The following is a 60,948-nucleotide window of genomic DNA, read 5'->3' as shown; positions in this document are numbered from 1 at the left end:
GCTTAGGTGAAACCACTGAAAGCATGTGAATTAGGTCTAAACTCGTGAGTGAAGTCTGAAATTTGAAATGTCTTTTAAAGATTGAAAACGGCTTTTATTCAAGCATATGCACTACTATTAAAAGCAGCTGAAATGCTAGCTGCTAGCTAAAAGTAGTAGAGGTCACCAAAGGTTATTTGACACTGCTAAACCTTGCAGAAAGAGTTGGAGCCGTTATAGCTGAAAAGGGTTCACCAACATCACATTAACCCCTTGGATTAAGAACTGGATTTCACTCAAGTGTTCTCGTACAGCGAAAGTGTGAGCACTGATGACGTTGGTCTAAAATGCACAGCAGATAAAGTCCTGAGTAGTTTAAAAAAAACTATGATGGAAAAAAAAAGATGAATGGATAAAAATACACCCCTATTTTGTAATCTTTTCTACGATCATTTTATTCAATATTTAATATTTTAAAACCTTTCCCTCCTACATAACACATGACATTACATCTTTAGTATCAAATATTAACACACAGCTGAAGCAGGTAACACAGAAACATACACATTAAGATTTACATCAAAATATGTCAAGAAACAGTAACTCGACAGACACTGCACAGTTCATTGCACTGGACCATGCATGTATAAGTGCAACATTTCCCACAACACATACAGTATTTTTTATATTACATATATAAAAACAAAAAACCTAAAAGCGTAATACGCATTTCTTGAATACTAAACATCCTTTTGGCTTCACTCATCCAGCTTCACTATAAACCACAGAAGGCCACTTTGTTTTCATTCCAGGAAATCAAATGCCCAAAAGCAATTTGAATTTCAAACTTAGATTTATAGTAAACAAATATAGGAAAGGATGATGTTCCTCTTCTACAGACAAAAAAAAAAAGCCCACGTAAGCTCAGATTCCAATAAGCATGGAAATCACAGGCTGGTTAATCAAATTGTTGACAAATGATCAGCTGGAAGGTCAAATGAAAGTCGCAGAACAGTGTGAACCATATACTGAATTTTCACTGCACATCCTTAAACAAAAAACATGTATTTGTTATTGGTTTTCAACTCATGCTCCAAATAAAACTAAACAACTTAAGGTACTTCTTTAAACCCTTCTTTGGTAAAACACATTTTGAAAATGATTAAAAGAAAAAAAACATATTTTACACTATGAATGCAAACTAACAAAAAACCTTGAAAACAACTTGGGCAGCTTTTGCAGGGCATCTATTGCTTCTACGCATTCTTGCTGTTGGATACTGATTTCAAACTAGCTACAGGCATCACTAGTTTTAGAAGGAATCGCAGGCCCTGAGATGCAATACGTCATGAAACAGACACAAGAGCGGGTACTGAAATATCAAGACAATATCACAAAGTGGCAAAGGTAAGCTCGGCTCATGTGCTGCTGATGGCTACAGCAACTCTATCTCCCACTGCTGGCTGGGCCTCTCGTCATTCTCGGGCATAATGACCACGTGGTCCTTGTCGTAAGTTTTGCCACCTGATGAAAAAAGTAGTTTTACAATATAAATATGACGCTCACCTCAAAAAATGAGTATTTTAATTATTCATGCTGTGGTGGAATGTAACTAAATAAACTCATTTTCATTTCTTTTTTTTTTTTACATCAATACATCAAAAATACCCCTGCCAGTGAACACTATTAGATTAAAAAGGGAATATGCAGGGAAAATGAATGCCAGTAAAAACAATAGCCACTAAAAACTTAGCGCACAACAAATGTTTAAATGTTAAATTGCCACATTTTCTTCTCATACCTTTAACATCCAGGACCATGCCAGGGAAAGTATTGCTAGTGATGAGGCCTTTCATTTGGGCTGTCCAGGTTTGAACGGGCTGTCGGGTTTCTGTCCACAGAACCACCTTTGCTGCTGGCTCTATGTTGCCAACCACCTGAAGGCTCATGGTTGGGGACAACTACAGAATACACAAAGTATTATGTTGGAAAGAATTATCAAGATTTGAATTGTATGGCTGTGTTTAGGTTTACATTGACGGGATGTCACCAGCATTGTTACCTTGTTTTTAATCAGTCCATCCTGGTAGAACCAAATGTCACTCAATGGCTCCACCTCAGGCGTCACCACCACTCGTCCCGATTTCAACTCCTCCACGCCACCCTGGACGGACAGGAAGTGACCTCGCTCTGTGTTCTTGATACGGAAAAAGTGGCGCTTCTGTAGAAGGCAAAAACAGCACAGTGTATTAGTGTTATAGAATCTGCAGGCAGGCCAGGAAACTCAAAGTAATTTATAAATAAAACTGTCTGCACTTGTAATGATGGACATTAGTTTCACCTTTTTTATAGAGGGACCAACAGAATCATCATTATCATCATACTGTTAACATCTCTGAGATTTATAACAATGTCAGCCTGATTTACTAATAACCCTAATGGTGACTTGGAACACCAAAATCAACACCTTTAATGTGAAGTTATTCTTCTTTAAGGCTCCTAATGAGGGTTTTTCTATGCAGCTTTGTGTTTTTGCTTAAACCTTCGCTAACTGTGTCAAGGCAAGGCTCTGAACCGGTGCTAACAGGAGCTTAAGTTTATAAACACGATTTAATGTTATTAAAAGCAGGAAGAAAATCATCGTATAATTTTCTTTTAATAATTAATAAAGATTCAAACTTTCAGAGGTTCTCTTATTGTGTACCTCATGTTAAAAAGTAAAGAATACTTGTCAACAAACCTGTCTGACTGGGTACATTGAGCCAATAGTATGAAGGGAGCTGAACTTTGGCCAGTTGGTGATTTCAATTGGCTCCAGTAGGAACTGGCGCCCCCTGTAGTTGCTGTGTTCACATATCACCCAACTACAAAGCAGGAAGATGGACACAAAGCATTACAACAGTATCCAGGTTCTCAGCAAGATATTTTTTAGTTCACTATTATGTGATGAAGCCATTTAATTGCATGTAAGTTACCAGCCGCTGTTGACTCTGAGTGACAGGATGTGGTTGTTGAAGCCTTCTTCGACCATACTCAGGATCTCTGTGTCTGTGGTGATCTCTCTGCCCTCCAGACACTCGAGCCCGAACAAAGAGATGGAAGGAACTGAGAACAACTGGAGACAGAAAGACGGAGGATTCAGAAAGGCCATTGCATAATCCAGAGCAGATTTTTCCCTAAACTACATGAATGCATTTCTTACCAAGGGCACAATCTTAAAAGAACGAATGGAACAGTCAGGGGGGCAGCCCATGCTGGTTAGATTGGGGTAGTCTCCTTCAGATAAGACATACAAGTTCCCAGAGAACTGTTCGTTCTCATAGAGGACCCAGCTGAAATACACCGCGACAAATTACGCCTTTATTGCTTTGCTTATTGACTTTCGAAAACATATACATATATATACGTATAGCAAATCATCTCAACTCCAGCTTTCACTCCCTTTTAATCACTTTACTTCCTGCTTACTCACCTTCTTCCCGTCACTCTGCATGACTTGGTAACTAATTTTTCTGGCACTTCCTCCTGTTTGCGGTTAAAGATGTAACACTCTCCCTGGAGGTCTGGCTCACAGTACAATTTTATCTGACAAGGAGGAATAGAAAAGGCAAGGTGAGATGCCAGCTGAGAACATTTATATCTGTACTGTGCCAGCAGCAAAATTAACAAGGGAAATGTCAAGGTGCTTAAGGTTGACCAGGTTATTAGCTTAATGATATGCTCCATCCTTGAAAAAGGTTTTAAGCAAACAAATAGAAGCACTGGATTCGAGTAATACAGTTCAATGTAACCTTTGCACGTTGTTTTGGGGCTTCTATCAGGCAGGGGACAGAGAAAGGTGAAGAAAAACCAAACTCTACTGCAGTTTATAAGTTATACACTAAGCCTGTCGACCTTTGAACAGTGGAGCAAAATAACTAAAAACAAAAAACAAAACACAACCCCCCCCCCCATAACCCTAGCTTAGAGCAATTCTGACCTGCTCTTCTTTACAACACCGCTTCAATTCAATTCCCTATGAAAGCTTTTTTCCACATGACTGTACTTACCTCATCCCTGGACCTTGAACTGTCATTTGGAGCCTAATAACAAGACCAAACAAACCAAAAAAAACAAACAGAAGAATTAAATATATGCACATTTCTTAGTTTACCAGTTGGAAGATATGGCTCCCAGTGATTCTCACCAGTAAGATGGGCTGAACGGAGCAGATACGAGTGTCTTGAGACCCCCAGTCAGCACAGTTATTGTAGAAGCCTTTCTCTAGAATGTACTGGTGACCAGAAAAGTCCACATGCGAGTAAGCTATCCATCTGTAAGGAAGACGAACAAACACCTGATTATTGTAAAACCTCTCCACTCATCTGTGCGACGTAACAAGAGGGGGAAGAAAATACAAAAAAAAAAAAATACTGGTGCCTTCTATAAACTTACGCCCCACTGATTACTTCGATTGAACGCGTGGAGGTTTTGTAGCCAAACAGCTCAACGTCAGGGATGGCCTCGGTCACCTCGAAGGTCTTCTCCTCTTGGTCTCCCTCTTGGTCTTCCTCTAGCTGCTCAAACATCACCATGGCAGGGTCTGTCAAGTCCTGCAAGAGACAAAAAACTGATTAATAGTCTGCATTCTAATATTTATCACGTTACTGATAATATAAATCATATTGGAGTCATTTCATTTCTCTGGAGCCTGTTGTTATGAGTTTGTTGACAGTGTGTCTTTCAAACAAAGTTATTGTTTGTACTGTAAGTTAGTGTTATGATTCGGACATGTGTCCTCTAAAGGAACCACACATTCTCTGGTGATTTAGCCATTAGAGGTTGAGGTCCCCCTTACTAAGAGGGCCCATAATTCAGGTCAGAGATGAGACCAGAATCATCTTCTCTGCAAAACACATCAGGGCCAGAATGGTAGAAGCACTCTCCGGCTGAGTTTTGAAGGCATAAAGGACATTTTTATTAACTTTCTTTATACTTAATATGCACTCAGCACAAGCCATGTGTAGATGTGTGGTTAGTCTGCTGCCAAAGTAAGACAATGTTGGAGTATTATGGAGAAGAGTGCCTTTACTGCGGGGTGAAACTACCCGATTCTGAGACACGTGTAAACAATTTCAAGTGAAACGGCCCTCCTGCAATTTAACGTGCAGCTTTCACTTACTGGGAGCCACAGTTGTTTTGTTTAAAGACTTCAAAACATGAGAAGAATGAACAAATATTAGTTCTTATGAAGTCATCGAAACTTACTGCTCGAATCACCCTAACAGAGCGCAGTTCTGCATCACAGCCTCCCCACACCCTCCAGTCATGATACTCTCCTTCCTCCAGCAGGTACTGGTGGCCTCGGAAACCCTCCTTCTCGTAACCCACCCAGCTACAGAAACCGAGAAAGGCACGTGGTTTAAAACAAAACGTAATGATGTGATCTGCAGCTGTTAAAACTTGCAAAATGCCAAGAATGAATACCACTCACATTCCTCCCAGTACTTTAAGAGAGCCAACACTATACATAAAGGTTGTTTGCTGCCTCTCTATTCTTGTCATAAAGTCTCTCATGTTGGTGGTTATGGTCCTTGATTTCCCAGTAAAGTAGGGCTTTTCATAGATCACCATCTGGAGACAGAAAGTCAGCTTTCAAATTTCAGTAACCAAATTTAACAGCAGTCTGTGAACAGAAAAATTCATCCGTCTTCACCTTTGGATCATTCAGATCTTCCACCTTTGGTTCACCCTGTGATTTAAAAAGAAAAAAAAAAAATCCAAATTAAGTGCAAGTGATAAAGAAGGCAGACTGTAAGTGCTTCTAGAAGTGACACTTACTATTTTGAGTGGATGTAATGACCCCACGTAGGGCTGTTCCACCCCCCACGCTGCTGGGTTGGCGTACCCCCCAACCTCCAGGACTCGTGGTACACCCTGGAAGAAAGGCTGTGCGAACACAAGCCACCTGAGGAGCAGAAAAATAGATGCGAGTAAAAAACATTAAAGCAATCTGATTTGTCAAATTGGATGAAATGCAACACTAATGACAAATGATCAATACCATATCAATTTTGGCTTTAGGAAGCAATTTGAATAAATGAACATTACTCACAGCCCTGCGTTAATAATGATGGAATTGGCCTTAATGGGGAAACCAAAAATCCTGGCATCATCGGAAGTATCTCGGAAGATGACTTTCTTTCCCTCCGCTTCCTCTTCAGGGAAAAGGGCAATTTCTGGAACACTGTAGTCCTGAGGGAGGATAGAAGGAGGCTGTAACGCTGCTGCCACATGGGAAACACATGACTTACAGATAAACATCACAATGAGTAGACTTTCACACCTCCAGCATGGACAAGAAAGTTGTCCACCTTCTGTTAAAGGAGCTTTTGCACCGATTGGGTCTGGATTGTCAGAGATTTTAATTTGATTTGTTTTCTGAGGAAAAACAAATATGTCAGCCTGTAGGTATTTTCAAAGAGTATGGGAGAGAAAAAGGATGGGACCACAATGCCATCTGAAGATAAAGGATGTTATACCCTTTCCTAACAGAGCAACACTGTTATTGTTCTGAATACAGAATGAGTTGATGTCAGACAGACACATGCCCATCTACCAACCAATCACTGTCACGTACTGGGAGATGACCCACACAGGTGACATTATATAGGTATGGCATGTTAAAACAAAAATAAATATATGCAACAGATAAGTGTGTCAGGCTTTTTGATGTGAATAGTCCATACATCTCTGATTAATAAAATAGTAGAAATTATTTATTATCATGTTTTGATGTTTGAATCCTTTAAAACAAAGTACATTTGCAGTACATTTGTACTAGTATCTGACTTGTCATACTTGTAGGCCCAGTCAAGTGTTGACACTTTTTTGACACTAGATGGTGCCATTGAGCTAAGGAGCAAACAGCCACTCGCAAGATCGAAAACAAAACATTTGAGAAGTAATCAGCCGTTCATGCTGATATAATGATTCTGCAACAAAATGTTCCACTGCACTCAGTTAGCTTTCAAATCCTAATTCAGGCTGTGTGGCAACAGAAGGAAAGAAATTCTTCTTACCCTCACTGCTCTTCGTATGGATCCGATGATGAACCTCCTGGCTGGCTTGGTCTCCTTTTGCTCATCATTTGTGTCTCCGTTCTGCTCTTCTCCCTCATCCTGTCTGTTCTCTTGCTGCTCTTCTGGAGGGCTGAACGGGTAAGTAATCTCTATGTCACCCTCATCCAGAGCAATCTTCTCCCCTTTGAAGTCGGGTTTCTCATAAAGCACCCACCTAAAGCATTAAAAAGAAGAAGAAGAAGAAGACAAAGGGAAGTGTAAGGTTACAGCCTGCTGCGTATGACTGTTGTTTCTCCTGGGCATGCGTTTATGCACTTTTCATAGACTCATAGATATTTTATTTTGCATTTTATTGTTGCAGCATCACTCTGTGTCAAAACAATGAGGATTTCTCATTATTATTGTAGAGATAGTATTTATTATTACTCTCACTGATACCAGTGTTGAAGTGATGATTTTACCCAACCACACTGCTTTGTTACTAACAAAAAGGCTTTTAGGGGCAGGGACATTAAAAACCTGACACTAGTCATTCACTACTTTACAATTTTGCTGTTAATGAACCCAAGGCACAAAACTATATGGTAATCAGAAACTAAATGAAATACTACTACTCTGCTACTTTTTAAGATTGGCTTTTCTTTAACAGCCCTCTCTTTAAATAGAAGAACACACACTTTCTCTTTCTTACAGATCAAATGCTGCATGAACAAGCAATCAAACGCACTGCTAACAATGAAGCATGTCAGGCAGTGTTGCTTCCATGGTCTGGTAAATGTTTTGCAACTCCAGCAGTGCTACAGTTACAAAAAGGATCAAGGATTATGTGAAATGTGACCAATAAATATAGCCTAATAAGAGAATATTCCACTCTAAATATGAGTAAAATAGAAACATGCAAGCAGTGTACAAGTACCTTTAAAATGGACCCATATGCAGTATGCTAGCAAATGCAATAAAATCCCAACACTTGAGCTGCTTGACAAAGATAATCTCTTTATAAAAAGAGATTTTTTTTTAAGTCAGAGGCTAAAGGCCTACAAATGCCACTTACTTTGCATTCTTAAATTAGAGTATTAGCTGTGGTTTGGGTAGTGGCGCAGGAAGTGGTGTGTGAACTGACAGTATAATCATCTCATTGTAAGAAGCCGAGGAAGCATTAGTCTAGTGTTAGTACAGGCCAGCGCAGCACCAGCAGGGTTACTGCAGGTTCACAGAGCTGGCTGTGTTTGATAAAACATTCCATGTCTGAGGCAGGTGTGTGTTTAAGCTTGTGTTTGGGGCGTGTTAACGATTGAAGGAATTTGCATGCCCACAGCACATCAATAGCAGTCTTGTTTTTATAACGCTACCTGATTACATCCAGAGAGAGGGGTTTTATTTTGGAAAACGCCGACTTGCTACACACTTGGCATTTAAAAAACAAAACCAAAAAAATAAAAATAAAAAAAACCCCAATGTGCAGAGGTGACAACCCAGCTACCCTTTGCGGCACAAAAGACCTAAGTTTAGGTGTCAAACTTGTGATGGTGGTATGAGGAAGATTTCCTTTGTGGCACAACTGGGCAAAATATTAAAGCTGGATCTCTCTGTGTATACTACTGCAAGCTAATTGATTGCTTCCTGTTGTTGCAGGAATCTTTGTTCTACCTCGATATCTATTCTAAGTTGTGGTTATATAGCAGAGGTAAGAAGTTATTTTAAGTACAATTTCCTTAAAGTGAGAAAGAAAAAAAAAAAAAAAAAAAAAAAAAAAAGGGAATGATGAGCTGTAGATATACGTAGTATACTTGACACTTGAAGTTTTGCAGCTGTAAAGCTGTAAATTCTGGTGATTAAACAGTTCCTGGTTAGAAAAGAAAAACAAAAATCTAGTAAATTGTGAAAAACGTCTTTACTTATTTCTATGTGAAAAGCTTTGTGTCACTTAATGCTATTTTTTCCCTTTAGATACTCACTGCAGAGTTATGCATTGACATGTAGTAAGGAAGCGCTACTGTCTGCATTTGGTAAATAAAAGTGTTTAAAAGTCCAAAATCCTGTACAAGATAATAAAAAGTTAAATACATACATGCGTAAAATACAATACAAAATAAAAACAAGACAACAAGATGTAGTATGTGTTACCAACAGCAAGAGGATCCATATGCATTTGTTTTAGGGGAGAGGGGGGGGAAATAAATAAATAAATGCTTCCAGCACTTACCCTCCTCTGACAACCCTGATGGAGATGGTTTCCTGCAGCTTCCAGGGTGTAGCATCAATGACATCACCGCGTACCTCAATCCTTTGGCCGCACATATCCGGTCGGTCAAAAATATACATCTGGCCGGAAAGAAGACAAATTTGAGCATAAATAACGACTTTACACTTGTAAAATCAGATGTTTTAGGCTGCAAGTCATATAATCAGACATTAATAATAATTATGAATTACGCTGAGTACAAAATCAGTGTTGACATTACAGTAGAAGTCATTTAATACTACGCAAGCACCTGGGATGAAATTGCAGAAAAGACAGAATTACTGCAGTCTAGACTTTATCCTGTGCTGCAGAAGAGTCCTTTATATTGTCAAAGGAAAATAAAGCCAACATTATTGAATGGCATCATCTCCAGTTTCATATTCAACCTTAACCTTTAGGCATTTAATACTAAAAGAGTAGAAAGCTGACTATATGGTATTGAGATTGCACACTTCTTTCATAGTTGCATTTCCTTATTATCAATAGCATCTAGAACATTAAAACGTGGAATAAAATTTTGCACATCAAAAGAGAAAATGGAGGTGCAGACGTGCATTTATTGGTGTATATATGGAATTTATTGAATAACAAAAACCTGGCCAAGTCTAAAGCACAGACATGTTTGGGACTCAGCTTTAAGGCCCTACAGCATGGGAGAGAACCTAAACCTAAATGGAAGCTCCTCCCCAATTATTAAGGATCATTTGTGGGTAACCTCAGTGAGAAAATCGAAGAGCTCTCCAGCAACAAGCAGAAGCAGGTCTGAAATTAACACAAGGTCACAATGGTACAGGCAAAAGTGTAGTAGGTATGCACTTTAATTACCAATCAAAGCCAGAAATTCCACAGAAGAGGTTTGGGAGGGTTTTTATTAGCATCTGATAAAAATCCTATTGTTTAACCAGACAGTTCGCGTCGTCTGCTGCAGAATGGTTATGAAATTATGTGTAGGCTCCTACATTACCAAGAAAAACAGTCTTATAACAACAACTTATTCCCCCTCAGGTAAACTAGCAAGGTGTTGTGTACTTAATGGTTAACAGACTGAGATTCACAGGAAAGCTCTGCTTACTTCCTCTGCTTTTAACAGCCATTTTTAAATTACACTTCAGTATGCTAGCTGACATTACTTTTTAACCACTTTCTAGTTCAAGTTAGTGGCAAAAGTGGCTGTCAGCTTATACACGTTTCTAAAAGGCATGTGGGTGAAAACAACTCTCACTGAAGGAGTGCGGTTTGTGCGGCCAACTCACCTTTCCAGGACGAGGATTAAGCTTTCCATGTTCCTTCTCTTTGGTAAGCTATGGGCAAATAGCAAAATTGTAAGGATTAAACAGACATCACAGGACATTATTTTCTTTTACATTTTTTTTTTTTTCCTGACTCTTTGGGGGACAAGAAAACAGGCCTGGTAAGCCACGAGCATGTAAAATTTAGACACGCTATTACGCCCAGGTTCTAAACATGCCACACAATCCAAACAGTGTTACTGTACTGTCACTGTCACCTTGTTCAACAGGTTGTGAGGGTGTCTGAAAGATGATGTGAGAAGACTAGAGATCTTTCACGACAAAGCAAGGACAGCTTTAACAAAGAGGAATACATTCCTCTACTGAACCTTTTTGACACTTCTGACTTGGAGCTACAGCATGAGCTCACCTGACAAAGAAAGACACTGGAAACAAAAATAAATGTGCTGTGCACCCGACAAGTAATTAAATAAACTCTTTAAAAAAAAAAAAAAGTATCTGAATTGTTTTGGGGATGTTTAAAAGCACAGGCTGCAATGTGGTTGAAGCCACAGCAAATTAGTTTTGGGTGACACTGGTGTGTGGTGTTTCTCTGAGGTATCACTTCACTGCTCGTCTGCGAGCTCTGCAGGAAACGGGTTACAAACTAGATCATGTTACTGACCAATGAGTGGCAACAGCTAAGGTTTCAAGAGTCCCTGACCTAATTTAATCTGGAAGCATGTTTGCAATAATAATAATTATAATTACTTTCTTTAAACATGAATTAAAAAAAAAAAAAGAAAAAAAAAAAGATGAAATGTATTCATACTTAAAAAAACAAAACAAAAACAAAAAAAACAAACAAAGACAAAATAGTATTTTTAATGAAAGTGAGCCAAAAGACTGTTTTCATTTAAAAAACACAGAAGGTAGTAATCCCACTCAAAGGTGACTGGGTTTTTTCTGTTCTTCAAGATTCTCAACCCTTGAGAATTTTCCTTAAATTAATAGCTTTGCATTTTCATAATAAATTATACCCAGTAGTTCATACTGACATCGTACATTAAAAGGTGACCATTGTCTGCATATCATAATTAATTTGAGTTTTAAGTTAGCAGTAATTGAGAATCACTGATTAAAAACTTTCGCTTTCTAAAACCTACTTAAAAAAAAAGAAGACACGTGCAGCTGTGGCATTTAACTAATGAACCAATTAAAATCCTGATTAAGAAAAAAAATGATGGAAATGTAAATTACGATTAGGCCTAAGGTCGGGCAACTGTTATTGTGCCTCAGGCTAGCATCAAGGCTAAGGTAGCATGTTCAGTGCAGCACCTGCTTAAATAACAGATGTTTTTTTTTCCCTGCATGCCCTCTGCACACGTTTCTCTTCTTAACATCACTATACACCTCGAGCCAAAAATCATTCAAAGTCAGAAAGCTACATCACCGATGGAGACTGCAGAGTTTACTGCCTTCTTGATGCCCTACAGAAACAAACTCACACAGACACGTTTTACCTTCTGTTCCTTTCCCTCCCTGCAGCCTGGGTACAAGATCTGCTCTCCTATAAAATGAGCTACTACAAATGGAATGTGCAGTTTCAGCAAATCACATATTTAAAAACAAAACAAAAAAGTTTGACCGTGTGATGAAATAACTGACGACTGCAGCAAACAAGAAACTAGGGAAGAGAAGGGATAACAGCTGTCATCTTTTCTTCTCACACAGGTGTCTCCTTCTGTGTTCCTGTCATAATTCATTTAATCAAATATCAAGTTTAAAAAAAAAAAAAAGAAGGAGGGAAAAAAAAAAATGTGAGGATGAATACAAAAGCCAAGGTGTGGCCATGTCTCTGCAGGAACAGACAGATAACTGGGATGGGTGGGGAACCCAGCTGAGACCATTTAAAAACAAAATAATAATAATGATAATACTACAGCTATTTAAGCAGTTGAAATGACTGTATAAATATACATCAAAAAAGGGTTTGCAGGATAAAATCTCTTTAATTCTTTGAGAAGGTGATAACTAGAAATAACTAGAATACATCAGTGGGTTGAAAACTCTTTTGAAGTAATGCTCGTGTCTTACACAAATAATCTTTTCCCCACAGTTTTGCTCACAGAAGAACTCAGGAAGCGCGAACCACATCTGAAGTCAATATTAGTGTCAAACATTGTGTTACACGAGCTTTGATCACTTCAGAGTTCAAACGCACAACTAAACATTGTGCAGGCATTTGTGTTAAATGCTACAAATGCCACAGGCCTACACTGACACTCCACTCTTCATATTCTTCCATCACTTATAGAATTGTTGTGTTTCCTAACTGCAGCTGCTTAAAGCCATCTTGTGCTTTGTGTTTAGGTGGGCTGGGAAACAGGATGTGGCAGAATGAGCAAGCGTGTGCGTGCCAACATTCAGGCCTGAGTTCTGTAGGCATATATACATAAACCAAGTCTACACCTACATGCACTTTATCCTGTGAACTTTGGGATCTTCACTAAAAAAATAGGAACATTTATTCCATTTTGAAGGATCGTTTTAACACTGCATGACACTGGAACCACCAGGAGGCCCATCCTTTAATCACTGCTTTTGTTCTATAAATATTCCATTTTGAAGCTTATTTAAAGGCATGTTTGGCATACAAACGCCAACAAAAGCCACAGATAGCTGGATTTATTGTGTGCACAATAACGTACATGTAGTCATTAAGCTCACCTATTGTGAGCTGACCTGTTTTGTCATTCCTTACAATGGGAGAAGAATGGATCTAAGAGTACAGATGAGAGCTGCCTGCAACTAAACACAATCATAGGATTTTCTTACTCATTCTGTTATCAAAGGGATAGTTAACCTTTCACACCTCACCCAACCCTCCTCTTAATGCAATTGTTTACATACTTTGATCAGCTGCACTCGAAGACTTAAAGAAATATTCAACGAACGTGTCATCGAATATGTCATTTTTTATAAAGAGGTCACACTGTACGTTTTCATGTCTAATGTGATCACTTCTTAGCCTGGATTGTTACATTTTTAAATGTCAAATCAACAAAAGCATTCTCACAAATTTAATATTACTCACATAGGCATCAGGGAAGGCTCTGTATTTTGAAAGTAAGTTCCTGTCAGGCTCAGTTGGTTGGCTCTGGAACTGAGACTTTCCATTAATATTGCTGAACAATGAACTGTGGACCCCCACAGCGGCATCACTACTCAGGCTCCTCTGCAGGATGGGAGTGCCCATTGTCCCGCTACCCACACCCATCGCCATCTGAGAGGTCTGGCTAAATATTGATAAAGGAGTGTCTGTGTTTGCAAATGGCCTGTGGAAGTCAATCGAGCCAGTTGGGCTGAGGAGGCGAGTGGGGCTGTTGCTTGCAGGTGGGGAGCCGATGGCCAGAGATGCAGGCCGACTCATGTGTGTGCTCAGGTCTTCGGCTCCGCTCAGAGACCCTGATAAGGAGGATGAGGAATTCATAAGGAAGGAGAGGCGCTCAAAGCGGGATCCACCTGACTCTGTGCCAGCACTGAGGTCACCCAACTCCTTTAATCCCGCAGTCAAGCGATCTTTTGAAGTTTCCGGTAGGGAGCTGGTGCGGAACACTGACCGATGGGCTTTTCCGTTTTCTTGTGTCTGAACTGTGGATGATGGCTTGTAGTTACCAAAGAGGACACTGTGATCAAGGCGAGAGCTTGTGGTAGGAGATGGAGGTACTTCATTCCCATTAAGTACTGGGGATTTTAAATCCTCAGAAGAAGAGTCGGAGGATTTTCTCATTACAGTACTGTTAAGAGTTGATGCTCTAAAGGGCAAGTTGAGACCTCTTGTTCCAGGCTGTCCATCCTGCAGGTGACAGAACACATGCATAGTTATGCTAAGCTCTGAAGCATTCATCTATGAGAGCTATACCTTCAAAACAATGCAATGAATGGAATTTTATTTTTGGTGCCGACAGATTTGATGAGTCGCATTCAAAAACTTTCAGAAGTAGTATCTACAATTCCTGAACAAATACATAAGGAGTGTCTTCTTAATTGTAGCTTTACAGAACCTTTCAATTTATCTTCTAAGATAAGCAATAACATGATAAAAAAATAATATAAATAAAGGGAAATAATGAAACAGCATGAAGATTTTCTAGCTCATGACATTAAGTTTAAGTCTACAATACCTGATTTTGCCTAATCAGCTCCAGTGGAGAACGACTGTCTCTTGGGGAAGTCCTCTTCAATCCCAGGTCAGCAGGCAGAGTATACAGTCCATTGAGGGACTCGGCTGGAGCGCCTGTTCCTTCCATTTTTGTTTTGAGACTGCTCACGGAGTCAGGCACGTCAGAAGAGATGGGGCTTGGAGCATCCTCCACAATGGGTGGCAGAGCGGAGATGAGGCCTGGATTAGCGGGGCGTACGCTCACGTTCCTCTGCCTCAGAGAAGGCCCCATGCTCTTTAAGGTATCCACCAGAATTTCCATGTCAAACTGGCTGGTGGAGTCTTCGTCAGGGGAGGCAGGAGGAGTAGAAGGGGTAGTAGCTACAGGGTCAGAGACCGCCTCCACAAGTGTGGCTGTGAACACTCCAGTAAATCGGGATGAGTCGTGGTCCTCTTCTTCCAAACTGACAGTGTTGCTGTAGCTGGTTTGTTGTGTTGAGGAAAGGCCAGATACAGGGAGCTGTCGTGACTCCCAGGCTGACTTTACACTCTCTGACTCTCCCTCTCTCCGTCCCAGCATTTCACCTGCAGCTGCTGCAGGCTCCTCCTGCTCCACTAAGCTCCTCCTCCAGTCATCTGCTGGTTCTTTGACTGGGTTGCTTTCACGGCTCAGGTAAAATTCAGTCCTGTCACTCAGCCTGTTGTCAAGGGTAATAGGTTCCTCCAGAGAGGGGAGGGAGGGGGAAGAGAAGGAGTCAGTGAAGTGTGTGTATGCTGTAGCGTCGGGTAGAGCCGAGGAAGAGGAGGAGTAGTTACTGGACGAGGTGTCTGATATACTGTAAGTCAGGGAGTCAGAAAAAGTGTAATTTTCTGTTTTACTTGGTTTATACTGACTTACACCCTCAAATCTATTTTTCCATTTATAGTCTGAGTCAAGATCCGTTCCATTTGACTCAGTCGAGGTGCTCGTTTTGCGAAAGTCCACTTCATCCTGGCTATTATCAGTGGCATCAGCGTCATTAATGAGAGATAGTTTACGAAAACGATGTTTGGCTTCATCCTCTTTGGAGAGAGACGAGGTCTTTATTAACAGTTTGGTACTCAGGCTGCGGTAGCCTGAATTCATTTTGTCAGCTGAATCCTGGCAGTCGTCCGTCTGTTGACTTTCTGAACTTGCTGTGGTGGTCCTTGAAGTTGTCAAGGACCTACACAAATAAAAGAAAGAAAGAAGATGGTAACTGTTTCACAGCATACAAAGAACTCCAGGCAGAGCCTTCAGGGTGTGGTGGACACGCAATGCCAACAATGCAAATTATACAAAGTAACATTGCTTATCTTGACTTGCATGCAACGTCTAGGTTTGCAAAACATGTCACAAATGATGTTTTCCCATTTTATATCGGCTAAAAAAAAAAAAAGTACTATATAAAAGCAAAACGCTGACTTCTTCAAGCTGCATTTTCCATTTACACAATATAACCTGCACAAAGAACCTCTTTAGAGCCAGCTTTTCCCCACTCGAGCCTTTAAACACACACACACACAGCAAAGTGATCCACATTTCAGTATAAACATTAGATAAGAACACTCAAATGTAAGTACTACAAAGCACTAGGTACTGAGATAGGCCGTTGATTCAGAGAACAACTCATGATGCTCAAAAGCCAAAGACGTGTTTATAAGAAAAATGCTGCTGTACAATATTTAAGGAAATTTTGCAATAAAAATTGTATTTTTGTTATTTAGTTTAGTTTTGTTTTAAATAAGTTTTTGAAAGATTTGACTTAACTTGTTTTTTATGACAGGTGGTCTCATAACTTTGTTAAGCACTTAAATTAATTTAAAACTCTTTAAGCTTCCCAAACCTTATCAATGTGAGAAGGTCAAATACTAAGGAGTATTAAGAAAAGATTTTATACTTAATTATACTTTGAAGAAGCAACAGATCTTACCAAATTTTCAAGAAATAAGATTCAGTTGGAGGCGGGGGGGGGGGGGGGGGACCTTAATGACTAAATGCATTTACTATCCAATTATGGGGTTTTCCTCTTAGCTTTGTATGTTTTTTTAATTCAAATTTATTAGTGTATTTTTACCAACGTCTGCATCCCATGGTTATACCCATCCAAGCAGGGCATACTAGTTATGACTAAAAGCATAATTACAACTATTATCAGTGTTGTTCAAGAAAACAAAACTAAATGTCAAACAGCTTTTATAAGTCAAGCAGTAATTCTGAGTTGATCCTCTGTTAGTGACTCATTTGACCTTTGTTGGTTTTAAGACTTGGAACACGAGGAGAAGCTCATTGATAAATGGTGTTTACTGTAATGTCTAAATGTTGTTTTTTGCTTTTTTACAGTTTCAGACAAGATGGCGCATGACTGCAACAGCAGGGATGATTATTTAAAAGGTCACGGGAATACAGTCACAGCAATACAGTGAATTACGCAACCAATTTGTTCCTCTACAATGTGGGGTGGAGATGGTCTTAAAGGTCAAACTGAAAAGTGATTTTAGAATGTTGCAATACTGATGCAGAAGGTTTCAATGCATATAGTGACCACCTTTATAAAAGCAGCAGCTTTGAAGCATTCAGGTGTATGCCAACACAATGCAAAAGAGCAAAAACAATGTTTAAGAGAAACAAGTGCCTCTGCCCATAAATCTGGGAATGATTAGAAGGGAACTTTCAAACAACTTGACATCCATCAGTCTACAGTGAGGAAAATATACAAGATGGCTACCAATCTCCTTGGAATGGACATCCCAGCAAATTCACCTCACGGTCAGACTTGGGTGCAATGCTTGGAGAAATTGCAAAAAACCGAAGAGTCTAAGGAGCTTGGAAAAACAGCGTCTGGACTTCTTTAAGTTGCTTTAAGACGTTTTACCTCTCACCCGACAAGCTTCTTCACTGAAGAACGTCTTCAAGCAACTTAAAGAAGTCCAGACGTTTTTTCTTTCCTCACTCCTTAGACTACGATGACCTGGATGACTGAGAAACTTCACAGGCAAAAACTGAAGAGCTACGTTTCAAACTATTGTTAAAGGGGTCTTGACAGCTTAAAGCTTGGCTTAAATTAGATGCAACAGGAAAGTGATCCCAAGGAGTTGTTACAGTCCAGTTAAAGTCCCGACCTCAACCCAAATCAAATTTTGTAATGGGGCCTTTAGAGAGCTATACATAAGCTGTGGACCTTTTGGGTGCACAATTTGTCAGTCTCAGACCTCAATCCTTTAAGTGGGAAGATTTATGGGAGGAAAAAAAAGAATGCTTTTTAACTATTGTTTTGCATAAACACAAATTCCAGTGAAGAGGACAAAGGCTTCTTATTTGATTTGATATTTGGTCATACACCAAATATCAAAGAACATCACCACCCTCTGTATAATTTCTTGGGAAACCTTAGGTTTTCTTGACAGGAATTTCCGTTGTTTCGATAATAATTAATAGATCAACATTTAAAAAGCAATTGCTTTGGGTTTTTTTGTTTTTTTTTTTAAACTTTACTCCAACAGAAAGCACTCATCTGCAGTAAGTCTATAAATGCCACCCTTGAATGATTGCCAGTTTAAGCTTGTGCAAACAGATGAACTCGAGCTAGCATAATAAAAAACACACCCAACCTACAGCCAGCTTACATGAGAAGCTGTAAAAACTGCATTTGTATCCCATTAGCATGTCAACATCTGCAAACACTGAAACTTTAAGTTAAAGAAAGACAACAAGAATGGTTTAGACATCCACTAATCATAACTGCATAACCCAACTGTAATGATCACTTGTCAAATATTGTCATAAAACATCACATTCAGACAGTCAGAGATTTAAAATTAAAGGAAAAATGCCACGTTTAGTCACTGGCTATACAGTAATACTGTAGAGTATGCTGTGTATGAAATGTATTTATCTTAACCAAACACATTTAATAAAATGCTGCTCAAGATAAAATTGATAAGCAAGATACTTAAGATAAAGTTACGCACGTGTTAGCATTTGTTCTTAATCTATACGGTCTAAATTATCTTAAGTCAATAAATATCAACTCCACTTGTGCAGATTTAAAAACGTTTTTTTCCGATTGGTAAACCAGCATGACTGCAGTGGTTTTGAACTAGTTATAAATTGCTATAGGAAGGCAAACACACACCTGAGATGAAATCTCTGAAGACTCTTTATCTAACACGGTCATTGTTTAAACTGAGGAAAGATCACTTCTGTCAGGTCAAGGTGTGGTTTTCTGAATATGTTCCGGTCATTTACAACAAAGGGAATTCTTCACAAGTTTGACATTCTATGAATGTCTCAACTAAGCAGTCAGACGGTCACACGTGGAAGGAAAACAAAAGGGAAAGCCCAGTGTCATGGTTTAGTTTAAAGACCTAAGTGGCCCGACTGGCTTTGGATATACCCTCACCAGAAACACTCCCATGGGACCTCAGTTTTGCACAGAGGTAGATAATACAGCAGATGTCAAAACTGTATTTTTACATAGAAAAAAAAAAAAAAAAAAAAAGTTCTATAGATAACCTGCATTTCATAAATAGGTGGTCGCTTGGATGCGTCCTAAGAGGCATCCCAAATGGGAATGTGCGTCTCACCCCTGACTTCAATACACAGAAAGAATGCACGACAGGTGGGGCTGGCTAAATGCCTTGTTCATCTTTCACTGAGCATCAGCACACCTCTTCATCAGAAACCTGTTGTTGTTTTAAGTGCCAGAGGCCACAACGTGTTTGTCGGCTTGCTATGCAAAAAGTGAGCAGTACTGTACTTCTAACTAATCCTCATTTGTTCTTTTTCAGTCTGTGAAACTTTCAAATTACCCAGCTAATAAATGCTCCTCACGCTCAACCAGCATTTACTGAGTTTTGCAAGATGCATTCTGATCTTTACCAAAGTCGACAACTGCTTCAAAATCTAAATAAGACACCACTGCTTGGAGAGCTTATTCTATAATTTGTGTTTTCACAAATATTAGGGCTTCTTTTTAAAATAATTATTTCAAAATTAACACAGTAAATGTAAGTTACCAACCTTCCTAGGAGCCTTAACTACAGCCTGTTTTTAATGTTTGAGTAATAGCAATTTTTCATTCGTCTACTACCACTAACAGCTAAAACATCTCTTCGGTGCCATCTTGTGGTTTTTAAATGTACATCAAAAATAAAGTGTCGTGAAACAACTTTCCTTTTTGGTAAAGCATATAGTTAGGGCTGGATCAGGTGACCCTAAATCCTCACTTAGTTATGCTGCAACAGGCGTATGTTGCTGGGGGATTCCACTCACTGAGTGTTCATAGACCTCTCTGCACTTAATCATACTGGTTATTAATCTCTGGCTCTCTTCCACAGCATGTCTTCTATCCTGCTTTCCTTCTCTCACCCCAAGTGGTCGCAGCAGATGGCCACGCCTCCCTGAGCCTGGTTCTGCCAGAGGTTTCTTCCTGTTAAAAGGGAGTTTTTCCTTCCCACTGTTGCCAAAGTGCTTTCTCATAGTGGGTCATATGATTGTTGGGTTTTTCCTCTGTATGCATTGTTGTAGGCTCTACCTTACAATATAAAGTGCCTTGAGGCGACTCTTGTTGTGAGTTCGCACTGTATAAATAAAACTGAATTAAACTGATTTGGAATTGAATTGAACATCGTCTCACAAGTCACTGTAGATGCAAGTTATTACCCTTTCTGAAGTAGTAGTAGTAGTTCTGTAATAGCTACTTTCTGCTGCAATCTTTAAATGTTTAATTTTTTTTTTAAAACCAGATGCCCCAAAATCGATTGGTGTTTCCTCCCAGGATAAAACTGGTGATCTTCTGCTCATTAGCCACTCCACTATGAGCCAAAACCCCTGTCTGGTTTTATGAGAGTATATCTTTCACCCATTATCTACTGCTCAAAGGTAAGACATTTTTAAAACCACAAGATGGCACCAAAAATGAGCAACAAAAGTTAACTGCCTCTCATCTGCTTCACTAATCATAAGTGATCTGAAGACTCGCACGATTCCTGCTGATAGTTTAAAGGTGTTGATAATGTAGAAGTTGGAAAGCGATTTTTTAAAATTTAGAAAGTCTTGTGATACATCTGTAAGTAATACCATTTTCTTAATGTTTTATACACTTAAAATTGTGCTGCTCATCTCTTTTATCGTCGTAAACCAACATCTACAACACATTGTTTAGCTTGCAGTGTGTTACAAGGTCAAGGTGTGGTCACAAGTTCAAAATTCTTTCCATTTTTCCTATTAACACTACTGAAAGTTTTATATGTTCCAGTAAATGAAGACGTCTGATCAAATGACAGCTCCAGACAAAGCAACAACAACAAAAAAAATAAATATATTGTCATGATGCCAAAACAGTTGTGTTACATAAATGTGATAATATGAGGGTAAGTGCTCTACATGTCAGGGCTTAAATTCAAGTTTGGTTAAATATTATATTAATAATATTACATGGAAGTACAAGTGCATGGCTCTGCTCCTGATACTTCGGGAGGAGATGCTTAAAAAAAAAAACTAAACAAAAAGCCACACACATATCAGACCATGCAACTGACCTAGACATTCTTCACATGCACTTAAAGCCATTACTGGAAAGCATGCAGAGCTGCAAGAGTGCAGTGCTGAATAGGGTGCATGCAAACACAAAGCATGCCATGTGGATATTTCCCCCCATTTTTTTTTTTAAACAAACAGCAGCTGCATTATAGCTTGAAGTCAGGTCACCAGATTAAATCTTGCAGTATCACTATTTTGAGTGTACATTTCAATGATAACATGATAGCATGATGTTTGATTTGCCAGTTTGCTGCTATCTCTATACTTTCTGTGACAGACCTGCTGGTCCACGCTTTACAAATCCAAGGATTTGCTGTGTTCCTGAATTATATATAAAACTGCCGGATGGATTAAACAAGCAGCATGACGAAATTAGCTTTGACTTGGGAGAACTGATGTATATTTGTACCCATTTTCTGCTTATAATTGAAAAACTTCAACTACTTCTCCAAACCTGAGCCTTTAGTGTTTATCGGATGGGGTGGTGGTGGTGGAGTTTTTTGGGAGGGGGGAGAACAGAACTTTCAACCTGCTGTCACCTAAATTTGAAGGGGAAAAAAAAAAAAACACACATTCAATATGAAACACTATATATAAAGTATACCATGCACTCGTCTCTGCTGGCAGCTCCCTGAATGTGGTTGGTGGCAATGAAACATTTTTATTGATTTGGTTCAAGGTAGATTACCTTGAACTTGAGCTTGCTGACTAAATCTTGCAATTTTTCATTAAGCTGTTAAATAGAATTTAGTAAAAATCATCTTGTCAAAACCTTTAATCTGTGTCAGACCAGTTTATATCAAGTTATGACAAAATGACACCTCCATATCACCAGTGTGTCCTGGCTGGGGATTGGGCAGCACAGAAACTTTTGGGAAGACTCCTTTGTATGAAAGTTATCCTGTAACAATCTATCACTGACAGCCTACATCATTTCATAGGGCTGAGGCTAAATAACTTAATGTGGAACATTCTAAAGGGTGTGTTCACGATTCACAGGTATGTAGACACCTGTGTTGGTAAACAAGGCAACTCATCCACTGCTTTCCTGTTCATCACAGGACGTGTTTAATCTTTACACATTTAAGAAGCCTTATCGGATGACTATTGTGGTTATGTAATGTGATAAATCTGAAGCTGTGAATTTAGAGTCAATAAAGTCGGTTTTAAATAACACAGTCTGGTGCATGCCTGAAGCTACACGCTGTACATTCCAGCACATTAGCTACAGAGGCAGCAAGAATGAAAATTTGACACTCAGATATGTAAAACAACTCTCACTTAATCTCTCACCAACTTTCCCTTAATAATCTAAACATGAAATGTGTTAATGGCAAAAATAGTTTCAAGTCAGAGTTCAGAGAGTTTTGCTCATTTATTTTAAGTTTAAAAGTTAAAAAACAAAACAACAACACTCTTGGAGTCAAAGGAGCTTTTTCTACATTACAGAGCTTTGCCACTTACCCTTCATTCAGGTCAGGCTGGGCTTCCTTTGGATGCTCACAGAGACCCTCTGCAGTGTCACTATCAAGATGGTGTGTGTCTGCGTTCGATGCTGACAGCTCAACTGCCACCTGTTCTAAGACTTGTACGGTATTGTTTCTGTCAGGGCTCTGAGTAATTGTATCCACCCACTCAGTGCTCCGTGGAACCCTATTGTGTTCAATCTCTGTGGCATCTGATTGCAGGTGAGCGCTGTGTGTCAGATTGCCCATGACAGCCTCTGCTGCACCAGCAGTATCTGTTAATGTGCTGTTTGTGATGACCAGGCTAATTTCTGTGTCTTTGTTGCCTTCAGCGGTCTTGTCTGCATTCACAATCAGTGGAACTTGCTCTTCTGTTATTATATGCACAATCACATCCTCTTCTTTTGTGTAACTGGAAGCAGCATGTATGCATCCAGAATCGGTGAAATCTTTGTTAGGCAGAGTTTCTTCCACCTCTGTTGGAAACAGGTTCTCTCCATTAGAGTGGTCTTCTGTTTCCAAGTCTGCAGTCCAGTTTCCCCCAGACTCTTCCACCTGCCCATGCTGCTCACTGGAAGGTGGAGCAAAACCACATACCATCATTGTGCTCACCTGCTGAACCGGTGTGGCTAGTAAATCCTTTCTACCCTCCTCCTCCTCTTCTCCTTTCATTTGTGGCCATACTGTGGTTGACTGTTCCTTCACCGAACTCTCAGATGTTCCCATTTCATGCACTTGATTGCCCGATTTCTGTTCTTCAAGTTGTTGCTGTACTTCACTTTGGCCATTATAATCCTCTCCCTTTCTTTCATCGTCTATTTTGCCTTCTTTCTGTTCCATTTTCACAATCACGACCCTGAAATCTCCTTCATCTCTCTGGCTGATCTCTTTATCCGAGTGTTGTACGATTTCCTCACGTAGCCCCACAATGGATTCTTCTCTTTCATCGATTGTGAACATCTCTTCGTCCCCACTCTCCTCTGCATTGTCCTCCTCAGCACTGTAGTAAATCTCCTTTGTACTGTCATCATCTGATCCAACACTTAAATATGCTGGACTTAAGAGCCTGTCATTTCGCACCGTCGGTCCAGAAAACCCATCTGTCATTTCAATTTCTCCCTTAAGATCCTTCACCAGATTCATTTTATCAATCACCGAAGAGCTACAGCCTGGATAAACGTTTGTTTCGTCTGTGACTAACTCTTTGACTAGGATCACTCTCCGTTTGGAGTCAGTAACCTGAGCATCTATCCCATGGGATGTTTCATAGTCGGATATGGGAGGGGCAGAGTTCTGACACAAAGGGCCTGACCAGACACTGTCGGTAACAAGGCTTTTATTGTCCGATTTCAACTCTGAACGGGAGCGGGTCAGCTCTGAGTAAGGAATGCCAGCACTGTCAGAATACTTGGAAGTTGCACTGAGAGAGGTAGGCACATATCTGTTTTGGTTTTCTGGGACCGTTTGAATCTGAGAAGCAGAAAAAGAACGCCTGGAGCTCTCACTAAAAGAGCTTCCCTTTATTTCACCGATGGAGGCAGAACCATCAGGAGCATCAATCGTTCCGCCAGCAGCCAAGTCAAGATCACGAGAAGTCAATGTTTGGGAGTGCTGAGTATTTGTTTCTGCATGACTTTCATTGTGGGTTTTGACAATGACAAATTCTGTTTTGGTGTCAAGTAGTGTTGTATCAGTGCAGATATGAGGTGATGGGCTTAGGAGCGAGGAGATTACCTCAGAGGTAAAATTCTGGGGGAAAAGTGACTCGTACAGAGCTCCATAAACTTTATCTTGATTGACGGGAGCAGTGCTGCTTTCGCTGCTAACAGCTGAGGTGGTGCTGACACTCTTGGCAGTTTCAGGAAAAGACCTCTCAGTGTGAGAAATGAAGATTTCATGATGGTTGGCAGCAGAGTCTGCACTGCTAGCTAACTTGTCATTTTGAGGATCAGGACTTGGCCCTGTAACATCGGTGTAGTTACTGTTGTCAACACTTGTCAGGGAGGACTCACTATTTGAAATTGTACTGTCAACTGTGTCAGGGGCATCAGACTGATGATATGGTAGAGTCCCACTGGTGGATTCATTTTCTTGGGGGATATAATCATAAGAATTATTGCCCGAGTCGACAGTTGCTGCTTCGTAAGCCGAACTGTCAAGCACAGTTGGTGGCTGGCTGGCTAGAAGGGTATGTTCAGCCTGGGTTCGAACAACAGAAGTTGTTTCTGAAGTAGCTGTCAGAAGAGCTGATTTGGCATCATTTCTGCTTGAGCTGTCGTGAACTGGAATGTTCTCCTTCTCCTCCAGCGAGCCAGTATCATCAAGTTGCAGCTCAGGAATGGAAGCAATTGGAGCTCTCAGGGTTTGCCTCTGCACATCTGAAAGATCAGAAGCATTCGTAAGAGGGCCCTTTGACTCTTGTTGGGTGTTCACAGTGATAACTGGGACTGACTGGGATTGTGCAGAAAGAGTGAAGTACGAGTCAGTTTCATTTGCAGCTACAGGGGGAGGTGAAGGGATGTCAAATTTACTGTTGCTGTCAAGCTCTGGTTGAGACATACTGAACTTCTTTCTGTTCCCTGGCTCCCGTTCCACAGGTATCTAGAAGAAGATAAGTTGTACTTTAACTGATGGACTACATAAAATAGTTTTTTTTTACCTGAAAGATCTGTATTTTTACATGATGATGTGTCCATGTAAACAAAAATCATTATTAAAGTTTCACATTTTGAGCTGGAGGGGTAGGTTGTACAGCGAATCATTTCACTACTCACACCAGCAACCCAAGATTGAGTTCAAGACATAGATTTTCACATTTTAGCGATCTGTTCAGAGTGTACCCCACCTGAGCTGGATAAATGGATGAATAGATTCTTTTTTATGTTTTAAAACTTTAGGATTTCTCAACAAATTATTAGGTTGGAGTTAGGAATTAAAAATTACTGGGTTTGGTTTAGAAAAACCTTATGGTTTGGCTTTAAATACAACAGCTGCTACTTCTTTTACAGCATATTCAACAATTCATGTCCGTGAATACGATTATAATTATTTGATTATTTTACAATTTGCTATCAAACCCAATACATTTAGCACATTTAGCAATACAAAAAGTATAATCAGGACAGATATGTTCCTTCAAAATTGCTCTAAGTGACTTTAAACAAACTCCATTTTTCAAAAACCTACAATATTGATTCACTGTTACCTCTTCCCGCTCCTCAATGCCTTGGGTAGGAAGACCAAAAGTGCTCTTTGAGATATTCTCTTCATCTTTCTTCTTCTTCTTTCTAAGACCAAATGAAATGGTTGCAAACCTCTTAGGCTTACGAAGGTCCGTCTCTGAGTAGCTTAACTCTTTGGCCTTAGAGAGACAAAAGTACAAGTAGTAAGGATGGAGTGTAAAACACACTAAATCTTTAATGCAAAAGGAAAGAGAATTTCAAATTTGTTAACAAAATACACATGAGGTGTAACTACAAGTCTCTATACATGAGACTTGTATGGCTTTTTGCCATTAAAAGCAACATACCTTGCTCACAAACACTACCTTTCACCAAAGAAAACGCATACCAAACATATTATAATCACTTGCTACATGTTAATTAGAAACCACCCCACACTGTGTATTTCAATGGTAAGAATGAGGATCTTACTCAATTATGACTGTAAACAAGAAAGTGAGTTGACACCCTAACTTCATTCCTAAAAGCTGCTCCACCCTGAGAGGAATGGAAAACTAGTAGAACATGGTTAGCTAAAATCACCAGCAACAGCACTGCTGATTAGAATATTATGATTAACCAAACTGAGGGCAAGAATAAAAATCCGATCCTACAATTTCACAGAACTATAATTTAAAAAATACGCTGCCAAACAAAGCAAAAATAAATCCATTCATTATGTTAAAAGTCAAACTTTTAAGAGTAGAGCATCAAAATATTTTAATAGTATTTTTGTGGGCTTGTCTAGGGAAACATTGAGTCAGAAGTGGTGATGCTCTTCTAGTGGTTATGTTTTGTCAAGCACCAGTGAGAAAAGAAAGTAGAAGACATTACTTTCTATCAGACAACAGTGAGATATCAAACTGGGTGTGCCTGCAAGCATTCTTCTTTCTTTGAGGGAGAGTTTGGAAAGTATGAGAAGCTAATAAAGCATCTAAATAGAGATTAAAAAAAAAAAAAAAAAAAAAAGGTTTCAGTCGAGTCTGTGGTTTCTCCTAGATGTGAAGTCTAATATCTTAAGTAAGCTCTGTTATCAGCATAATATTTTACGTAAAAATGTGGACAAGCACAGAAAACAAATATTATCTCTAGGGAAATTAAGATTTAAAAGGCTGAAATATTTATAGCTAGGACAAATCTGTCATTTCAAATCAGTGCGAATCCAAAAATCTAAGCTTGACTTATAATTAAATTGAAAAGGAAATAAGTGGGGGGGGGGGGGGGGGGGGGGGTTTCAGGTAAATATCTCCATAAATACAAACAATTTAAAAAAAAAAAAAAAAAAAAAAAAAAAGCAGCTTTAAGTCCTCTATAATAACGAAAAACCCAAGGGAGACACTGTATATAACGAATAAGCAACAGAGTGCAGCTTCCTTAACTACATGTCAAAGGTCCCAACATGCTCACAATACTGTTTATGCATTCTACATTTTTGGAATAAGCTCATCTTAACTTTTGGACATTTCTGGCAAACAGTGTAGCGCCTGGTGGGGAAAAGTGAAAAAGAACAATGAGACTGATTTTTTTTTTTATTTATTTTTTTTTTATTAAATCTGTGCCTTGATTTTTTTTAATTATTTTTTTTAAAAAGGAAATTCATCCAATAAGTTATTTGCTAGTTTGGCAGCATTCCCGCAAACTGAATTGTTGAACACCATCATTTCACTAACAAAACCTTATTAGAATCTACTGTTCATGAGTACATGAGTCTTTTTTTAGATTTATTTGATAATGAAGCGCATTATGTTCTGCAGCCATTACTTTTACAGACATTTAATACATTATCCCTCCCCGATCAAAAAAAAAAAAAAAAGAAAAAGGTTCCCATCCATCAGCAATGCTAACCTACTCTGCTGCCAGGCCTTAATCTTCACCATAACGCTGCTTAGCAAACTTCTAGCACCATCTTCTGGTGATAAATTTCACTGGCTTTCCGTCTCTATTATATTAACATGAGGGCCTCTGGAGAGTTGATGCCCTATTGTGAGTAGTCATATACAGGGATTAGATCATAAACAGGGCTTGCTTTTATAGGGATAACTCAGTTGAGATTTTAATAATCCATCAACAAGACTGTACTGACATGTACAGTGCACATTTGAATCATTATGAGAAGCATCGTTCTGTAAAAGGAGACCCCAAGCTATGCAGTAAAACACAGCTGGCATAGAACCAGCATTGAAGAGGGGCTCGTGAGGTAGCATTATATATGTTTAAGAAAATAAAGAAAAAAAAAAAAAAATCTGGCCCCAAGAAAACTCTTGTTGAGACAGGTTTCCGATTTCTGACTCCTCAGAGAAAAACTTTCGATTTGTCCTGCAATCCGAGAGGGGAAGATTTAAAGACACACCAACAACTAGATTTTATTCACAAACTTGTGTCAAAAAAGGAAACGTATCATCTAGGATTACTTGCGTGTGAGACATAAAAGTGAAACTGTAGTTTGAGTCGGCTCTATCACATTTCATGTGAACATCCTGCTTTTACCCTCAGTCTTTAGTTCTGGGTAATTTACAGCCTTGTAGAGCCTAGTTCAGTTTCCTAGGTGGAAAAAAAAAATAATAGTGAAAGTTTCTCATTTACAGCAATAAATTAAAAAAAAAAAAAAAAAAGGAGGTGGAGATAGAGAATTGCCGGAAACAAATGAGGTGCAGATAACATCTTATGAGGAAACTGGTAGCACTTCATAATGATGATCATTTGAGGGCAGGGCAGAGTGGTGACTTTAAACTCGTTGCATGTTGGGCAGTCAGCCATGAGCTTTCAGTTGCCAAGTTTGACAAAACAGTTGTAGTCTATAGTGGCTGTCTAACATTATCCTACTTTATTCAGAGCCATGACACTGCAGGTTTAGGGAGAAATATCAAAAAGAATCTCCTGCTTACATTTGGGTTCAAAAGCTGAGAAGCAATAAAACAAAACAAAAGAAGAGCATTACTGTATTTTAAAATAAATATATTCATTACTTATTTTTAAATTAACTTCAAATCTCCAGTTTCATAAATATGTAAGACTTAACTCAAACCTTTCACACAGGGATGTTTGTATCAGCACCACATATTAATGAACCCAAAGTATTTGTTTTCTTTCTCCTCCTACAGCTGGTATAGCTTACTACTTGTTTTTTTTTTAAAATTGCTCACTAAAATGTTATCTTTATGTAACATAATACACAATTTTTCAGTGTAGTTACTAAAAAATAAATAGAATATATAAAATTTCCAATAACTGCATGTGAAAAAGAGCTCACTAGTTACAACATCTTCACTGACCTTAACCCTTGGTGCGGTGGCATAAACAGGAGGCGGCTTGCTGTGTGGCCCATTGTTGTCAGCACTGGGCTCTCCATCGTCTGCGGTCTTGCTGTTCGCACCAGCTCTGAGGAGTACAAAGTTTAAAAAAAAAAAAAAAAAAAAAAGAAGAATTAAAAAGTGAATGGATGGGAAATATGTTGAAAGAATATCCATGATTGACTGACCCCAATTACAGAATTTGTACTACTTACAGTGTAACAATTTTTTAAAGCAACTATGCTCAAAGCTATGAGGAGGTTTACGTAACTCATGTACTATTGTGTGTATGTATGTATGCATGTATTGACAGATTTATTGTTTGCCATCCAGTGTGTGCATTACAGAAGGTGCAATTTTGGTTGCCTAACAAAATGAAACCGTGAATCACTGCTAATGGAATGCTGAACAGAACCGGCTACACAGAAAGTGAGCTGGTGCTTCTTAGAACTGAGATCAATGTTGCGAACAAAGGTAAATTAGGCCATTAGGACAGATGACGTACCTAAAAACGTACGCTGACACCTAAAAAACACTAAAGAAAACGAAAGAATTATTATTTTTTTTAAATTTAATTGAATTATTAACCAATTTTAAAGTGGAGCGACAGGTGCTGCCTTTGTTCGGTCATCAGCACAGCCTCTAATTCATGTACCCCTACAAAGGCTTCAAAGTCAACAGAGAAGCTCCATCAGTAATCACGAGCTGTCACTTCATTAAACAAGCACAACAAAGGTCTCTTTATGCACAGGATTTTTCCGCTTTACACGACCGGATGCTCAGACAAGAAGCCAAATGACAAGCAAACATGTGGAGCTGTCACAATTTATAGATCGCTGTGTTGAAACTCTTCTAATCCATACACACTCATTTGCCACAAGTACGCATGAATATGCATTTGGCCTTTATGTGTACTGTAGAGTTAGGTGAAGACTGCTCAGTCTTTTTTGTAGCTTTACTGATAAAAGCTGATATGCACAGGCTGCCTTAGTCACATAAAGGGGTTTTTTTTTTGTTTTGTTTTTCCCCCCTATGCTTGGCAACCCAAGAATCAGTCAAGTAAGTAACCACTGCAGTATCTGAGACACAGGAGTAGTTTCTGGTAGAACAGATGTCCTAGAACAAGAAAATGAGTCATATCTTCGCCCCCGGGTGAATGCTGTTTACACATCAACACACAAGACACCCAAAAATGTGCAAAGCTTTTCACTGTGTCAAAACGCAACAGCTTAGACTTGTGAAAAAAAGGGAAAAGAATCTCATAAAGGTCTTCCTATGATTAAGTTCAAAGTGCTTCCTGTACTTTCTCTGTCTGTGCTTTGCAATGTGAGAGTGTTAAGAGATAAAAATCAGGCCTACTGAAGTCCTGAAGCAAACGCACAAAAATAGTTACTACTTTAAAGGAAGACTTTCACACTTTTAACACATCTGTATGGTAAATTCTTAGATGGGTGGTGATCAGCTTAGTCCAGCATAGAGTCTTTAAATCATAGTCATTCACCTGCCTACCCAGTCTTCTAAACTAACCCCATACACACACGGGTATAATTTTTAACTCTGTAGTCACAAATGACCCACTACTCTACAGTACCATTAGATGACCCATGATGTGCTTTAAAACCCAAAATATAAATAATTTTAACATTTCAGAAACAAAAGTAACTTTTATATTACTAGTACTAGATACTTGTTAGTCTTTCACCACTTGTGTCACCTTTCATTCATTCATTTATTTGTTCATTTCAGGCACAACAAAATACATATGTTGAACATAAAGTGCACAAAACAAAAAAAAAAAAAAACAAACAAAAATTACCTGAAAAGGAGTGGGATGAAGAAAACTTATTAAATCCCACCCCTATACTCCTTTGAGTGAAGAGAATGAGGGCTTGGTCTATACTAGCTGGTTATGAAAACTACACCTTTTCATTACACCACATATTTCAAGCCTGTAGAACAAAAATGCAATCCATTTTTTGGCCAAATTGTAATTCCTGTATTCCTAAATGTTGAATATTTCACAATTTTACTCTCATTAAATTGTGAATATAATCTTTAATCCTTGAAATGATTCCATCTTGGTCCCCAAGCAGGAGGAAATAATCCTAGTACCTTAAAAGCAGCATGAAGAGCAGTTAAAACATAACTGCAGACTTTCTCACACACCCACAGACACAAATGTTGAGAAATATATTTTGTACACTCGTAACACCAGGAGCTCATCCAGTTCATAATCCATCACGATTGACTGGTTATTACATGTAAATGACAAATAAGCCCTTCACCACAGTTTGGGTGAAGAGCCATCAGGTTATCACTGTGTTCAAACTTCACCAAAGTCTGACCAAATGACCAAGTCCTACTGCCTGCAATGATTGTTGTGAACTGTCGACATGCAGAATGGAGGACGAATAAATACGGTAAGAGCTCGTCGGTCTTTCGCCTGGATGACCTAATTATTATGTACAATGCCAATGCATTATTTTGGTGCCTGGGTTGCTGAGCCTTTATAAGTTTGATTCTTTTACTGTGTAAAAACTACATCTAGAAGTTCATGTTTTTAAAAAATGTTCATGGTCTTGTCTATGTGAAACTTTATTCTAATGTTCTGTGTGCACACAGTGTCAAATCAGAAAGTAATACCTGCTCTCATTAAACCACCTAGTAGTGAGTAAACACTGTAAATGAATACTTGATTATTCATTAATCCACACTGAAACAAACATAGCTAGCATCTAAGCCAGTCAAAAAACCAGTTAGTACAGGATACAGATAGTGTCACCATTTCACAGTTACAGTCAGTAAAAAGAAGAATATATCATGCCGTCCAATAGCCTTTAGAACTGTTGTTTCTATTTAATAGTATTCTAACTTTTTAATTTTCCATAAGTAACCCAATGTTGCAAGTATTTCAAGAGAGCCTTATTGCCAGCTGTTGGCAACACCACTTTAACAGACCTCTTTTAAAGGATAACACCTTCATGTTTAACTGTTGTGTTATTCAGAATACACAGCTATCACCATTTGATGCTGGCACTCATCACCACAATCACGCGCTTTCTTTTAGAATACAGACGCAATGAAAGCGTTAACGACGGTTTCTTTATCATCTGCAGGAAAACATCCCACAGTTTAAAAAACATAAATAAATAAAATAAAATTCCTGTTTTTGTTGAAAGCGTATTGATAAAGATGCAAAAAAAGTGTCGTGTTGACAGTTATTTGGATGACCAGTTCTCATATTTTGGATCAAATTTACTCTCACAGTTGTTTGCATGGGAGGTGTTGAGAACTCTGATGAAGTCCAACCACACGACCCATCACAATTTTAATTTGGCTCCAGATGGTTGTTGATTCTTTAGAACCGCCAGCGGAGGAACATGAGGTGAGACGCTTGCTCCAGGCTGTCAATCCAAGGAAGGTAGTAGGTCCTGACTGCTTTTCTGGACGTGTGCTGAGGAATTGTGCAGAACAGCTGGCCAGGGTCTTCACAAAGATTTTTAACCTGTCAGTGTTCCAGGACTCAGTACCCATCATAGTCCCATTACCCACCCCCCAAAAAAACCAACCGCAAACTGCCTGTATGACAGGCCAGTAGTGCTCACCCTGGTGCTGAAGTGCTTTGAGAGACTGGTCTGGATCATATCATGTCCTTCATCCCTCCCAGATTTGATTTGATATCCCACATGACACATTTGAGCCCCCTGCTCCAGCGGAAAACACTTCAGGGGATTGTAAGAATTGCCCAGGGGATCATTGGCTGTTCTTTACCCTCTCTGGACAAACTGCAAAGCTCTCGCCGTCACAGGAAATACCATAAAAGACTCCTCACACCCTGCTCATAATGTGTTCGAACTGCTGCCATCAAACAAAAGATACAAGAGCATCAGAACAAAGACTAATAGACTAAATAGCAGTTTCTACCCTGTAGCTCTTAGAGCTTTGAATTACAAGTAATCACCTACAATTCAACCTGACAACATCCTGTGCAAGAGCGTTTGTGCGCAATAAGATTCTATTTATTATTACTGAATGATCTAAATCTTTTTTTATACTTCTTTTGTAATTATATTTAAACCCTCTTCTCTTGACACTGCAGGGACTGCATTTCGTTGTACTTGTTAAAATGACGATAAAGACATTCTGATTTTGTTTTTGTCATTTAGCAGCTGCTGTAACTGATTACCTGCTAGTTTAATTACACTGAATTGTTAAGCAAAATAAATAAACAATGCCCAAACTCATCACGCACAACAATTAGCAGTAATTTGATCTCAGTGTGAAAACACGTTTCCAATAAGAGCTGCCGAAAACCTCCCATTCTTGACATCTTATCTAGACTGTCCTTGTCAAGTGGAATCAATGCCCCTTTATCACCAAGAAGAACTGACTGAATAGAACAAATATGCGCGTATGAATGACTTAAACAGCACTGCGCAGCAATGCACTGCTCAAAGCATATCCTTTGTTTTAAGGACAAAGCCTTCTCTGACTTCACTGATCCATTTTTCAGCACTTCGTTATACAATTTAATGCAGTGGTTTGAAGAAAAAAAACATTGCCAAAATACGGCATTCTTAACTCAACACACATTGAGTTTTACCTTGCTTACTCTTCTGTAACAGACATAACAGGTTCAACAGTACAGTGACTTATTGTGAAGTCAGCTGGATGTATTAAACACCCTTGTGCTGAGACATAAATGTTACCAGCATGCATCACCAAACACAATAGTGTAGCTTGTGTGTACTGTCCAATTGATTTGTAGTTTCATGATAATGCAACAGGCATGTGGAGCGGCAGGTTTGTCTACAGAACTTCCACTAATCCATAAAACCACACAAGAGCGCGACAACCTAAAGAGTTGGTGTGTGTGGTTTGTTTGAAAAAAAGAATTTCAACTTTCCTCCTGCAACGTAATACACCAGTGGTAAGGTTACCAACACATCCAGCATGACTTTGACCTCACCTTGAACTTTATGAAAAGAGATGAGAGTCAAAACAAACAATAAATTGAAGATTTCTCTTAGATGGTGAAATCCCCAAGTCTTGACAGATAAAATCTGGAACATGGATTAAAACTAAATCCTCAAACTAATAACAAAAACAGATTCAGTCTACATATGGAAACAAGTCTATCTTGGTTGCCCATCCACAGTGTCAACAATTAAAAAAAATCCTTTCATTCACAGCAAAACAATGTAATGTAATTCTGCACTTAATAGTTTATAAAATGATTTCTAGATGTGACTTGTATAGATAATCGGTGGATAACAGACTACCAACACTGACCTGACTATTTGTTTCATTCTGCTTTATGTTTACACTTCTGCAATAATTTATTGATTATGATTTTTTATGCATCGTTTAAAAACTTTACCCTTGCATAACCTCCATGTGCAAAGGCAGTCACAGTGTCAGCTCGCTGTTTATTTTTCTCTCTGTGCAAACAAACCGTCACTGGCACTCGTCTACAAACACATGAACAATATGATTATATTGTCCTGGCCTGTGATTAGTAGCTTAACCTCCACCCCACCTCTGTCTATATGCAGTGGTGGTTCTTACATCCTTACAGCTTTAACGCATGTCTTGTTCATTGCTTTGCAAACATTTGTGACCAAATTCACCACTCACACATTTTATTCTGCTACCTGCCACCTACTATGAAACACCTAAGACCTCAAAGTAAGGTTGAAATCTACCAACCAGATCAACTAAGTCAATGTTTACCCTAGAGACTAGAATGAGCATATCCTGTTTTTATGACTTAGAACTCCTCAAACCGTTGGGGTCTCATGCACAGCTATAATTTATGAATAGACAGCATAAAATGGGCCTGTGAGGGAGGCCCTGACAGAAAGGTCTAAAGGTCTAAAACGAACAATATAGAAAAACCTAGGTTGACACTGGACGCCTTTCCATTTGAGCATTTTTCTCTGGTTTGAATTCTGCATTATATCAGATATGGTAAAATGAAACACTCCATCTGAATTTGTGCTTCGAGGTGATTTTTCTAACAGAACTTTGCCTCAAAAGCAGAAATATGGGGGTGGGGCTTGTGAAATGGCCTAGTTAAGCACCAGATTTGAATTATTTGGGGTTACAAACCGACGATACGTGCAAACGTTTTGCTGCTGAATTTTTTTTAATTTTTTTTTTTTTTTTTTGCATGCAAGCTCGATATCAGTTTCCAGCATGCCATATCAGAAGACTGTGGACAAATATGCAAAAAGCATGTTTCTGCTGAAGGGGAGAGTGCTAGCTTGTGGAGCTAAGTATGCGCTTACTTTTATATCCAACTCTAAAGTTCCTTGTGGCTCTATAATTATATTTAAGTGTACTACCTATTTCAAAAGTTGTTGAGATGTTTGCCCAAAAGCTCACAGCAGTGAGGATTGCTTAATTGGGACTTTTCATTTAGGCTACCAATGGAAACAGCAGGCGCAGGCTACTTGCTGAAAACTAAGGTTTATCTGAAGCTTTGCTGCTCTTTAAAGCGTCAGAAGCTGCTTATTACTCCTTGAGCCATACAGCAAATGCAGGCATGAAAACAGGTCACTGAGTCAACATCACGACACTGGGTAAGCATACCTGAGCATCTTCTGGCTCTCATTAGCTGACTTCTCAGAGTCGTTCTTGGACTGTATCTTGAATTTGAACAACTTGAACCTCTTCTTCTCCCCTCCGTTTTTCTGCACATCCTTCTCCACTGATTCGTCCAAGTTGGCTTCGCTCTTGGAGAACAAACTTTTCAGAGACTTTCTGGTTGAACTCCTCTTCGCCATCTCTAGTCTGCTGGGTAACGTCAGAGGGCCGAGTGCGTCGGGTCTTCTTCAGCACTGATCATTCAAAGCCGATGAAAACAGGCGAGGGGCAGAAAAGACTTACTGACAGCTGACAGCTGTTGCTCTGGCTGCCTCATTTTGTGTGCAGCACTCAGAGCTCAGGTGCGGGACACGCCCCCCGGGGAACACCCATCTCAGACAAACAGTGACACTCACTGCAGATGATCAAACACCGGTCTTGTTAACATATTTTGCAATGGCGACAACTTCGGGAAATGAGTGGAATTTGTTTTTATTGGCTTTACTGTCTTTGGTGTTACGTAGTTCAGCAATGATTACCCACAGAAATTCAACGGTTCATTAAAAATACAATGTCAAGGGCCTTAATTTGCATTTGCAAAGACCATAAAGACCAAATTTTTTTAATTTTTTAAATAAAAAATTTTTGTTTTAGGTGCTAATGTAATAATAAGAATAATAATAATCTCGATTTAATTAATTAATGCTTTAGTCAGATATGAAGGGAGCCTTAATTAAGGTTAACATGGTCAAAGCTTTCTGTTTTTATAAACTATCTATCTATCTATCTATCTATCTATCTATCTATCTATCTATCTAATAATAAATCCATGCGTAAACATATTACTTTACACTAATGCGTTACAATGCGTTCTTTGCAGTCTCCACGGTTCTAGGACGACATCGCCTGGCCTGTGTGCAGTTTACAAGTCAATCATCAGGCGCTCACATGCGTGTACATTGCTCTGCCACAAGATGGCGTCCCAAGATTGCTCAGTCAAATCAGAGCGTTGTAGCTGCTGAAAGTTCAAGCATGTTACCTGTTAAACCTGTTGACTGAGGTGATGGATTGTCCATAAAATAAGGAACAAACAGAGAATAAACTGATTTCTTCCTCCTTCTTCCTTGTTCCCAGTACCATTACAGGTTATAGCTCATATAACTCTCTCATGTGGAGATGAGTGAAAAAAAAGAAGCCCTAATTTGACTTAAACCACTTCTGATAATATAAAGAATCGTCATTTGTTTGGTCAGACACTAACGCTACGCTGCATTTCTTTACTGAGAGGGCCCCTACTCTCTTTCTATCATGGTGCATGACAGAGAGAGAGAGAGAGAGAGTGAGCAGATGACAAAGATAAGACACGGAAAACACAAAACTCACATGATCTAGCTTTTATTGGGGGGGGGGGGGTGAGCTCATTCTGGTCACATTGTACTGGGAATCCCCTTTGTTGGCCTGTTGGAGCACAATGTGAGAGACTTTGAGGAGAAAAGGGTGTTTTGAACATTGTGGGCCGGGGTGAAGAATTAGGTTTAGCACAGGAAAAAAATAAATAAATAAAAATACCTTAAAGGTTTAATCCTCAACTACTAAAAATGTACATGTACCAATTTGTGCATCAAATTCTAACAACGAGAGACTCCGTGACATTCCTCTCCTATACAGTCTAGCTTTAATTAATTTAGTTTTACTTTATATTTACTTTAACACTGCTTCCCCATTGCCAACTCTACCCAACCAACCAAAATAAATAGATAAAATAAATAAATCATCTATCCAGTCCATCGATGAAAAAGTTAGCTGCAGTTAAACGTAATGTGCTGGAATCAGAGGTTAAAATGAAGTAGTAAGTAAAATCCTGTGAAATGTAATTGTTGGGTTTTTGCTGATTATCAGCAAATGAGAGAAACTGTGTGATTATGAACTCACATAACAGAATGAAAACCACGCATTTTTTTTTTATCTTTATATGTGAAACCTTTAGACCCATTTAGCTGACTGGTACAACGTCACAACCGTGTGTTATTACTCACTGCCCCACACCCATGTTTACTGCCTTTACTGCTGACTAAAAATAACTGCTACTGAAAGTCAAACATTAAGGCAGGATGAAGTTCAGCAGAATTTATTAATCCAGGTAAAACATGATTCAAAGGAAGCACATAAAAAATGGAAACATTTAAAAAAAAAACACACACACATTTGTTGTCTTTTTACAGCAATCACCGGCTGTCAGTGAGCTAAAACTGAAAGGGAATGCTGTCAGGGAAAAGGCTTTGTTTGTTTTTAGCTCATTTAAGGCATAGCCACCTGCATGAAAAAGCACACAAATAAACACACCCATCCCTTTTAACATTATCGTCCTTGGAATCTTTCTCTTGAATTAAGACAGAAAGTTATTTGATGCTCAGGGGTCATAGCATTTGTTCGTGAGATAAAACATCACGAAGTGATCTGGTGCTTGTCCAACACAGGCCTTTCTCTCCAGGTAAGAGGCCAAGGGGCAAGAGGCTTGGTTACTTTTCAAAACTGTCATCAATTACTCACCTAGTTATTGCTCTGCTGCTGTGTATAATGTTAACCTCCGAAGACGGCGTGCATTTTTAATTTCTCTTTACTATTTGGGTTGATTGGGACCTGATGAATGTAAAAAGAAAGAATTACCAGATTTTTTTAAAACCTAGTTTTGTTTCTGTGTAAAATGAGATCCACATATGAGGAAATTCGTTTTAAATTTCGATAGAAGAGTCAGTATAATGTCCTCGTGAGTGGATATCAGGCCCTTGTATTTTGGTCTAGACAACCCAAAATGTGATGTCCACATATGTGGATGCCATTTCAAGGAGGTTAAACAAACATGTGACCATTCGCTACAAACTTAACTTTTACTTTTTTGTTTAGGTTTTTAAATTGCTTACATTTTATGATGTCATTTTTTTAATTAATATTTGAATTTAAGCAAACATCCTTTCTCTTACACACAAATTGGCCACATCTATATATCCACAGTATGAGTATACTGTGAGTATACTGACATGAAGAAAAACAGATTTGAAATGTTACGGATAGCTTCAAGCATTTAAGATCGAATCAGTCACAGTTATATGATTAATAAAGGCAGGTCATGTGTTTTAATTTACATCCTCTTTTAACACCTTCTATTAACTGCCTAAAGTGTTAAATTCAAACTGGTCAATCTCTTACTGTAACAATTTCTGATGTCACCTTGCTTTTTTCAGTCTGACAAGGTAAATTTCCCAAATTACTAACTCAAAGATAACTTGTGACAAAGTTATCAAACCACAATTCTGTGACTAATGGACCACCTAACATACAGTATGCACGAGCCACAGTGAAACTAATTCTGTGAGTAGCAATTTTAAGGTTATCTCTGGAGCATCATCTGAAGGTTTATGACATTTCAAGACATAAAACTACAGCCAAGATGAGCGTTACACCCTCTGGCTGATCTGTTCCTGTGCCAAATCTTGTATGATGTGTTAAATCAATGTTTTCACATGTAGCCAAATACTCTTTGCCTAACCTGTTGCACAGTAATGGCATGCTGTCAATTGTAATTCAAAGATTTTCTTTTTTAGATCAAAGGTGTTGACCAAATTATTGAACAATGATAATGGCAGGTAGAAAATAACTCCTCTGCAGTTAATTAAATCTTGCCGATGGGGATTTTGTTCCTTAACAATGTTAATTGAGACCAAGGTTTAAGTTGCAGCTGAAAATATTAAGCAGAGTTTAGTGAATTTCCTGCTTCAGACAAAGAACTCCCGATTTCTTTTTGTTCTTTATCTGTATTTGCTGAACTGCTGTCTTTGCCGCATATACACTGAGTCACCACCACAGTCACTGTTTCTGAGAAAAGAACTGGATATAATGTAACAGGTGCTTCCACTGCTTATATAACTTCCCATTAATGTCTGGTAATCGTGACAGCCAACTGTTGTTTGTACTAAAATATATGTGACCTTAACTTTCAGTTTGATCAGATTACTGACATTTTTTCTTTACGACATGAAACAAGTTGGAAGTCAGATGTCCTTTTGAGGGGTTTGTGTCCTAAACAAGGTGTTGATGAGGTTGGAGGTTAAACCACTAAAGACTGGGTGTTAGTTATTCAAATGGTTCAATGGGAGAGGTGTAGCAATAGTTTTCTGCTCTGTGGTAAGTCCGTTCTCTGTGAGGCTGCAGGCGACTTTTGTTCTGTGAAAATAATGGACGCAAAGGAAATGACTCCATTTGGACATGTAATTAAGCTATCAAGCAGTGATACCTTTAAAGGCACGTCGTGACCGTGTCTAAGTTCTCACTTTCCCCAAGAAAGTGAGAACTTGCAAGTTCAACAAATCTGAAACAGGATAGTAACTTCCCTGGAAACTTTCCTGGAATCTTTGCTACCTTGAAATGCTAATGAAGAATGAAAACTTCCTTGTGTAGAACATGCTAGAAGGGGAGTTATCTGACTGCATGGTCCAAGAAAGAAATTCTCATCATTTTTTTTCACTAACTGGATGATTACCTCTTAAAGGGACAACTTGAAAGACTTGAAAGACTTACCTTTGTGACGCTCAGTGTTTTTTATGGTTTTTTTTATTTTAGTGTATTTCTTTCATTTTCGCTTGCATAATTTCCTGGTGGGATTCTTTGGAACTGCAAGAATTTGGTTTGCTGTAGGCTGTTTGATGTTTGAAATACAGGGTGTTAGGATTTGAAGAGATTATAAAATGTAGAGAGATCAAGTAGATGAACGACACGAAAGACACTTTCATAAAAACGCGTCATGTCAGCCAGGAAGTAGTGGCGCGATGACAGATTACCGCCATTGTTTCTAATGCAGTTTGTTCTTTTTAGACTGATATGGTAATAATTTTTACTGTACTGTCTTGACAATCCTGTCATCTCTTGATGAATCAATGTATTTCTCAGGTGAGCTATATAGAAAGTACTACAGTTCGAGGTTAAGATATTAGGTTAAGATATCTGTTGTAATATCTTTTATGGCCAGACTGATTTGCATATATTTGCACACAAAATGTAATAATGGTCTGGTGGAGTCGTGGTTTAAAGGGAAGAAGGGCCTTAACGGTCAAACAGTTGTATTGCCTTGGCTATATGTAAATTTTAGCTTTGTGTTCACTTTGCTAAAATTCACCAATCACATTTTAAAGGCTTACTTCCCTGAAAGATCTCTTATCACTTGCCAGTAAGTGACAACTGAAATGCTAAGCTAATATTAGCTTCTAATATTGGAAGCAAACATTAGCTCAGGAGGTAGAGAGGGTTGTCTGCCAATCAGAAGGCTGGTGGCCCAATCTGTCCGGTTTGCATGTCAAAGTATCCTCGGGCAAGATACTGAACCCAGAGGTGCCCATGATTCATCCATCAGAGTGCAAGTAAGCAGGTTACTGTTAAACAAGGTACTTATATAAAGAAAAGAAAAAAACGTTTGAATGAATGCATATGTCAAAAATACTTTGAGTCCTCAGTTAGGTAGCAGAAAAGCTCTAAATAAGTACCAGTTCATTTACCTATTGAGTGCTCGCAGCAAAGTTAAATATGGACAAACCACAAGACCTCTGGCTCAGTGTCTTTTGGGCACACATTTGGCCATCATGCACGGCACCAAACACAGCATATGAGCACAAACACATTATACAAACTGTCAAGTACTGTGGGGGAGGGGTGATGATTTAGGCTTGTTTTGCAGCCACAGGATACAGGTACCTTGCAGTCATCGAGTGAAGTATGAACTCCTCTATATCAAAGTATTCCAACGTCAAATGCAAAGCCATGTTTCCAGCTAAAGCTTAGTACCCATCAGCCCAGCAAGTCTCCAACAGAATGGCTAAAAAGGAAAAGAATCAAGGCGTTGCAATGACCCGGTCAAAGTCCAGACCTCAACCTGATTTAAAAGCTGTGGTGGAATCTTGACAGCCATGCATAAAAAATGGCAGTAAACCTCACTGAACTGAAACAATCCTGAGAAGAAGAGTTGGCCACGATTCCTCCGCAGTGATGTGAGAGATTGATGAAGTCATAGTGAAAACAATTAGTTCAAGTTATTGCTGCAAAAGGTGATTAGTATACTTTTTCACACTTCTTTTAGCTTAGTTTTTATTAAATAAATAATATCATGGTGTAAAATGTTACGTGTTGTTGCTCATCTGAGGTTATGTCATTTTAAGACTTGTCATAGATCAGATCATTTTCTATTTTATTTTACTGTGCCGTGATATGCTAAACTTTAATTTTGATAAAGGGTGTTATTACTCATTCAGATAGCTACACAAAGGCCTACGCTTGACATCAACATTCAACAGTTTCTTTAAAATTGTTTCCCATTAGGGTAAAGTAGCTAGAAGTACTGACATTAAAAGGATTTCATATATAGCTGTAATGCTATGAGAATTGATTTTACATACATATATACAGATAGTCTGTATATGTTTCAAAAAATGTGTATAACAGCTGTAATGAGCGAGAGAGACCCAACTATTTATCTCTATGTGATAAGGACCTAGTCTACATGTTATTTTTTTACTTCTTTTCATAAAAACATTACAATGGGGCTTTTTTTTCTCCAAATTCTGAGAGCACCGTCTGCATCTATTGCTCACTTGCACAGTAACATAAATATGTAGCTGGCAGCTTGCCAGAACAGAAGGGTTTCCTGTCACCATGGTGGTTTGCTCACATTAAAGGTCTGAGAGTGTTTTTATTCTGGTCAGCGGTGTGTAGGTGTTTTCTGTGGGGTTCTCCCCCACAGCAGAGATCACAACCAGAAAACACTACAGAATGAGAAGTCACTGCACAGCAAAAAGAAAAAGAAAGCGGTTAAGAGAGACAGATCAAGAAATACCTAATACAATTACTGTAATGAGCAAACCATATTTACAGTAACTTTAAAGTTTTGTTTGATTGAAACTGTCTCATTGCCATGGAGACACAGCGATCACGTAAGAGAATTATATTGGGGTTTGGTGTTCTTTTAAGTACAGTATTGGGGTAAAAACTTTTGCCAATTCTGGGCATTCACTACAGTCAAATATGAATTTCATTAGCAAAAATAGCACTGGTCTTGGATGTCAGAGGCTTCCCAAAGTAGGTTCTGAACACTGGTTTTTAATTTGGAACTCTATTTATACTCTGTTTATTTCTATATAACGGCCTGGTTTTTAATTTATTTATTTAAAGTCTCTAAATGACTGTAAACACAAGTTGACTTCATTCACAAATTTAAAAAAAAAGACCTTTTAAATTTAAACTTTTAAAAGGACTAATGTTAATTTAAATGAACATTTGAAATTAAATGTGTTCTATAGCCAATAATGAGACTGTTTTAATGAGATTTCTTCAAAGTAATTGCTGTATAATTTGTTTAAAAGAAACTAAAACTTGAGACAAACGTTAAGGAACAAAGTCGGGCGATAACAAGTCAAGGCCTGCAGTGTTTCTTGGTAGTTTTTCAAATTTGGGCTTGTAAATATACACCAAATAACCAGAACATCAGGATAATGAGTCACATCCATTTCGGAAAGATTTCATATGACTCTGTGATTCAGTTTAACCAACCTGCAAATGAAAAGAAACTGACTTACCTAAACCTAATCATACCAAAACACAACAATTGCAATAAAACCAACTTGCTTTATCCTAACAAAGCTGCGAAGGCAAGCACAAATATACTTGCCTTACATTTATAAGTGGTGCTTCTGTGATTCACAGTGTTACTCACCTCTTCCCATTAAACGCTGTGAGCTCTTGACAGTAACACAGCAACAAAGAACTCCATAATAGGAGAATGTGTTGTGAGACTCTGCAATTTTGTAATATTGTAACATTGTGATCTAAGCACAGTTTTTTCACTGGTGACAAACTGACTTCATTTCCTTTACTTTCTTGGAAAGAGTGTTCTGCTGTCAAATGAATGGCAGTAAGCAGGATGTTGCACTATGTTACCGTCTATGACAAACAAAGTCGGTAACTACATCATCGTGACTTCTAGTTGCTGGTGCTTATCAAAAAAGGTTGTGTCAGGATTTTCACTTGGCTATTTGGGCTACATTTATGGCTATAATTCTATTGCTATTTTGATAGGAAAAAAATTGGTAATAGTCACATAATAAACATAGTAAGATTAAAAAAGAAGGAAAAGATTTAAAAGGCCCAGTCTTTGTGTTTGAGTTCAGCATGCCTGGGTTGTCTGTCTGGTATCTAGACTCACACTGGCAGTCAGGATAAGTGGTCACACAAAGCTAAGTTAACTCAGGATTAAGTTAACTCTGGTTTTTACATTAAACTGCATCTAACCAATACCAATTATGGATGAGTGTCCTGGATGATTTTAAAAAGAAAGGTAAAACTATATCAGAGGTTAAGCACATAATAAAGAATGAAAGCGACACAGGTGCTGCAGACAAAGCAGCAGTGTGAGAGGAAAATCATTGTCATATTCATATATATTCATATTCAAGTATTTAGTTTGGTTAGTGTTAAAGGCCCATATGACTGTCTGTGTGCTTCAAACATTTTTTCCACTAAGACTGGAAAACTGTTACTATATTTAGTGGGAGGAAAGCTGGCAAAAATGCCAACACTATAAATTTACTGGCTTATAAGTATTACATAAAGATAATCTCATTATTATAACTGACTATTTCATTAAATTAACGTTTGAAAGACATTTTTAGTTTTTATTCTTTCATTTGGAGCCCAGCTGTGCTCGATTATCCGAGAGACAGTGAAGAGTAAACATAAAAACAGAATTCCAGAGTAAGCTTACTCTATGTGTAAATTTAATACAAATAGGTGTTTTGTTTTAGGATTATATTATTATTTATTTACATAGAACATTTTAATTGTAAAATTGTTTGAAACCAGCAGAAAATGAAATAAATTTGCACAAGAATCTATAATTAATCAATAATTTATATTTAATACTGATGCTCATGGGGGAAATACAAAGACTAGATCTTTGCCTTTGACTCAATTTTTTCAAATTCTCTATTTTTAACATGGTTTGATTTTATATTCTGTTTATGCTATTTGTATATCTACAGCACTTTGTGAATCCTAGTTTTATTTACTTTTTATAAACAAAGGTGGTAGGGTATGGTAGATCTTAATAAAAATCTATACCCCTATACTAGCTGTGCACAGAGGTCTCAGGGATCATTCAGCAATGGCGATACTGTTTTCAAGAGAACAGATTGGTCAGTAGGGCATGATTTTATACCTGTTCATCTTTATTTAATGCTGTTTTTTTAACACTAATGCTCATTCAAAGCCTGGATAAAGGGGCCATTTGCATCAGGAAAGTCACCTGGTAGAAAACCTGTGCTAAATCAGATTACTAGCGAGTCAATGTGGGTGTATAATTTAGGAATTTAAACATTAAAATACTTTTTTTTTTTTTTTTTTTAGACTTCTGGGTCTGTGCAAAGTGAATTTTCAGTAAGACACATTGAATGGAAGTCACTTTTGAGTAAAAATAATTGTGTAAAACAGTTCCAGGAAAGACAACGATCTCAGTTTTTTTTAAATTATATTGATTAAATGGATTCGATTCTTATCAGATTAACTTGAAGTGAGAAGAATGCATTTGTATTTCTAGATCATTGGCCAAGAGAGTTGAGGCACAGCGTGCTAAGAAAACAGTGCAAATACACAAACACAAGCAAATTTGCCCTGCAGCTACATGACTCAGGCGTTAAAAGCTAAATAAATACCTGACTCAAATTCAGCAGCGCTCCTGTTTATAGTTGTCTCATTATTGTCTGAAGTTATGTTTTGACCAGTTTCATGTGACCTTTTTGGTGTTTGTCAAATCTGGCAATTGCATTGTGTGTATTGATGTGTTATCACAGAAAGCCCAATCGATCACTGGATTTCAAAAGCAGTCACACACAAATAAGTTTGCCATCCTGGCATGAAAGCACTTGAAAACACGGGATGTATAGAAACAATAGCTTTAATATGCTACATCATGTAAATATAAAAGTATCATCAAAATAGTCTCTCACATATAAATTCTTAACATATCATAACTTGTTTGCAAAAATAAACTACATAAACAAACATACTGTACAGTAAAAGCACTAAAAACAAAGAAACTCAATAGTATAAGGTTTAAAGAATGGTTCCTAGTTACCTTTAGGCAAAAGCATACAGATATCGCTGCATTATCATTACAGTGCCACAATACAAAAGTATTAAAAAGCTAGAAAATTGTGCCCCTTTGTTTGCACATAGTTTTTTTTTGTATTGCTGAATGAGGTACCAATGTTTCAGTTAAGATTTGGATGAAGCTCTTTTTCTTTTGGTTTTTTTTTTGCAGTAACATCTGGAGTGAAACTTTTGTGTAAGAAATATGTAAAACGTTTGAATCCAGCAGAAAGCTGTAAGAAAGAAAAAACCTGTTTGTTTCCAGAGGAACCTGTTTAAATAACCGTGTTTACACTGAATCTTGTCTTTTGTTTCTTTTGGCTACATTATGGTTTGATCAGGACGGTGTGTCTTTGATATCCAAGTTGGCAAGTAATCATCGAAGAGGTGAATAATGCTTTGACTGAATCTCTTTAGAATGTAAGAATGAGTTAAATAACCATCTGAAAACAGTGCTACATATTCATGTTTTTTGATTGTAATTTTGGCAAATGCTTATTCTCACGCAGTTTCAGGACATATCAAGTTTCCCTTTATCATAAATAAATAAGACAATCGCAGACAAAATTAGGAGCTGGTTTGTGCTATCACTGCGCCCTGCCTTTGATTGACAAAGTAAAATAACGCACACAGTACAACATAACAAATGAAGGCTCATCCACAGGTTCGTGCCACGTTGTTGTTCCTGAGTCCATTTGCGGTCTTACCAAGAGCTCAAAATCTCTTTGGAAACGTCAACACACAGACGCAAACACACAAAAATAATACTACTAGAAAAAAACAAACTAAGAAACAACTAAATAAATAACGCTGATGGCATTTAAAAAAGGAATAAGTTAAAGCACACAAAAAAACAATCGTCTACCTGAGTAAAAGGGTTTTTAAATACTTCACAGCTTAACAACACCTCCCATGTTTATCTTTTTTAACTGAGGTTTTGGGAGAAAGTACAATCACTGAATACTATCACCCAGTCTTTGGAATGCTCTTCTTTTGGTGTTGTGCTCATTGGATTGGGTAAGTTAATATTCCTTGTTATGCCTCGTATGGCACATTAGGAGATTTCATTTGGTGACACTCATATTCTTGGTAGATTATATGCTGTATGTTCAACTTTATATTCCTTCTCACTGTCCTTCTGTTTTCACAGATGACCGTTTGTGGAGATGAACGACGCTGGCCCTCTCCTGGTAGGCGAGAGGAGGATTATGGTGTGGTGCCGATTGGGTCATGGGTGTCAGTGGTGCATTAATAGCCGCAGTCAGAGCTTTTAGCAGCATGGTGGCCTCCTTCTGGTCTTCTTTTCCTTCACCTTCTAAGGTACGAGCCAGCCAGTGCTCGACGGCTTCCCCAACCTGAGACGCTGATGCTGTTTCTGTGAGCGCGTCTGCCTCTTGGCTGGCATCAAACCGCTCCACCATCTCTTTCATGTGCACATTGGCAGGCGTGCTGGAGTTAGCTGGGCAGGTGCTGCGCTGGTGGATGCAGAGAGAGAAATGGTGGAAAAAGGCCTGGGCGCAGAGCTGGCAGCGGTAGGGACGGTCGCGGCTGCTGTGGAGACGGCGGTGCAGTTTGAGGTGGATGTACTGCGTGAACTTGGTGTTGCACAGCTTGCACTGGTAAGGCTTTTCCCCAGAGTGTAGTCGTAGATGTGTTTTCAAGTTGCTGGTGCTGCTGAAGCGCTTGTGGCACACCTGGAAGACATGGTGTGAAAGGTCAACACTTCTGTGAGTAACGTACACATGACTAATTCTAAAGTGAACCACCTAGTTGTGTTTAGGTTCAACTCTGATAAATGATGTCATATTATGGTATCAGGATTGATCATGTTATTCCAGTTCTCTGGGTAAAACGAGCTCCATCCAACAAACTTCACACCCACAGTGTCACATAAGCAAACAAAAGCATAAAGATGCTGTTGCATGACAAACTGGGTTGTGGCTCGGTGAAAATCAAATAGACACTGCATTACCAGAAAGGTACGTGAGTCAGAAAGCGGTTACCTGTTTTGTGTATACACTGAGTTTCTCTGTGTCTCTCATACTCTCGGTTTTACATCAACATTTCTTAAGTGAAGAGTAAGGTTTAAACAACAAACAGTAACATTTTCTGAGTAAAGAGCTTGCATATGAAGCGTGTAAAAAGGAAGATAAAAAACCACACAAAGGTTAGGATTACCAACATACCTGACATTCATGTGGTTTCTCTCCCGTGTGCACCAGGTGATGTTTCTGTAGGTGGGCAAGCTGAGTGAAGCTCTTTTTACATAGGTTACACTGGAATGGTCTCTCGCCACTGTGCACTCGGAGGTGAACCTAGAGAAAATTATAGAAATTATACAAAGAGAAGTCATGAGTATTAAGGAACAAGAGTAATAAGTGTAAAGTTAGGAATTTATTAAAATGAAGTTAATGTTGTTACCTTGAGGTTTGACAGCTGTCCGAAGGTCTTTGAGCAGATATTACATTCATACTTGATCTTTCCATTCTGCTTCTTTAGTGGATAGGGCAGGGATTTGTGACCAGGCCCATTGCGTGGTGCAGTGCTGCTTTTGGTTGTAGCCAGGCTTAGGTTCATAGCCTCCTCACAGCCGGAGGGAGACTGCTCAGGGGACTGATGGTGGCTGTTGGGCTTGGCGGGAGGGGAGAGCTCTGGAGTGGCTGGGGCTCCTCTCGGCGGGGAAATATTTGGTGTTAGCTCTTTCAGACCTCCTTGTGGAGATGGGGAGTAGGAGAGAGACACTGGAAGAAGATTAGGTGCGCTGATAGGGGGATACGGGAGTCCGTCAGCGCCGAGGTAGCTGCTGTATTGGAGCGATCCTCTCGATGACAGCATCCCATGAAAGGGAGGAGAGTATGGGGGGAGCAGGAGGCGAGGATAATGTGGGTTGTAGGGAGGAAGGAATTGATAAGAGGGCTGGAGAGGTCTGGACTGTAATGGGGGGTAAGATGACACCAGGCCCTCCCTGTGCCCATAGAGCCCGTGGAGGTGAAGAGGAAAATTCCTGTGTGGAGCTGGGAATGTAGAGTAGTGATCTGGCAAGTAAGGATGATTTAAGCCCAGACTGGGCTCTCTGTGCTCCAGCTGAGGGGAAGGAATGATGCCCCTTCCTTCTGGATCCTTATCGTCCTTCTCATCTTTTTTGCTGAAGTCAATTATCTGGTCATCAGGTGTGTCAGGTGGAGTGTCTCTCTCCAACATCTCCACGTCAATCTTTTCTTCTGTGTCACCGTCCTTCCCGTCTTTTACCCCTTCCTTTGCTCTTTCTTTGAGCCACGTCTGCTGAGGTAAGTGCTGTTTCACATACTCGTGCTCTTGGTCTTCATTGTTACTCGTGTATTCTGTCACAGAGAAATAAATACACGTATTTAGCTTTTTAACAGCGTGTGATGAAATCACCACATCAAACAGAGGGCAAAAAAGTAGGCAGTCAGTTTAATATAATGCTCGTTGTGTAAGTTAAACATGTTTTACAGGCATTATGGGACATCCACCCACAGAAGGTGCTTCTTCATATGGTAAATGATAGTAGTTTCGGTTTTGACATGATGTGTAAATCATAGATGACAGGTTTCTGTTCGGCAATCACTGAAGTTCTTTTGGTGTGGGAGAAAGAGTTGGTGGTAAATTGAGGGGGAGTCTGTATGTGTCATGTATGGGCAGCAAGACTGTGAGTTTCGTTTGTGAAACCTTTTCTGGGTATACAGTAACTGTCTTACCGTACAGACCACACAAAAAAGAAAGAAACATCTCTTCCTTTTTTCCTTTGCTTTCTTTGTTTTGAGATAGCATTTCCACGCATGTTATTTGTCAAAATTAGCCCTTCTCGGCTACTGCGAGATTTCACTATGCGAGTTATACTTAAACTATGAGTGGATCATACGGCTCCTTTTGCATAACTTTATTATCAACAATTTGCCAAAGTGTTTATGGTGTTTTACATCAATAAAACGTAAATTAGGAGGCATCATCTTATAGGGACTCGAGCTTTATAGATCAGCTTGTATTGTACTTTAAAAACAAGCTGATTAAAATGGCCTTGAGACATTTTTATCACTCTGTGCATTTCATTGATGCCAGAAAGCATAGGCAACCGGTTCCAGAAAACTAGCTGTCAAACTTGATTGCATTCGTTTAATCAACCCGGAATATCTAGCACGCAACAGTTAACAGTCCAGGCCCGTGACTAAAAGGAAGGTAAATGCTTTCAAGATACTTAAGATGATAAAATAAGGCAATAATACCTTGCCTTGCCTTAGCATTAGTCACCAAGAAGAACGGCGACAAGGCTTCTGTATCCAGTTGGAATGAATCACCAGACTTACCCTCATCTGTCATGGTGATGAGGGAAAGACCTGATGTTCTACTAATAGCTGAAAACCGGTGACTCACAAAGGTACTTTGACCAGCCATTATACACCTGAGATTACTCTTGCTTTCCTTCAATCCTACAATGAATAACAAACATCTCACAAAAGGCGGAGATCTGCTTCGTCTGCGTGTGGCTCATACATTCCCCATGATCTTTTTAAAATTCACCTCACTATTGTGTAAGTCAAACAGAAAGAAAAAGAATCAAATCAGCTAACTTGTTTGTTGGTAAAAGAGATAACATCAGGCCTTTTTTCAGGAATGGAATAACGTGTCTTCATTCACTTTGAAGTGAAAGAATTTCACTGATAACAGTTATCGCACAGTCTTTGTGACACTTGTTTAGTCATTGCACTGATCTAAATCTGTCACTTTATTGGATATTGCGCTTAAAAATACAAAAGTGGTTTTCAAGTCATTGTCCTGCCTCACCGCTACAGCTGGTAATCAACTTCCTTTCACTTCTTTATATGAAACTTAGGCCCGCTAAAAAGTTTTTAAAGTAAAGGCCAAATCAAAACACAAATCAGCCACTATGCTATACTTTCAACAACTTACATTTCAGAAAGTAATAAGGGACCAATGCGGTTTGCTTCCGGTGGTTCAGCATATTAGTTAAGCTTGTCCACTTTAAGTTCTACAGAGCAAAACTATTATATCAGTGTCCCGGGTAGAAATATTTTACATTCCTGCTGCACTCACTCTGTTTGATATCGTCTTGCTGGCCGCAGAGCCTCTGGGCGAACTCCGGACTGTACCAGACCAGCAGCTCCTGTTTGGGCTCCACAGGACGGATGGTGTAGAAGTAAATGTCCCGTCCGTTCTGGCATGCCACCAGGTTCTGTTCGGCAAGAGAGCGGGCAGGGTTGACATAGCGCATCCAATTGCTCCTGTGGACATCGTAGCCATCAATGAAGTGTTGGAGCTGCCCACCGCTATAAATCTGTACAGGATGAAGAAGAAGAGAAGGCAAAATTACAACATGTTCACATATGCGATAAGTCTGATTGATATATATATATATATATATATATATATATATATCAATATATAGATTACCACTCTAGTAGTCATCTATTGGGACAGTATTGGAATGTTGCTTAAATAGTAAAAAAAAAAAAAAATCAATGAAAAACAAGTAAAATTAAAACTTAAAGTAAAAATAGTCACCTCTGCCATGGGCAATTGAATATCCTGTATCCTCTTCAGTTATCAGTGACAGTATTTTGCTCCTTTTGTTTGTGCCTTACACCTCTCCACTGTGTGTGCTGACAGTTAGTCTTGCATGTGTTGAGTGCTGAGTGAATGTACTGCTTTTGAGACTTAGTGGGCGGTGTCTCTCTCTCTGTCAGTCTCTCCCTCTCTCTCTCTCCCCCTCTCTGTCTCTCTCCCTCTCTGTCTCTTGCCTTGCCACCTCTATCAATTCTTTTTTTGGTGGTGGTTTCAGTTAATTACATTTGTCGGATAAATTCCCGTTGTTAATTACGATTACGATCCCGTATTTCAAAAGAAAAGACGATGACACATCTGCTGCTCTGTGATAATAAACAAGAAAGCGAAATGTAAGAGAAGCTGGCAGCCAGCCAAACGCGAGGCATGCCTTTGGCAGCACGTCTGCACATGTCATACACCTGTGTCATGCGGCTGATAACATAATCACTTCCGTGGAACGGCGACTTTCACTCTTGTGGTTAAGGAACACCCCTTACAGGTTTACAGGAAGTGAAGCCGGAAGGAAAATACGTAGCATGGCAGTAAAAACTCCTTATGGGAATTGACTCAGCACAATGCAAAATTTCCTGAGTGACACAAGCTGAGTCAGGATTGCTTTGTGAAAGCAAAAAATCTAACTGAAAAAGAGCAGAAAGATAAGATTCTGTGAATATGTGTGTGTGGATTATGAAAAATAGTCCTATCCTTTGTGCATGTGACACATGTTGCATAGGGCTTCAGTGCCGGTATGACTCTCATGACTGTGTAAGCATTCCAGTCCACTGTTACGTGCCACCGGCGGTCACAACTTCCTCTAAAATTTTGACCAAAACTTCTGTGCGGCAGTGCAATCTGTGTGAACGTGTTTCTTTCCCCTATTGACGTATGGACACAGACTTGATGTGAAACTTCTGCCTCTGAGCAACCAGTGTTTTCTGTTTTTTTTGTTTTTTTTCATGAATAACAGACCTGTCCATAGTCATTTCTTGTCTTTTCCCAGTGTCATTTTTTCACATTTAGGCTTGAAACTTTCCCCTTCTTAAGCAGTACCTTGCCAATGGGTTGGTTTATGCTTAAATGTCAGTGTACGAAAAAGCTTGTAAAGCATGTGGTTTCCCTTACCCTCCAGAAGTATTTCCTGTTGGCCAGCTTGGGTACATTGTCTTTGGTGTAGATTTCTCCTTGCAAAGGGCCGAAACGAGTCCCTTGTGGAATGTACTCTTTGCTGAACACACCTGTCACCTGGAAAACAGGCCAAATAAATCATTGTATGTTTATGTACAAACATACTACAACACTTATAAAGAAACAGTATTAATTACTTATTTATTCATTGTTTACATGTAGGGGTTAGTGCTTGTTGGCCCGTGTTGCATTTGTTGTCACTTTGTCACGTTAACCCAGACAGCTCCTAGAGCCACAAGGTGACCCACTTTCAACTCTAATGAGTTAAACGAATGAAGGGTATTACACTCTTTCTGACATACTCTACTGATCTCTGACCCACTGTCCTCACAAACACCAGAAGGAGAGAGAGAGAAAAGACAGAAATACAGATGTCTTGTAAATCACCACTAATACTAATAATACTAATACTTTTATAGTTTTAATTCAACAAAATGTCAACAGCAAACAAAGGTGGAAAAGGAGACTTGTTTTGTTCGCTCTTTAAAAGCCTTCATCCTGTTATCCATGGTTGCGAAATGATCCATATATGTGGAAATGAGTCAGGCTTCTGACTCCCTATAGGAGTTTCAAGTCCTAGCATCTTCTGAATACACACGTCATACACATAATGTACAGCATGTTCCAAGAAGAGCCTGAGGTGTTCTGCAGTAATGGTCATGATCAGTAACTGACTCATTTTTAGCCTATTGAAGTACCTTTATAGCATGTATTTGTTTTTTGCTTTTTAGTTTAAAAAAATCTATTGTGAGGCCTTACTGGATATGGCACAGTTTGATCTGATTAGTTATTTATACTTAATAGAAAAGTAAGACTTACAAAACACACTAAAACACGCGCACACACACTATCAAGAAGCTGTATCTGCAGAACAGACAACTTTCATGTTCACTTCTTAAGTAACCCACGACCCCTAACTGAAACTTTTAGCCTCCACCGCCACCGCCACCCCCACCCCCACCCCCATCCTCAGCCTTACATAAACACAAACGGTCTTCCTGCCATCTAGAAATTCTGACTCAAGCTGGCCCTCGAGGATTTTCATGGACTTCCATATGAAGGTCAACACATAACAGACAAAAAAATGCGACAAGCACCTGGGCATTTGTAGCGATTCATCATGCAAATCATGTTTAAGCAGTTAATTAGAAAAACAACAGGTCAGTGGGAGCAGCAGGACCATGTTGGTGCGCGTGTGTGTCAAACAGCCATTGAGGCGAGTGAAGTGATTCCAGGATGTGATGAACCAGTCTGACAGGGACATTGTACTTCACTGCTGTTGCGTGACTAACAAATTGCTGCGGCTGCTCGACTGCCGCTGCTGCTTAACCGCTCCGTTCAACTCGGTTGATAGGCAGGGGAAGGGAGGGCAGGGTGTTGAAGAACGGAAGAAAGGAGGGAGAGCGTTCTTAAGTGGAGCCACGCTATCACCCTCACGAGGACCCTCCTTTTCTTCTGCCTTCCTCCAATCCCTGGTCTTTTCTGAATTCTATTGAAATAGCTTGTGTGAAGCCTGATGCCAGGCCGGCTGCCTGTCCCCAACGAAAGTTAATCATCTGGTTTTAACCTAAATCCCCACTGCCCCTTCCCCCCAGAACACCCGCTTCTCCCCATCTCCTTCAGTGCCCCCCACCCCACCCCGTCCTTACTGGCACTCATTGCTAATGCCCCATCTGCCACGTGCCCCCTTCACCCTACTCCACCTTTCCTGGCACGCTTTATAAAACTGAGGTGTTGAAAAAGCGGTCCTGAAAACATGTGAAGAATTCGTAAGAATAAGAAGATAGTGGACCTAAGACTGCTCCTTAATCTGGCGCCAAACAAGTGTGACACTTGTGTAGATGTGCATAACAATATGCTACACACGTTTGAAGGCAGGGGAGCATATTACACTGTTTTATTTCAGACTACTTTGATTTTACTCATCAAGCATTAATCACTCACCCTTGGGAAAAATCCCTTCCAATTGATTTTTCCTGATAGCAGTGCATACACCATCCCACATGAAGGAGTGGCTGCTTACATGATTATGACAGGAAATGAATTTCCCAACTTTTGTGGCAGAGAATTGAGGAGAAAGACTAGACAACATCTTTAGAAAGGGAAACCAGTCAAAGGACATGCCCTCATACTTCCAGTCATAAGAGTGCGTTTGTTCTTGTTTTCACGTCCCATTTCACAGCTGTTGTTTTTTCAGTTGACAGGGTACATTCACACATACGTGCATACAAGCTTAATTCTCTTTTAGTAAATATTTGTTTTTCTAGTTAGCTAAACTGCAACATATAGTAATGCCAGCAAGCACTGACAAGCAAACTGCTAAAATCAAGTTTGGCATAGTGTGAGAGTATGAAGCGGTGGTACTGTGTTTTAGTCAGTAAATGAGGGTGGGGGATTTGAATCAGCCATCAATGTGATTTTTATCATGTTAGCTTGCATGCTTTTCTCATCCTGCAGCGGTAAATGCTGCAGAAGGAGGAAGAACAGATTAGAGTGTGAGACCAAGAGAAGAGGAACGATGTCAGGAGAAAAAGAGGAAGGGGACAGCAAAACCAACCACAAGTATCGCAGTACTGAGCCTTAAGAGCGAGCAGAGATGAAGTGAGTGTGACATTGCTTTCTCTTTTAAAATGATGTGTTTCTCAGGTACAAAACAAGTTCCCTCTTAAACTCACACTGCGGGCCAGGTTTATAGTTGTTCAGATTAACTGACATGCCTAGGCAAAGGACTGATCCTACTTCAGTGTGGGTCAACAGTCAGCGGACTGACCGACAATGACTATCAAAGCGATGTTACCAGAAGTTGTGTTTGCACTGGCTGACTCACCTGAGTGGAGGAGGATTCGGAGGTAAAAATGACAGTTGTAAAGATAAAGTCTCGAATGAGATCATTTAGTGGAAACAGCTGATTCTTGTCATTCTGCTCCAAGTCTATGCACAGATGTGTTTGTGACCCGAGAAAATGATTGGCTGTGTGCATTATTTGAAATGCGAGACATGTGCAAAACAGAAGTAAGTGAAGGTGGTCAGAAGACAAGACCTTGACCTCAAGCTGCCAGTGGCCTATCTATTGAGACACACTCTCTCACTTACACACACAGACACAAAACACACGCTCACACCACACTGTGCAGTCTACCCCATACATCAAGAATGCATTAGTCAGCAGAGCTATTGTTCCAAGTAGCCCACTGCAGATGGCCTGACAGAATGTTATGTAACACATAAATAACAATATTGAGTGTAGACACTAAAGCTTTAATCTGAAAACTGGTAACAACATCAAAGACAGTGAATCGCTTGCGGGCGAAGTTATAGTAAATTGTTAGATTTTTATAACATGCTATTTCATGCATTGCATGAGGGGGCTGATTGGTTTATATATACATGGTGTACTGGTTGCATTGTATTGCACTTTAAAAGACGTTTCATAATTAGCCGCTCTATAACCCAATGGGTAAAAACTTAAAAGGGAATTCAGTCTTACCTCATTGTCTGTGCTATATTCAAAGGTGAGGTTGCGAGGGATGGAGGTCATGGCTTTGGGCAAGTTGAAGCTGGGGTCTGCCACCTGGTCTGGAACAATGTAGGTGCAGTTGAGAGCGAAGTCCACTTCCTTCCACCCACTCATGTCTCCAGGTGTGCTATCCAGTGTCATTTTCGACAATATACAGTATAGTACACTTGATAGATTCAAGTTTTAAGTTTGGTTGAAGTTGCTTTGGTATGGGAGTACTTTGGTTTAGCTGGGGAACCTAACTTGCCTTAGGTACAATGGTTAAAGCTCCAGATCTGGAAAGAGAAATGTAGATAGAGAACAATCTTTTAGTCCTTTAGAAACAGAACTTTGTGGTTCCAAAAAAAATAAATAAATAAATAAGCAAAACATATCTTATTATTTCAAGTCAATTTGTGTAACCTGCTGTTTTAAATTAAGCCTTTTCACTTCTCAGTTATGCAGGAATGTGATTTGATGTTCAGGTATCCAAAACCACATCTGAGACCACCATAGTTTTCTGAGACTCACTACCAGTTGTTAGTCATTCATTATTCAGTCAGCTACTTCCATTCATGAAGAACCACATTCATTGATACTGTTCCTGGCCAACATCTCAACAACCACCTTTCCATTTAACCAGCCAGCAGGTCAGCCTGATATCTTATGCTTATTCTTATTCGTATCCATCTTCAAACATAATTCCTACAGGAAAATCCCCCCAGAAAAAACGAATAAGCTGTGACTTACTTTTACACATTCATTCAAAGGCTGGATCCTCATTTCTTTGGCTATGTCATCCCCTAACTGTTTCTCCGATCAGCCTTCTCCTTTAAGGACTCTCTCCTGCCTCTCAAGTCCTTCTTTACTTCTTCAAATAGTTCCTTAGGTTATCCACTCGGCTGCGGCCACTCACCAGAAACTCATGTGCTGGGGTTGCGCCAAGCTTTTTTAGCTCTGTGCCCCGGCCAATCACAAGCCACTACGGTCACATGACAGAGCCATCAGACACCCAACTGTTGGTTTCGGACAACAACATCAGTGACGTTGTACACTTGGATACCAAGTGGCTGTTGTGATGAATGCTTACACATACACACACATTCACACGCGTCCACGCACACAGAAAGAAGACATCTTAATGAATGAATAAAGGAAGAGCAGATGGCTGGCCTGTTGCCACTGAAAAACACACTCGTAGACTTTTGCTTGGTTTGGCACTTAATGAGCAATCTGCTGCCACCGTATCGCCTTGACCTACATCCCACTTTAGAATGTCTTCAACTGAGGACCCCCCCCCCCCTCCCCGCACCCAGATCTCACCAGCATAAACATATTTTCAGAAAAATGCACGTCAGAAAATAAAGAGCACAACCTGAAATCAGGTTTTGATTTTTATTAAATATGGAAAAATTTTCACGGATACTCAATTCTCATATATGGCATATCAGGTAAATCACTACTTCCTGTCTTTTTCAAACACCGAGTTGCAGAAAATAGTTGTGGCTTTGGCGCTATTTGTTCATTCACACATACAGATATAGGGCAGGTCAACCGAGCTTACAGGAAAGAGACTTAGACACCTGTCTGGTGAGCGTTCTCTTTACTTTCAAACGCACAGTGGTCTAGTTTGTGTGACACAAAACTCCAGCTCAAGTCACCTTGACCCAGAGTTCTGTCTGCACATGCAGGACAGGACAGGAGAGAGGAGATAAAACAGTTTCTATAGAGAGTAAAGATTAGGTGACGCTTCTTCAAGTGGACATATGGCCTACTTAGATTTCATAATACCAATTTCATAGAACCCATATGTCTGTATGGGATTTTGTCAGTTAGATCACAAATGGAAAATTTTCTGTGAAACCTTTTTGAAATTCATGAAACATAAAACCATGAAAATGTTACAAATTTATCTACACAGGTTTATTATTGTCATTACAGTATGTACCAAATATGATATAATGTCCACTAAGCTAAATGTTGACAATGACACCGACAAATCCAGACTCAATTCAAGAGATCCCTGGTGCCGAAAAAGTTTATGATTTATTTATTTTTGGCAACCCGCTCCCCAAAACACTAAAGAAAACCTGAAAAAATTACTTAAAAGTATAATAAAGTAAATACAAAAGAAATTAAAACAAACTGCATAAACATATCACAAACATGATCATGTCTATGTACATATTAATTTTTAATTGTATCAATTTAAAAATAAATAAATACATAAAAAACTGAAAGATAAAGTTTCATATGCAGCTGTACATATATATTTTTTAAACCATAGAGCCTACATTTGTGTCCGTCATTCCCCCCTCCTCTCCCCATTTTCTTTCTTAACTTGCCCGGTGAAATAGTAAATTGGCTGCCATATGGCAAGACTGCTATTCCAGGAGTGGAGCTTGACTGCCCAGTGTGGCGTGGGGCTTAGCGGTGGTGGACCGTGTCTGTAAGTGTGTGTGGCGAAGAGGAGAGGAAGGGAGGGGAGATAAGGATTTAGGCTCTTTCACTGGCCCGCGCCTATGCTGGGCTAATTTCTCTAATTTGCAGACAGTCTGGGCTCAGGCTCAGGGCTCAAAGGCTAAAGACCCGGCACTCCATAATAGCAGGCCAGCCGACTCATCACACTCATGGACACACATTGCATCCAGGACATCAGAAGATTTAGATGTACTTTTTCCAGTGAGGGAAACCTCACTTGAGGGTCAGAAGGAACTGGGCCTATACCATGAAGAGGGAGGTAGAGAGAAAACCAGACGAGACAAAAAGGATAAGTGGAGGAAAAACCTGAGGTCAGCTTTATTCAAGCTGTCTTGGACGGAGACAATCAGACCAAATGATGCGACCTGATAAGTGGCACCTGGGTGTTTTGTAATAGTCTGGTCTCGGTGGACACCTGTTGCAATGCAACAGTCTAATTCTGCAGCGCTCTAGTGTTTATAACGCTGCAGAGAAAGCAGCCACCTGCTCGGCCAGTTTATGGTGACGTATCTGTCCTCCCACTTTTACTAAAAGAAACCAAACATTTACTCACCAATACACATTTTCCTGCGACGTTTATCAGCCCAACTCCTCTCACCATGGATCATATGTTACTAGCATGTATTACTCACGCGTACGTTTACCTACTACTAAGTTTCACACAGTTTTAAACAGACTACAAGACCATGAAAATTATAAAAATATTTCAAATCCTTTTTTACTTGAACAACTTGTTTTATATTACATACACTATAAAAAACATACACACATTTGTTAAACATGCACACACCAAAAACAAGCATTTGAGGTGCTCCAAGAGCTTAACGTCCTTTTTGCACATAATAACAAAATAAATAACATTTAGGCAACGCTGGGGAAAATCTATTTTGCCAAGATCGAGACTGATTCTTCATTTTCCAAACTGATACATACGCTTGATAAAACTGACCAAAAAAAGTCGTGTGAAATGTAGCAGCTCATGGAAACTGCCATGTATTCTATGTAAGTGATATTTTGTCAAGGCATTTGTTTCTACAACATATAGATTAATAGTTTTGTCCCATTGCATTAAAGGCCTTAAAATGGTTATTGTAAATTGCCATAGAGTCCTCTGAAAAGAGTTTACTTTGGTATGCAGAGGAATTTGACAGTAAACGGAGGCCTCCAAAATCTGACATTTCTTTGATGAGGACACAATCTAACCTTGGAGTGAATTTGCTTGTATTTCCACTTCTGAAAAGATTGTGGCATTGTGTTTTAACATACATGCGAATGCTCCAGACTAGCAAACTGCCCAAAACATTTGTTGTTATAGTGGTGGCCGTAATTGCTAACTTACTGCCAAAGCAATCATCTCATTTCGTGGAATCATTACGAGAAGGCGTGGCAATGGCACAGCTTTAACAATGGAGGAACGAAGCGCAATATCAGTCCTGATTTGTCCACAGGGCATCTTTTATTTAGGGTTTGTGTAAAAGGGGAATGTTTTAGTGACTTTAAACTGAGCTGTGTAATGCATCGATTCCTTGTACGGCTTTACTACTTGTACAGAGGAAAGAAAAGTCAGTGTCAGATTGGACTGCCTTATCTGCCTCAATGAGTCATCAAGAGACTCAGAGAAACTTTGACTCACACAGTCTGCCACCAAGGTAGTGGATCAACAAGCTCAACAGTGTTAGGTGTTGTGCTATCAGTTGTAGTTCAGTCATTTTCTTTTTTACTAAGAATGAAAGTGGAAACAATCCATCAGCTGCTTGGCTGTGAGTCAAAATCAGTTTCTGCAGTGGGCACATGCCACACCTCAAATCTTAGGGACAGATAATGTTTACAGGTACTCTGTAGCCTTATTTCTCGGTGCCCTCAATTCTTCTTATTCTTTTGGTATTTTTGGTACTTCCCTCCCTTGGTGTTTTTTATTCCTGAGCTGCTGTAAACAGTAAACAGCCATGCTTTAGAGGATTACTTGTCTGTTAATGCATCCTTACTGTTTCCCTGTAACTGTTGTCCTTGATAACAGAGTGATGACTGATGGGAAGAAGCCATAGAAACAACACACTTCACACATAGGGGGTGGGGTGTGGGGGCTGTTTACTTGGTCTGGAGAGCTTAGTTTTCATATCCCTTTAACCAGAAGGATTATCCCCACTAGCTCAACGTTAAATATGTAAGATTACATTATATTTTTAATCACTAACATGCATAGGCAATTGTTTTC

At 39.2% G+C, this 60,948-nt stretch overlaps 2 protein-coding genes and 1 long non-coding RNA gene across 4 annotated transcripts; 1 reads left to right on the top strand and 2 right to left on the bottom strand.

The window, feature by feature from the left end:
• Positions 1-416: 416 nt before the first annotated feature.
• crybg2 (crystallin beta-gamma domain containing 2) lies at positions 417-36,401 on the bottom strand. The gene is made up of 24 exons (XM_019350769.2): positions 35,813-36,401; positions 29,201-29,306; positions 25,913-26,068; positions 22,706-25,308; positions 14,702-15,884; positions 13,612-14,373; positions 10,539-10,586; positions 9,247-9,365; positions 7,041-7,254; positions 6,074-6,213; positions 5,800-5,926; positions 5,675-5,710; positions 5,453-5,592; positions 5,227-5,353; positions 4,414-4,571; positions 4,166-4,292; positions 4,029-4,061; positions 3,452-3,564; positions 3,182-3,311; positions 2,955-3,094; positions 2,720-2,843; positions 2,042-2,200; positions 1,781-1,940; positions 417-1,503 (listed from the first exon to the last, which is right to left on the bottom strand). Exons 1-24 carry the CDS (start codon positions 36,004-36,006, stop codon positions 1,415-1,417), a joined length of 7,188 nt encoding a protein of 2,395 aa, XP_019206314.1. The 5' UTR covers positions 36,007-36,401; the 3' UTR covers positions 417-1,414.
• LOC112843492 (uncharacterized) lies at positions 35,273-37,174 on the top strand. The gene is made up of 3 exons (XR_003215857.1): positions 35,273-35,496; positions 35,643-35,802; positions 36,687-37,174. It is a non-coding gene; the product is annotated as an uncharacterized LOC112843492 (long non-coding RNA).
• An 8,602-nt stretch (positions 37,175-45,776) lies between these two features.
• Positions 45,777-56,448, bottom strand: prdm1b (PR domain containing 1b, with ZNF domain). 2 transcript variants are annotated; one of them, XM_025902243.1, is made up of 6 exons: positions 56,244-56,448; positions 52,694-52,813; positions 51,062-51,302; positions 48,410-49,329; positions 48,175-48,303; positions 45,777-47,682 (listed from the first exon to the last, which is right to left on the bottom strand). In XM_025902243.1, the coding sequence occupies exons 1-6, from the start codon at positions 56,412-56,414 to the stop codon at positions 47,116-47,118; spliced, it is 2,148 nt and encodes a 715-aa protein (XP_025758028.1). In that variant the 5' UTR covers positions 56,415-56,448; the 3' UTR covers positions 45,777-47,115. The 2 variants fall into 2 exon arrangements, with proteins under 2 accessions (XP_025758028.1, XP_005452792.1); XM_005452735.4 differs by lacking the exons at positions 52,694-52,813; positions 56,244-56,448 and adding an exon at positions 51,530-51,721.
• Between the last annotated feature and the right edge of the window lie 4,500 nt (positions 56,449-60,948).

This window comes from Oreochromis niloticus, linkage group LG22 (genome assembly GCF_001858045.2).
Source record: "Oreochromis niloticus isolate F11D_XX linkage group LG22, O_niloticus_UMD_NMBU, whole genome shotgun sequence".
NCBI classification, from domain to species: Eukaryota; Metazoa; Chordata; class Actinopteri; order Cichliformes; family Cichlidae; genus Oreochromis; species Oreochromis niloticus.
This window is presented reverse-complemented; position numbering and strand designations above follow the sequence as displayed.

Bases quoted from the DNA above. Each gene is read 5' to 3' on its own strand.
- crybg2 (XM_019350769.2), bottom strand. From the start codon at position 36,006: ATGGCGAAGAGGAGTTCAACCAGAAAGTCTCTGAAAAGTTTGTTCTCC. The intron at 15,885-22,705 runs GTAAGTGGCAAA...TTATTTGTGTAG, and splicing joins CAGCCTGACCTGAATGAAGG to GTCCTTGACAACTTCAAGGA. The intron at 9,366-10,538 runs GTGAGTTGGCCG...CTTTCCGGCCAG, and splicing joins TTAATCCTCGTCCTGGAAAG to ATGTATATTTTTGACCGACC.
- prdm1b (XM_025902243.1), bottom strand. From the start codon at position 56,414: ATGACACTGGATAGCACACCTGGAGACATGAGTGGGTGGAAGGAAGTG. The intron at 48,304-48,409 runs GTAACAACATTA...AATTTTCTCTAG, and splicing joins GACAGCTGTCAAACCTCAAG to GTTCACCTCCGAGTGCACAG. The intron at 47,683-48,174 runs GTATGTTGGTAA...CATGTCTTCCAG, and splicing joins AGAAACCACATGAATGTCAG to GTGTGCCACAAGCGCTTCAG.